This window comes from Ambystoma mexicanum, chromosome 5p (assembly GCF_040938575.1).
Source record: "Ambystoma mexicanum isolate Mex_15411 chromosome 5p, UKY_AmexF1_1, whole genome shotgun sequence".
Classification (NCBI taxonomy): domain Eukaryota; kingdom Metazoa; phylum Chordata; class Amphibia; order Caudata; family Ambystomatidae; genus Ambystoma; species Ambystoma mexicanum.
Genome location: NC_090930.1, coordinates 643,950,247 through 644,022,335, shown reverse-complemented (window position 1 = coordinate 644,022,335; position 72,089 = coordinate 643,950,247).

Genomic DNA, 72,089 nt, shown 5'->3' with positions numbered 1-72,089 from the left:
ATTAATCGTGGAGTGTGGACATGCTCACTGGGTTCCCAGGTCCGATTTTGGGGTCCATAACCTTTCCAGTCTATAAGGTAGTATAGCTTGGACTGGACCATTTTAGCATCTAGAATCCTTTTAACTTCATATTCTGGTTCTCCTTCAACTATTTCGGGATCCAGTGGAGTATCGATCTGCGTACCTGGTCTCGATGGTATTAGGAGGGAGACATGAAACACTGGGTGGATCCGCATGTAGGCCGGTAATTCTAATTTCATGGCCGCAGGATTGATCACAGCCTTGATAGTGTAGGGTCCCAGATATCTGGGACAGAACGCCTGTGGTCCTTTCAGGGGGATGTTTTTGGATGCTAACCAAATCTTCTCTCCGACTTGATAGTTGGGAACTTCCCGTCAGTGTCGATCCGCAAACTGCTTCTCTTTCTCTTTGGCTCTGGCAAGATGCTCTGCTGCTACAATAAGAACCTGGGTGATGGTTTTGTGTAAGGTCGTTACAGCGGGCATTTCTAATGATTTGAGTTGGTCGAAAACGGACATCCGTGGATGTCGACTGTACACTATGTAGAATGGGATTTGTCCCATACTGGTGTGAATGGAGTTGTTATATGCGTATTCTGCTAACCAATGTATGTCCTTCCAGGTAGCCTGGGTTTGTTGCAGCATACACCTTATGTATTGGTCAAGGGTCTGGTTAGTCTGTTTGGTCTGGCCATCGGTTTGGAGCGATGGCTTGTAGATAACCGGAGGTCGATTTTGGCAATTTAACAACACCTTTTCCAGAATGCAAAGACAAACTGAGTTCTTCGGTATGATATCAATATTGATGGGAAACCGTGTAGCCGGATAATCTGTTCCAAAAACACGGTAGCCAGAGTAGAAGGAGTTGGGAGACCTTTCAGGGGAATAAAGTGGGCCTTTTTGGAAAACAGATCTACAATGACTAAGACGGTATTGTATCCATTACAGGATGGAGGGTCTGTAATAAAATCCATTGATAGTGTATGGCAAGGTGATGGGGTACTTCTAAAGGTCGTAGCAGACCTGCAAGACTTTCTTTTTGGGACTTGTATTGTGCCCAGGTGCCACAGGTCGCGATGAACTGGATGATGTCCTTTCGCCAAGTTGGCCACCAGTAATTTTTCTTTATTTTAGCTAGGGTTTTGGCTACTCCCGGATGCCCTTCTACTAATGAATCATGATAGTTTGCGATGATTTGATTCTGTCATTTCTTATCCGGGATGTACAATCATTCAAGGTAGTATGGTAGGTTGACAACAATTGTATACCGTCTCCCTTCCCTAGCCATTCCTGTTGCGCTGGTGGACTCATCAAGTGTTGCAGGCCAGATTTTTAGTTGTCTAGAGTGGTGGTTGCAGCAATCATGCCTTGGATTCGTCCTTCAGGGATGCTGACCACGGGGTCTGGTGTAGTGAATGCCTCTTCTCCCTCACTCATGCGAGACAAGGCGTCCCCTTTTCCATTGCGTACTCCATGGCTATAGGTGATGACAAAGTTGTATTCCGCAAAAAAGAGAGCCCAGCAGAGTTGGCGTGTTAATTGCGCTTTAGCGCTCTTCAGATATTGTAGATTGTGATGATCCGTGACGACGGTGACTGTATGTCTAGCTCCAAGAAGATAATGTCTCCAGGATTTGAACGCTGCCTTAATTGCTAGCAGTTCTTTATCAGTGATTGCATAATTCAATTCAGGGTATGACAACTTGCGAGAACAGAATGCCACAGGATGCAACTGACCTTTTTTGGGGTCTCGTTGTGACAGGACTGCTCCCATTGCTATGTTGGAAGCATCAGTTTCGACCACATATGGTAATTCTGGTTGCGGATGCCGTAGAATTGGTGCTGTGGTAAATGCTTGCCTTAGCTCCTGGAATGTTTTCGCTGCCTCTGCGGGCCAATTAAATTGTTTATTTTTCCATAGTAAAGAGGTAATTAGGTGGACGATCTGGGAGAACCTGGGAATTAACCAGCAATAAAAGTTGGTGAATCCGAGTACACTCTCTTCTCCGTTTATGGATGTTGGTGAGGGCCAGTTATGGATAGTGTCTACCTAGCGCCTGTCCATGCTTACGCCCCGTGGTGTGAGAATAAAGCAGATGAATTCTACCTCTGTCACACGAAAGAAGCATTTCTCCAATTTTGCATATAGCCGGTGTTGCCGCAGTTTCTCCAAAACTACCAGGACATGATTGACATGGTCCTCTTTGGTGGTCAAATAGATAAGAATGTCATCAATATAGGCAAGAGCGTAGACGTCCAACAGTTCGCTCAGCACGTCATTCATGAAAAATTGGAACGCCGTCGGGGCATTACATAGTCCAAAGGGCATAACCTGATATTCATAAAGGCCATATTTTGTGCGAAAGGCTGTCTTCCACTCATCTCCCTTTTTGACTCTTACTAGATGGTAACCCCTCGTAAGTTTAATATTGTATATATTTGCGTGTTTTGACTTGATCCAAGAGCTCGGGAATAATCGGTAATGGGCACCTGTTTTTTCGAGATCTGTTTAAGTGCTCTGTAGTGAATGGAAGTTTTCAGGTCTCCCTCCTTTTTAGGCACAAAAAGAGGGGCGAGGATGCAGGGGACGTGGACAGACGAATGAAGCCATATGCCAGATACTGATTGAGGTATGTTTTTAGATGCTGGTTTTCCTGTTCTGTTAGGGCGTAAATCCGGCTGCAGTGAACTTGAGATCCAGGTACCAGATCAAATTGGCAGTCATATGGTCTGTGCGGAGATAGGGTGTTTGCTTGCTCTTTCTGAAAGATATCTTGGTAATCCAGGTATTCAGGTGGTAGTGAACTGTGGAGGCCCAGTATGGTTTCTTTCTTCCTCGAACCTGGGTTTTTAAGACCTTTTAATAAAAATCCCTTTCTATAACAGGTGTTGGCACTGTCTTGGGGAAAGGTCAGAACTCGTTTATGCCATTCAATCCTGGGATTGTGGGTCTCCAGCCAGGGCATTCCCAATATCATCTGGAACTGACGAGCGCTGATGAGATCGAAGGTGATGTCCTCTTGGTGACCATCCTGACACAGAGGCGTGACCTTCTTGGTGTAATGGGTCACTGGGCCAGATGGTAGATGAGATCCATCAACTGCTGTGATGTTTTCCGAAACCTGCTTCTGTCAGAGAGTAAGTCCTATCTGGGTAGCCAGATCTTGGTCCATGTAATTTCCCACAGCCCCACTGTCAATGTATGCCTCCAAGACATGCATTTTTGACAGTTGCTTGTAGTTTAGCAGGAGCACAGGGATGACTAGAAGTGAGGTCTGTATGTGTTTCTTTTCACCACTCGAGTTGGAGTTTCCCGAGTCCTGTTCTTCTTCTTCACCCTTGTCAGTTGCTCCAACGGCTTTCCTGGGCAGTCTCACCGGGCATTCTCAGAGATAGTGACCTGCCTTACCACATTACAAAAAAAACTGCTGCTGTCTCCTTTTCTCCTTTCTGCCTTGGTGAGTGGGCTCCACCAGCCTCCAATTTGCATTGGCTCTGACTGATCGTGTGATTTGGTTTGATTCTCACAGGGCTGAACATAGAATGACCACCCCTCGGCCTTGGACCGATCCATCTTCCGATCATGCAATCTGTGATCGAGCTGCACTGTCAGATCGATGTATTCAGCACATCTTTCCAAGGGATTTACTACTTGGGCTAATATGTCCTTAAGTTCCCCTCGCAAGCCTCTGGCAAGTTAGTTTGTGTATCAGACGTTTGAAGGAAGCAATATACATTAGTATGTCTTGATTACCCTGTCGTAGTGATAACATCTCATTGTCCAGAGCCCGCCCTTGAGTATGCCGTGCAAATAGTTTCTCCATTTCACAATGGAAACCTCCAAAATTTTGAAGCAAAGAACCATCCTGGTTTACCAAGGGTATTAACCAGTCCGCTGCACTACCTCCCGAATATGAGATTACAAATGCCACTCTTGCTTGATTGTTGGGGAATGCCCAGGTCTGCACAAGAAATATAGGTGACATTAATTCATAAAGATGGCATACATGCTCGGATCACCTGTGAAGGGTTCTGGCAGAGCCAGGGGAACCCCCCCTGGAAGTAACACCTGTACTGGTGTGGGCTTTGGAGGCACAGCAGGAGGGGCATGCCCCGGCAGTGGGACCTGGCCTGCCTGTGTCTGGAGCATTTGCCTTTCTAGTTCATCTGTCTCATCCCAGGTTCACAATTAGATCCCTCCTTAGGGCATTTGTTTCCTGTCTTTAGGCATGAACTTCAGCCCGTAACTCTCCCAGTAATCGGGCCAACTGGTCCGTTTAAGAAGTTTCCATAACGCCCAGGCAGAGATTCAAAGAGTCTTCGCATTCTGTTACGCTCACCTGGTCTCTGCGGAGGCATTGGGGCACGGTTGCAGCCCTCCCATGGGTGAGGTTGCTTGTGTCCGAATTCAACTTCTGTGCTTATGTGGTGACTGGTGGTAATAGGTGATGCTGCTCGGGACTGCTCCTTTTGGTTAGTTTTGGTGAGCACTCCATCCTGCTGCTTCTGGCAGGGGCTCTTGTATGATCTGGACCAAGTTCCTTCACTGGTCCCTTGCATGTGGATAACCTGTCCACCTGCAACTAAGCCACAATACTTCAGATAAGTGTTCCTGTTTGCCTTTGTCTTTTTTCGTCTGTTTTTGTTGAATTGTAAAGTCTGTTGTCTTGTATTACTGTCTGTTCCACTTTTGTTGTTTGCTCTTTTGCTTTTTTCACTTGCAGGTGATTTTGCCGGTCCTGCAGAAGCTGCAGAGCTCGAGGCGGAAGCTGGAAGGAACGAGGAACGAAGCTGCAATGGTACAATAGCTGGTGAGTGGTTAACTAGGGGGCGCAAGGATTCAAATGCGGCGCAGCCCTAGGACGGATGTTCTAACCTTGTCTTTCTTCTTCTTCACAGGGTCCGAGTTTGTGGATGCGGAGCGCGGTGCTGCGGCGTCGGGATCAAGATCACTGGATGTCAGGAGATGAGTCTGCAGATGAAGCGATGAAGCACCAGTTTCCTGGAGGTGAGTATACTGGGAAATGACTGGTTTCAAAGGTAAGTAAACTGGTCCAAGCAGCGGTCAGCGTCATGTTGCACGACAGTTCACAGTAACAAGAAGCACCGGCCTTAAGGATGGAGCAGCTTATATAGCTGAGATTCTGAAGCCACGCCCACCAGGTTCAGCCTGCCTGTCACACCCGATGATTCAGCACCTGAAGGCCAGGACTAGGTAGCCACGCCCGATGAGTGAGCACATGAGGATGTTCTCTGGAATAAAGGATTTCAGCACCTGGAAAGTTCTTGTAAAATAAAAGCACTCCTGCACTGAAGTAAAATAAAAGCACTCCTGCATTGAAATAAAGTGTTCTTGCTCACATCTTTATATGAGCCTGGCACCAAAGGTGCAGGACTGAGTCCAGCCAGGGCCCCCAAAGGGACATAAGTGAGTCAAGTGACCCATTGCCCCATCAATAGATGGTGTGGTTTTTGTGTTCTGGGGCCTGTGGCCATGAAAAGTACAGAATGGATGCAAGTCATTATGGCGAGACTTGCAAGACTGCTAACATGGGTCGAAGACAGAGGAGGACCCCTGCAGATAGTGCCATTGGAGAATTCCAAATTGTGCTTCAGAACAATGGGACAAGAAAAATGGGAGAAAATGGATGCATCGTTGACGCTCCAAGGATGACACATGGAACTTCTGTGATCATGGATCATTATTGGGCATGTAGATCCAAGTATATATCAGACTGCCCAAGAATTTGGGAGGTACATGCACATTAGTAAATATCCATGTACCAGCATTGGTGATTCCAAAAAGTGATCTGAATATTGAGTTTCCCGAAAGCAGATGCTCACCTGAGAAAGAAGAGATCTGTGGACATGATGAACTGAATGAAGAGAGAGAATTACTTTTCTGCTAAATTAGAAGAAGCCTTTAATGCAATCCCGTATGAACACAGGTTGTTCAGCCTAACCTCATCAGTCAGTATTCACGACAATTCTGATGCCAAGAGTTCAGGATGGAGCAAATACTAAATGGTTGCAGATAACCAGATAACCAAATGGGAGTTACTGCAGACCATCAACACAACCATAAAAGGATTCAATGCAATCAAGGAAGACTTAAGGGTGATTCGACTAATGACTCTCCAGAACAGATATGTCCTTGACATGATCACAACTATGGATGGAGGCATTTTTGCAAAATTTGGAGAATCATGTTGTACATTCATACTTTTGCACGATGATGAGAATGGAACTTTAACAGAAGCCATAGGAATGCTGACAAACCTACAGAATCAGACGATAGACGAAGTTGACAAAGTTGATGATAACAGTTTGTTTGGATCACTGTTCTCATGGGTTCCACAATGGATGGCAGATGCATTCAAATTCCTAGGAGCACTGCTGGTGATGATATTGCTTGGATTGTGTGTTATCAAGATAATAATATCTCAGTGCCAGAACACTGCAAAAAAGGCCATAGGAATGAAGATCATGATTGATGTCGAATCAGGATGGAAGCCCAAGGACCTGACTGATGAAGAAATAAGAGACTTTGTGAAAGCCAGCATTTATGCATCAGAAAGAACAAAGTTTTGGTATCCAAGGAAACACAGAAATTATGTGGGAAGATGGATCTATTGCAATCCAAGTGGAGAATGTCAATTAATGACATGGAAGAAAGATGAGCACATAAGAACAGCAGGAAACCTGAAGGGAGTCATAAAGATATGGACCCCAAAGAGATATTTCTTCAGACGTCTATGTTTGGATCCAGAGGAGGAAATAAAGGTGGATACACAGGAAGAAGTGAAAGTGGTTGATGAATCGCCCAGAGGGGGGAGTGTAGAGGAGGTGCCAAGCCTGATTTGCACTCCAACTGCCCATTTTGAAGTACCAGGAACGTTCACACCAAAATATGTGACGTATGATGAGAAAATAAACCAGCAGAGAGCCGCAATTGGGCTCTGTCTAGTACCTATCAGAATAACAGCACCTGTTGAAGTACCAACACCTAAGAAAACCTGGACAGTAAGGTACCCACTGAGAAAACCATATTGACAAGTGAGACAGAATGACGATTGTCAGAATACAATACCTGAAGAAGCTAAAAAGATACTGAAGGAAGATGAATGGTGACATCATAAGAACCCAGACTGTCTCACATGTAGAAGATATGATGACCTGACAATGATGACAAACAAGATGAAATAACATGGATAAGTGACATCCTGAGTTTAATGTGAAACAAAATTGATGTTAAGATGTCAGAAATTATGCCATATGCATGATGAAGATATCCAGTTAGTTTAAACGGGTACATATGCAAAGTAACCACAAGAAGCACAGAAATCGTGAGGCTTGCTTATGCTTAGTAGTAAGATAGATTGTGGCAAGCGCCACCTGTGCATATCTACCTCAAAAGAGCACTTTATATAAGTATACTTCCACTATGCACAAGAGCAGAATCAACCAAAGGTTACTAAATTAAAGACGGAGAGAAACTCAGACGAAGGTAATCATGCCAAGAAGCCAAGGTCGTCTCAGATAAAATAGACCAACAGTGGATACAATTAAGAGAAAGAAGAACAGAGTTTCCTGTTCAGAAAGGACACGATAAGCCACAGATGGCAGAAGGCTGGCAGAATTAAATCAAATATATGAAATTGAATGAAAAAAAGGACGATTTCAAATTGTCAGAATCACGTGACAGACCAGCAGGAAGGGATGAAACTTTTACACCTACACATGGACCTTTGCCATACACAGACACCTTAACTTTCGCAGACCAAGAAACAGACTTCAGGCCAACCACAAAGAAATAATTGACGCATGACTACTGAGGTGATGATTGATTGTGTAGGGGAGGATAGGTCAATAGGACCCCTCTCCCACTGCAACTCCCAACCCTGGTGAAGACTCATGACTCGTCGGCAGCTAACCTGCCCCCGGGCCCAGGCGGCAGGGCGGCTGCAGACCGACACGTGAGGCTGCACCACCACGTTATGTGGCAGAGCACAGACGCCATCTTGTACTAAGCCAACTCCATTTTGCTAGAAACGTTCAGATCTAACCCAGGCAGAGCCAACGTGCACACTGAAAGCTGCAGCTTGACCCCCACTCGACCGCGCTCACAAAGGCCCATGCTTCCCCCACGCCCCACCGCATGGCAGATCTGCTGAGGACTCGTTCTCACGAGCCTCCAAACACGAACAAACAACAAAATAAAACACTGTAGCTCTTAACCTTCCGCAGTACATCATTGCCCCAGCCAGTTAGGGCGAGAGGGTACGGGTCCCGTTTGAAAAAACTCTTAGTACCGCTCGCCGGAGCTGGGTGGGGCCATTGAGTGCGAGGCCACGCTGCTTGGACGGACCAAATCCGGAGTGTCTCGGATCAAGACGGGCACGTGAGTATTAAGTGCGAATGGTACTAAAAGGGGAAAAAATCTAGAGGACAAGGGGAAACAAGTAAGGGACATAGAAGGGACTTTTAAATACTTTCTCTTTCTTTGCATATGGCCATTAGGATACAAAAGTGAAAAAGGGAAAAGAGGACGGGAACCTAACTCTGCAAGGGAGTTGAAGGTGGCGCCACGTAGTGCTATCTCGAATAGTGCTGGGAATAAGTAAAAAATGTGAAAGAATAAATTCTGGGTGTCTGAGTGAAGAGACATGGAAAATACGTTAGGACTAGCTTTCTTTCTCTTATTATTCTCTAATTCCTCTCCTATGGGGTAAAATAAGGTCTCAAAAAATAGAAAAAAAAATATATATATATAAATATATATATAAACAAAAGAAGCTGTATGAGGGTTAGAGGGGGTCACAGTAGAAGGCGAAGGGCAAGGCAGGGAGGGTAAATGCTATATGTGTATGCTGAGGTATGATGAATGTCTGTTATGTGTTGTGCACATTGTGTATTTATGTTTTTTTGCAATTAATTGTCTCTATATAATAATACTGATTTAAGATTTTTTCTAGGAGGTACGGTCAATGTACGTGTGACCTAGTAAGATTTGCCAAAGCAGTGTCTTTTGTTGAGTAAAGGTGTACATTGATTATTAGAACCTGAAGGTGACTAAAGCCCCGTGCACACAGTTACCTACGCATAGTGACAGAAAAGACTGACACAAGAGAATAGAGTAACACAGGTCTAGGCCTGGGAGCGGAGACACCCTTAGCGCACATTTGTAAAAGTTTGCCAGGACATGCAGAAAGAATAACTAAGTACCATGACCAGTGGGTCACGGAACTAAAGGGGAAGGGTCTCCCCCAGGTTTGACCACAAGGAGGGTCCTTTGATAAAAGTGTTCTGGACATGGTAGCCACCTGCATATTCCTAAAATACAAAGGAAAACACTTTCATAACAGGAGAGAGATACTATATCTATGACGATTATTCGAGGAAATACCTCCACCAAAGAAAATAGACACCACACTTGATCAACCTGCCCTCACAGCTACCCCATCAGCCGAGCAGAGGGTGGCAAGGAGGACAGGGGAAAGAAGGAGTGATAGAGGTGACTCGATTGTACCCACTTCTGAATAAGCCCCCACCTGCTGAAGGATACAGTGATCCCACATACGTGCCCACTAGTACCCCCGCGCCCACAGCACAGCCAACTACACCACCACCATATGAGTGCCCCCGATCAAATGGACAGGTGAGTACCCCCTCAGTGAACATATGTAAGCTAACAGAAGACTTAGACGCCAGGCTCTCGATTGCCAGAGAAGAGTTGTCGAGGATACAAAGCATATGTGAACAAGGTGAGCCCAGTACGACAAGAACAGAGCGATTGTCCCGGTCCCACACCTTAGATAAGTCAAATGAGGAGGGGTGGAAGAAAGGGGAGATACTATTCAGGATACAAGAGGAGCCCACCCAGATAGTAGAACTGGGAACGAACAATACAGGAGGAAGTGTACAGGAAGGAGAAGTGGAAGGTGATGGGAGAGAAGAGCTGTGGTGTGTCATAGAAGAAGACGAGCAGGAAGCTGGGAGATTGGGAATGGCGGCAGGAGGTAGTTTAGTGGAATTCAGGGAAACACCACTGGAGAGGACAATGGAACAGGAGTGGACAGGGAGATTAAGAAACAGGACGGGAAGGATAGCTATGGTGGGGAAGAAAGGGACAAAGGTGGGTATTGGGAAAGGAAGTAAGGGATGATTACAACTCCCACTAATACATCGGGGGCGGGAAGACCAAATTATATACCCTGGGCACAGATGGATAAGGCAAACTTACTAAAATCGCTGCCCCCGCTATCAGGTGGTGCTAGCAAGTGGATATATGCCTTCAAGAAACACACCGCAGGGGTACCCCTGGCCATAGGAGATGTTAAAAGTTTACTCGTGTCCGCAGTAGGGGACCAATCGGACCGGGTGTGGGCAAAAGCAGGTTTACCGGGAATAACACTAGTGACAGACATGATGGAGCTGCCTTCAATACAGTGCGTGCGCGCGTTTGGGACGCATTAAGGGAAACATTCCCAGACACACCAGATTACAGTCAGTAATGCAATGCACTATGAACGATGGGGAAGAGGTTTTGGATTACATTTTTCAAGTACAGGAGATGTGGAGGGCTGAAATGGTTACACCATATGACCAGTCAACATCGTTATTTTACTTCATAATAAAGAGGGGGCTCCCAAAAGAAGTGCAAAAAGCGCTTGACAAAATAGCAGGGATTGAAGCGAAAGGATGGCCAGAGATACAGAGCATAATAGTGCACCATTACAAAAGAATCAAGGAAACGGAGAAGGAGGTGGCACAAAAAAGGCTGGCAGCCGAAGCCAAGTTAATACAAACAAAACTGATGAATGTCGCTGCAGCTGTAGCAGCACTCCCACACGATAGAGACACGGAGGAAGAGGAGGGACTGGTAGCGATACAGGGGAGGATGGCTGCAAATTCGGCAGACAACGGGCAAAGACAGTGGAATGGACAGGAGGTATACGGAGGGCAGCAGTGGCAAGTGTGGCACCCCAGCAACAGGAGAGGTGGATACAGAAGGGGACTAGGAGGTGGACAGGGATACGGAGGTAATGGCGGAAATGGGGGGCCTGGACCCAGAGGAGGACAAGGAAACTGTTGGAATTGTGGGAGGTGGGGACATTTCTCGTGCGAGTGCAGAAGCAGGCCTAACCCAAGTTACCAGGATGACCAATATTATGGGTACCCCCATCCGGGGAGTCCATATGGGTTGCCCCGGGACGGGGTAAGAGAACAGCAAGACCAAAGGGGCCAAGAGCAATACAGGGAACAACCACACAACGTTCAACAACATCCATAAAGCAGTGAGCACCTTCCCTACACTCAAAAAACCCCTTCACTACAACATCAAACGGTGCGCCTGCCCCATATGAAGGAGTAGTGGCAGTTTCAGGTAACATTTTCAGCCAGGGGGGTACAACCAGGCATCCAGCATAGGACAGCCCACAGAGAACACGTGTCCAATCCCATCGACAACCTTCAATGCAAGCGAGGAACCATTGATAGGGGCAGAGATAGGAAATAAACAATTCATCTTTATGGTAGATTCGGGAGCCGAAAAATCATGCATACGTGAACGCCGGTTTCCCCTATCTAATCGTAAATTGGAGACGCAGGGGTTCTCTGGGGCGGTGGTCGAAGTTCCTTACACAGAAGATTTGGACGTGACAGTGGGGGGAAAAACAGTAAGGGCACCCCTATTGTATTGTGAGCAATCCCTTGTCAACCTGCTGGGAAGAGATCTCCTCAGCAAGCTGAACATGACTATTTCATTTACCACGAGAGGAGGGATTGTTTGCTCAACCCCAAGGATGTGTTCTATGTGTGTGATGCTAGTGATATATTCAAGAGCGACATGCCCAGAGGTGCGTGGCATACCCGTGGACCCAGATATGTTCATCCATGGGATAAAAACATTGGCACGGGTGGTCCCAGAGTTGAAAAAACTAGAGTGGAGAGTACCAGCAGAATTTGTTTTCCACCCAATAGCCCACCCCGAGATAATGCCAGGGACAGTGATGTCACTGGACATGCATGCAGTACAAATCGCAGCCAAAAGAATAGCTGTAATTGCAATGGACATACATGGCTGTGAGTGGCGTACGGTGTTATGCATAAATGCCAACATTGCACTCCAAGATTTGTCAGACGAGGAACTTTTCACAGATTCAGAGAGTGATGGAGAAATCATCATGGAAATAGCCATCCCTTGTGAAATAATGATACAGCAGAGGCAGGTGCCAGTACAGTGGCAGTACTGGGGGCCCCACCTTCGTTCTTTAATGATGACATGCAGTCGGTGCCCTGGCAGTTGTGGACAACAGGTCCACATGACGTAGAACTGCTACGCGTAGTCACACCAGTGAATATCAACCTTAAGCCTGGAGCAATTCTGCCCAGTGTCAAACAATACCCCTTATCCAGGGAAGCAGAAGAGGGAATAAAAGAAACAATAAATGCCCTACTCGCACAGGGGATAATAGCACCCTCAAACTCCCTGTGAAACACATGTATTTGCGCAATCAAAAAAGCAAAAGGAGGGGCCTGGAGGATGATCCAGGACCTACGCCCACTAAATGACGTCATCCAGAAAGAGTTCCCTTTGGTCCCGAACCCAGCATCCATTCTATGCAGCATTCCAAAAGACGCATCTCGCTTCACCGTGATGGATTTGAAAAACTCATTCTTCTCAATACCCCTCGCAGAAGAATGCAGATACCTGACAGTATTCACCCTAGGGGGGAGGAGGTGTGAACACTGCAGATTGCCCCAGGGTTATTGCGAAAGTCCCAGCATATTCAACAGAATATTGCACGAAGATCTTGGGAACATGACAGGCGACAGTACGATAATACAGTACGTGGATGATTTGTTGATTTGCAGCAAAAACGAGGAAGAATGTAGAAAAGACTCCATTGCCCTTTTCACATTACTAGCCCAAAAGGGGTACAAAGTGGACAGTGAAACGTTGCAATATTGTCAACGTGAAGTGCTATACCTAGGGCAATTAATCTCAAAAGATGGCAAGAAAATAATCCCAGACAGAGTAGCCACCATCTCGGCTGTAGGGAGACAAAAAACAGTGAAAGACATGCAAAAATTCCTAGGGATGTGCAACTATTGTCGTGCATGGATATTAGACTATGCTGCATACACACGCTCATTGCTCCAGGCCCTCAAAGAAGCCCAGAAAGAAAAAAAGAGAGATACAGTGGGACTCAGAGTTGTGCGATGCATTCACATCACTCAAAGAACACATTTCAAGCGCACCAGTGCTCGCGAACCCAGATTATGAACGCGAGTTCTACCTGTTCTCACACTGCAAGGGAGCACTCATGACAGCAGTCCTAACACAGAAAAGATCACTAGGCCACAAGCCTCTGGCATAGTACAGCGGGACATTAGATGTGTTCGCCATTGAAAAAAGTGCCAGCATAGTAATGGGGTGCTCACTGACACTGTATGTAGAACATTCATTGTTCGCCATACTAGAGCGATCAAAAAGCACACTAACCACACAGAGAGCCACTGCATATGAGGTAATACTGTCAAGCGTAAATATACATGCAGTAATGTGTAAGGTAGTCAACCCCGCAAGATTCATCTCAGAACCATGCACTGTGGAGGATGTACAGGCACATGACTGTGCAACATATCAGGGCAAGGAGAATGGAACAACTGTAGCGAGAACACACTGGCTGAAGGAGAGGTATTCTTTAAAGACGGGTCAGCTTCCATAAATTCAGAAACTGGAGAAAAACGTGGGAGTGGCGGTAGTGCGAATGGAAGAAGGTGAGTACGAGGTCCTAATACAGCAGCGACTGCCGGTCCATTTCTCAGCACAGGCAGCAGAACTGGTAGCATTAATTGAAGCACTACGTGCAGCAAAGGGGTGCGCAGTGACAATTTACACAGATTCAGCATACATGCCCACAACAGTACATGGAGGACTTGCCAGGTGGGGAAGAAGAGGGTTCAACAGGGCAGATGGTTTACCCATACAACATGCAGAACTACTAAAGGAACTCATAGAAGCGTTGAAAGAACCCACCATGATAGCAATAGTAAAATGCCAGGCCCGCTCCAATAATACAGACTTTGTCTCTTTGGGAAACGCAGCAGCAGACGCAGCCGCCAAAGAAGCGTCATAGCTAACAAAAGAACAAAGAGGTGAGTACTTAGTGTGGAAAGAATCGGAGGACGATGTTCCAGACGGGTACAATGCAATGCCAGTGTCTCAAATATTGGCGCTACAGGAACGGGCAGCTGAGGACGAAAAAGAATTGGACAAAAAGAGGGTGCAGCCAGTCTGCCACTGATTTATTATGGCGACAATACAACACAGGTAAAGTAGTCATGCCAACTAAGTTATTAGAAATAACATTGCAGCGCACAATGCAAGACAACACATCGCTGCAGGGATACAGGAACACTGGATCATTCCAGGGTTAAAGGAACAACACTCTAAGATAGCAATGGAATGTACAACGTCCCACATATACAACTCTGGCATGACTCTAAGAACACTGAGGGGAACGATAGCCAAGCCGCTAGGGCCGTTCAGAGAGCTGCATATAGACTATGCAGACATGGGTGAAAGGTGCAACGGAGCAAGGTACATGATAGTGGTAGTTTGCCCCTTTTCACGGTGGGTAGAAGCAGGTCCCTGTGCCCACCCAGATGCGAAATGCACTGCGAAGTTTCTAGTGCAGGAAGTATTCCCCCGCTGGGGAATTTGCGACGTAATTCGCTCTGATAACGGCACACATTTTGTAAACAATCTCTTCAAGGAAGTAACATCAATGCTGGGAATCAAACACAAATTATGCTCGATTTATCACCTGCAAAGTAACGGTGTGGTAGAAAAGATAAACGGATTACTAAAAGGGAGACTCTCAAAACTGTGTTTCACCCTTAAGAAAAACTGGGTGCGCTGTCTCCCCTTGGCCTTGTTCAAGCTGAGGAATCAGCCCAGCAAAGACCACCATTTGTCACCCCATGAGATTGTGACAGGGAGACGAATGCACACAGCACATTCACATCTCCGTAGACATTCAGATGCACACAGAAGTGCTACTGTACTAGGAGAGGAATTCAACGACTACCTGACAAAACTCACTAAGGCAGCACGCATGAGAGCAAAACAACTCGCACCACCATTGATAAGTGACGGGGAAAATGAAACACATACTCCAGAAAATGAAAACTCAACGGGTCAGCTGGAACCAGGGGAGATGGTATATGTTAGGAGTTTCATTCGTAGGTGGAATGCTCCAAGATTTCATAGCCCATACGAGGTAGTGTTTTGCACGCCCACGGCGGTGAAAGTGAAGGGCTTGAGATATTGGATACATTTGACAGACGTCCGAAAAGCCTATGACAGTGTGGGACCAGTAGAAAGTGCAGAGGGCGCTGTCAGAGAAAGTGTGAAAAAATAAGACAGTATTTGTGTAAAAAAAAAAATTGTTACACACATGAGCATGCAAGGTTTACTGAATAACAACTGTTTTATAACAATGTTTATGGCAAGATGTGAAACAGTGCTAAATGAAAATGACATGTCTTTCTTTCTCGTTCTCTCTCTCCCCCTCTCTTTCTCTCTTTTCCTCTTTCTATTTCTCTCTCTCTCTCTCTCCCACTCTCGATCATCATTCCAAAGTTGGAAATGCAAAAATGATTGCATCTATATGCTTAATCTGCCTTTTTATGTTTTAACATATAGGAGAAACCATGGCAACGAACAGGCAGCCTGCAACAACTAGAAATAGGGACGATAGGAGTAGAAATGTTTTTGATTTACGTACATACTCATATGAATGCGGGTTGACTGTCTGTGCAATTATATTCTTCACACTCATGTGTGGCCTAATACTCTATTGGTTAACAGCATTTATCTGCATTGAGATAAATGAGGGGGGAGGTAATGGAACCAACATGGAAAATGCAAGCAAACCGTTTAAGGAGGGTAACTATTTAATATGGGATGGCTTTCAGCTGGTATGGGGGTATGGCCCACATCCAGACCAGGCAAAACGTCAGAACGTTACTAACAACGAGTCAACCACCCCTCCGAAGCCCCAACACAATGCTATAAATTTTAGTGTACATGAACTAAATGACCGGCATTCATCTGTTATATCATGGCTATATGACACCACTGCTACCCTGCCCACAATGACAACCGATACACCTAGAGAAAATCACTACACCACAGAGAGAATGAAAGAAAATATTGAAATGGCTGACAAATTTATGACTCTATACGAGGAGTGGGAGAAGGGAGGGAGCCAGGGAGAGGGAGTCCCTATTGCATACAGCCAGAAACGCGAAAACATGTCTTAGAAACAGGAGAAGGAGGGAGGCGGGTAGGAAGAGATATGACGAATACTATGGCCTGGGACTAGATACAATAGAAGATCCCAGGCACCCACACCAGTCGAATAAATGGTATGCAGACATGTGCGCCACAGCTAAACGAACAACAAATGAAAGCTGCTACGTGTGCTCCCTAATCCCCCATGCCTCAGGCACACCTACAGTTTTAATGCCACAAGAATTGCCTCTCGCAGATGCCCAGTGTCTCCTCCATCTCACCCTGTGCAGAATTAAGAACACCTTCCAGGCACACACAGTATCTTTTGAAATGATGCCGAACGAGAAAACGTGCTACTCGAGAGCCAAAGGAGTGGTGTGTTTAAAAGAACCGTTCTTCGTAATAAAAGGAACGCTATTTTCGGAAAACAAATGGAAAGATGATGTGGTAAGGTGCAAGGCTGAAGCACTGCGAGGGCTACCGACCGAAAAACTACAATGGATTGCAAAAATTTGTACCACAGTCTGGTCAGAACAGATAGCAAAATTGACCTGGGTGAGCGCTATAGAAAAAGCATTGAAACTACAGAAAGAAATCTCAAACGAACTTTGCTTCTTGGGAGAAGGGAAAATCGACATGGGAAGAAACACGAACTGCAGTAAAAGCCTAATGATCCCAGATATGAAGAAAGGAACAGCAGCCCTAATGGACACTTACTGGGTCTGTGGCAAACGGGCATACATGCACCTCCCACCATCATGGAGGGGCACGTGTTCCCTGGCGACACTGCACTCAGCTCTAATGGTAATACCGGAAAGCTACATCGGAGAAGGGGGCAGGACGATGACCCAAGCAGCAGCCAAGGCCCCACCCACTGAAGAGGCATCACTGAACACCCTGTCAGAAGGGAACGCCGAAGGAATCGTATCCAGAAAACGGAGGTCGTCAAACTGCAGAACTTTTGGCACAGATCCCAGACAGGTACAGGCTATTCAGCTCAGCGGAAACCTTCTTCGCCTCCCCCATCCCAAGCATTCAAGCCTGGGCAAATGCAAAGTGGCTACAGATTACGCGGTGGGAGCTGATCCAATTGGCCAAAGACACTGAAGAAGGGTTCAACGTGATCAAGGTGGAGCTAAGGGCTCTAAGATTAATGACAATGCAAAACAGGTATGTTTTAGACCTGTTGACGGCGATGGATGGAGGTGTTTGCCAAAAAATCAGAAGTGCCTGTTGCACTTTCGTACCTTCTGAAGATGCTGATAATGGGACACTATCACACGTCATCGCTGCAATGCACAACCTAGGGGAATGCATGAAGAAAGAAGGTGGTGCAGAATCAAGCACATGGTTCGACAACATTTTTTCATAGGTACCATCCTGGATGGGGCTCGCATTGAAACTACTAATGCCCCTCATCGTATTTTTGCTTGTGATTTTTTGTGTGTGCCAGTTGGGTCTTCGATGCTGCACAAATGCAGTCCCAAATGGAACGATGATGATGGTGACGGTGAGCAATGCCAGAGGAGGGGCAACAGGAAGTACACTTACAAACTGGTGAGAATTCAGAGCCCAAGTTTAGAATGGTACCTATATATTATGGTGGGGATATAGTGGATAGGTTATATCATACCACAATAAAGGAGTCCCTTGAACTAGAATGGTACACAGAGGTATGGGTGGACCGAGAGGGAGACACTGCACTCAGCTCTAATGGTAATACCGGAAAGCTACATCGGAGAAGGGGGCAGGACGATGACCCAAGCAGCAGCCAAGGCCCCACCCACTGAAGAGGCATCACTGAACACCCTGTCAGAAGGGAACGCCGAAGGAATCGTATCCAGAAAACGGAGGTCGTCAAACTGCAGAACTTTTGGCACAGATCCCAGACAGGTACAGGCTATTCAGCTCAGCGGAAACCTTCTTCGCCTCCCCCATCCCAAGCATTCAAGCCTGGGCAAATGCAAAGTGGCTACAGATTACGCGGTGGGAGCTGATCCAATTGGCCAAAGACACTGAAGAAGGGTTCAACGTGATCAAGGTGGAGCTAAGGGCTCTAAGATTAATGACAATGCAAAACAGGTATGTTTTAGACCTGTTGACGGCGATGGATGGAGGTGTTTGCCAAAAAATCAGAAGTGCCTGTTGCACTTTCGTACCTTCTGAAGATGCTGATAATGGGACACTATCACACGTCATCGCTGCAATGCACAACCTAGGGGAATGCATGAAGAAAGAAGGTGGTGCAGAATCAAGCACATGGTTCGACAACATTTTTTCATAGGTACCATCCTGGATGGGGCTCGCATTGAAACTACTAATGCCCCTCATCGTATTTTTGCTTGTGATTTTTTGTGTGTGCCAGTTGGGTCTTCGATGCTGCACAAATGCAGTCCCAAATGGAACGATGATGATGGTGACGGTGAGCAATGCCAGAGGAGGGGCAACAGGAAGTACACTTACAAACTGGTGAGAATTCAGAGCCCAAGTTTAGAATGGTACCTATATATTATGGTGGGGATATAGTGGATAGGTTATATCATACCACAATAAAGGAGTCCCTTGAACTAGAATGGTACACAGAGGTATGGGTGGACCGAGAGGGAGACGGGGGATGTATGTATATGACCTGCACACCAGATGAGTATGCTAGAAGGGGGGAAGCCTCCAGGGGGTTTGCAGAGCTTGGATGCCAATAAAGGGAACGCCAGCCTGGGAAGAGGCAGTGTTAGCTGAGAAGGAGCGCGAACGGCTGGGGGAGCTAAGGTATTCGTTACTTAAGTAACGAAAGGGGGGAAATGTAGGGGAGGATAGGTCAATAGGACCCCCCTCCCACTGCATCTCCCAAACCTGGTGAAGACTCATGACTCGTCGGCATCCCACCTGCCCCCGGGCCCAGGCGACACGTGAGGCTGCACCACCACGTTATGTGGCAGAGCACAGACGCCACCTTGTACTAAGCCAACTCTATTTTGCTAGAAACGTTCAGATCTAACCCAGGCAGAGCCAACGTGTACACTGAAAGCTGCAGCTTGACCCCCACTCGACCGCGCTCACAAAGGCCCACGATTCCCCCACCCCCCACCGCATGGCAGATCCTCTGAGGACTCATTCTCACGAGCCACCAGACACGAACAAACAACAAAATAAAAACCTTCTGCAGTACATCATTGCCCCAGCCATGAACGGTAACATTAGGAAGTAACTGAAACCAGCCCAAAACCCTGCATGCCCTGACCCTGTACCAAGCCCCCAGTGTTAGACGGTGTGGTGCCCTACACCCCTACCTACCCCGAAAACTCTTGTAATGTGTAGAAACCATTTATGTAATATATGTCATGTTGACTAACATCCGCTGCTAATGTGAAGAAGAATGGGTAAAGAGTAATATGCAACCAATATTGTTTATAATATCAAGATGTACGAAGGCTAGCTAGCTGATGACAATACGCAATAACATGTGTTGCCCTCTTTATACATACACCTGCCTAACACTACCTCATGTTCGTATGTCAACTATAGATGTGAATTGTTGTGCTAAAGGGTATGGCCCCCAGTTAGTATCCCTTATAATGCAAATGCATACGAGTCCTCTTAGAGACCCCACGTGTTGTTATTCGCCCCTCCCCCACAGGACAGTCTACCGCCTTGTCAGGATGCCGTGCACAGAGCTGCAAGGCCATCTCCCCCTCCTCCCGCCCAGGCCCTCCAGAGATAGCTGGTGTTCAAACAGCACAGCCTCGCCTCCCCTCCCGACTCTGCTGGACCCATTTCAAGCATCCGCCTCCCCATGTCAGAGGCCGCCACAGCCTGACTCCATGACTTACGAGCTACCTGGTCCTAAATCCCACCGTCTCTTAGGCACTAGTCACATGCCCCCCACCGGCCAGAGGTATCTCCGTCGACCCCAAGTTAATGGCCCTAAAAAGGGGGGCACCCACACGTGTACCAACAGATCGTAATACCATCCCTCACCTAATCTACCAAGACAGGGTGATCAAGTGACCCCTCCCATGCCGCTGACTATGCACATGGGACCAGATTATTTGAACCTAGGGTATCCTCCAAACTGATGTATTGGGACACTTCAGATCGCATATCAATGTTCCTGTGTGCATATTGATGTAAGGTCAGCGCTTACAAGAGTTGAAAACCAACGGAAAGCATAAAGTGTGATGAATGGGTGTGAATGTGTGGCCAAAAGGGCAAATGTTAGTTTAGTTACCAATCATCGTTACAAGGCATGTCCGGCCTGGCAGTCCACCCCGATGAGCCCAGCTGACCTTCCAACCCCACGTGGTGCAGCACCAACATCAGCCAATCCTGTAAGAGCAGCTACCTACTGTGTATACCCCCTAGACATCACCACCCAATCCCCACGATTATGTGTCGCCTATAGCTTGTGTCACCCATGATGTGTTCTGGAAATAAGTAGGCCTATCTTTGCTATTGTCAGACAGAGCACTCTCGGAGTTTGCAGATCCTTTGCATGCCCTATATTGATCTATATAAAGCTCTTTTGATCTCACCCGCACTTGGTCCTGGTCTCATTCCCCTTCTGGAGTGTGTCCTTTATTTCCTCTCACTAAGGGGGGTGCGTTTCTGGGGACGCTTACATTCAATTGTAACAATAATTGGAGGGAAGCTGGGGTGCAGACGAACTCCCTGCACCTGACCGGCTATTCTGCACGCTGCTAAGTGCAAGTGGAAAAGTATGAGTGGGGTTGATGCCAACCCAATCATAGTGGACTGTGCAATCTAGGGTCCTATAGTTAGTAGAACCAATGAGACGTTGTACTTTTAGTGACATTTACACTAGCCATTTTGAAGGAAGGGCTTAGTTGCCCCACCTGACTTTGTTTATCCAATCCCGTTTCCCCGTTACCATATACAGACATAGTACTTATTTTAAAGTTACCTTCCTAGAACCAATCAAGTTTTATGCTAAATTTTAAGAGTTACACGTCAGTGATGATGAGTTTTTGGTATAAATGTTATGTTTTTTCTGAAAATAATTGGAGTTGAAGCGAGAAGGACGATTGAGCGATTTCTGATATTCATTGAATTCCCTGTTTGTTGTACTTGTCATTAAACGGATTCCCTTTGCCAAACTATTGAGTTGTCATTATTGATTTGGTGCAAGAGTATGAATCTGCATCCCCATCCATCTCATGGGTGCTGCTGCTCATCGCAAAGTGCTGTTTGGAAACCCCCAGTCCTATGGGCAGGCTGGCATGCATCCTGCACAGACCTTTATCGGGGAGCAGGAAGGCAAGAAGAAGTAGTTGGTTCCATCTTCACCTCTCCACAAAGCTCTTGAGAAGATCGTGTCTTTCAAGAGACCTGATGTGACTCACAGAATCCCCTCACACCGGATATTTGGAGGAGTTCCACAATATGTGCCTAATCTACAGACCCAAAAGGTTGCATTTTGGCATAGACGATATACAATCTAGAACATTACTAGCCGCATGAAGCGCATAATGAGAATCTAGGCAGAGAACAATCGAGAACTACAGGAAACTTTGGAATGCTTTGTTACACAATGGCAATTGCAAAACAAAGCAAAAATGGGTTCCCAAGCCAATATACCAGGAAATGGAATTCAATTTTTTGAAAGATCTCACTTTGACTGTGCTAGCCATGCATACTTGTGGAGTAGATCCTGATTTTGTTCCTAGGAAATATACCTTGCCACAAAACATTGCAAATGAGCCCTGTCCACCTAAAGCGGCCTCGTCGAACAGTTGACTTCCCGGTATAAATGATTAACAGTGGGGTGTATGTTCCACAATGTTTGTAAATTGTACATGAAAAATGGAAAGCTAGTAAATTCGATTTTCAAAGCTATTAAAAGTATCAAGAACTATTTCTTTATGCGCATTTAATCTGGTTTATGAATCATTAATTTATATCCTGAACAGTAACATGCATGTCTGTGGTTGCCTGGTGTCCGTAAAGATCAACATAGGTGGCCATAGCATTCAAATTGTCTTTTCAAATGTATCCTCTTTGTCAACTTTATTTTGCAAGAAGTACCTGTTGTGCGATGCCATACAGTGTAACTCTGTGTTTTCCCCGTTCCTGCTTTGGGCCAGCTCTTGTGGGTCCTTCACTGATCAGGGTGCAGGAGGGTCAGATGGATATCAGCTTGAAAGCAAATGCGCGTCTGCAGTTGCCTTAGCATGCACATGTCCAAATAGACAGAATAAATACGCGTCCCACTAGGGAATGAGACTAGGATGTTAATTGCAAGGGAACCAAATTTTATATATGCAAATAAATGGAGCAAAGGACTCTGCTGCCTGAGAGTGCTCTGCCGAACATTACAAGAACAGTACATTATAAGTTTGCAAAACGTCACTACTGACGTTTCCCTATAGATGCATAGTGTTACATCAAGATTGGAGGAAGACTTGGATAATGTATATAGATAAAGGGACTGGCTTCAAAGGATTGTCTGGCGTCTTGGAGATCCGGCGGGCTGCACATGGGACAGCTGGGCTCCTTTCGACGGGGTGAAGGTCTGGCAAAGTTCCACAGAGATGAAGTACAGCGATCTGACTAAGCTAAATAACAAACTTAACTTACAAGAACTAATGACTGTTACCAAAACACTGCATGAAAGGGGGCTGTTGGTGTGAAATGTATATTTTTACCTATATTTTTATCGGGGCATGTTTTAGGGGTAGTTCCTTCGGATGTCTTATCAGAAGGGAAGATCTTTGATTTGCAGTCTTACTATTTCAAACACAGTGGGGTATATGGTAGGTGAATTAGAGGTGGTGCGGGGGTAGGGTCTGGTGACCAGATGCATTCAAAGGGAATAGGGGGCATGGGTTCAGAGTACCGCAGTCTGACAGAGAGGGTGTGGAGAGGGCATGAGTCGGTCAGCAGAGATGGATGGGGCACTGTATTGTTCGCCAAGAGTGCACGGACAGTTATTTATATCCAGTACATTTGCAGAGCAGAGCAAATACTTTGAACTCAGGCAGACAGAACAATAACTCACACTCACACACGCAGTTAGAAGATAAGGAGCACTTATACGGCTATTTATTCATAGTTAAACATACATAAAGCAATAAGCGATAACACAGAAGTAAATCACAGAAAAAACAGTAAGTTAGCAAGAATACATCACCATAGGTGTAACTGAATTCCTCATCTGGCCAGAAGCAGCTGGAAGACCCCAGTAACAGCCAGGCCGAGAGCACAACAGCCCACAGGTATGTCTAACAAGGCGTCCCCCCTCCGACTGAGGTCTTTGTGCTTTTCCCACCTGACCTTTCCAGAGCTCCGCATATATGCACTGCTCAAAAGGGGTGGCAATTTCTCGAACGTTCTGGCATTAGCGCTTGTGCATTGATGAGTGACAGTTGGCTGTCGGCCGGGTCAACCTGGCAGTAACCCCAAGGAGTAAAGCGCTTCCCTCTCCTAAAGCACCACAGAAAACAATTCCATCACTCATCTTGAGACCTTGGTGCAAGCATAGCAAGCCATAACAAACATGTTTATCAGGTACCAGCCGGCACCTGTGGATCCTAGCTTTCCCAGTACTGTGTCCTTGGCTGAGGCATGCATACCAGTCTAAGCAACGAATAACATTGAAAACATGTTTTTCAGCAAGTGCAGCTTCCACTGAGGCATGAAATAAATATCCATTATGGCTCTGAGTGCCCTCAGAATGCACTGCGCACCAGCGCTTTGTTTTAGCTCAAGCATCACAGGCACTAAGGTTGGAGCAGGCCTTGGTCTTACATTCTTGGATGAGCAAATTTTGTCAGTGCTTGATACTTGCAAAAATGAATAGCTGCTTCTCCGTGAAAACAGGAGACGCACAGAGCTGACAGAGGACAGAGGTGGTTGCGGCTTGTGGTGCACAGCGCTGGTAAAGGGAGAATTAACATTTCACCAGAGGGGCAGAGGGCCAAGAAAAATATGGTGTTTGGAAGGACACAAAATGGAGTTCAAACTATACACATTAGCAGAGCGTTAATACACTTATATGAAACATGGGTGATGCAAATATGTACAGGAGGGGTGGAGCTGTCTCCCTCCTTAGCTTATACATCATTTACCCGGTACGAGAATGGTGCAGGGGGGGCGGGATATACCGCCTCTCCTTCTACATTTGTTAGTGCACGGGTAGTTCAGTGGAGATGGAAGGGCACTTGGATTTATGACTTTATCAGTGTCTCATATTATCCGCAGAGCACATTCCTCTGTGAAAGCAAGGCACACGCAGACATGACAATGAGGAGCCTAACTGGAACTGTTGTCATAAAATAACTAAATCACTATCAATATAGAAGAGTAAAAAAGTATTCACGATAGCGCAGCATTGGAGGATGCCAGCAAACAGTTTGTTTTTTGAACATATTCCAAATGCCACGTTGGTCGACGAGGCTAATCGCTCCCATGGAGTGAAGGTCACTGTGTTTGATGTTGCTCGTGGGGAGTTCACACCGACATGCCTTGTACAGTTTGTTTTTGAGTTGTGGCTTTCCTTCACCAAAACGAAACTTAACATAGGCGCTCCAAAGAAGGTTTAATTGTTGTTTGTCCTTGGAAGAAAGGGAGGATTTGCTATGGATTAAAGGACAGGAGGTGTGTATTACCCGCAAAAATGATAAGGTTCGCCATTTTAAAACTGGTCAAAGGAACATGTAATTTAATTTTATGAAAACAGTTGATCTAAGTGGACACTCTGCGTTACGCCAAGAAAATGGAGATACCAGATTTAATGTAAGTTTTACTGAAGATGAGTTTATAGATGAACGAGTCAAGGTTTCATTTACTTACCGGTATTGCTTGCTTACATTTTAATGGGTTATTGGTTGGGGCATATTGTGACGACACACAAACACAACCTGCATGTATTTGTCTTTGTCCCGGACACATGGGCAGTCCAGCACCAAAACTCTATGGCAATTCCCATATGAACTAGAGTATATAGCGCAATCCCACACACATGTTTCAGCCTTGTCATTGAGGTGGAGCTGTGTGTCTCTCTGAGCACAGTGAGCATGGAGTCCACATCTGGGTTCCCCCAGTGTCCACCAAAACCCCAGGTTTGTTGCTAATATTCCATTTTAAAGCTGTCTCTGTTTCCTGAGAATTCTTCCGTCAGCATCCACATCCCATTGCAAGCTAAACATATTCCACAGCACTAACCTCTCAAGCACGTCGTAGACTCCAACTTTCCACAATGTTTTCTCTATGTTTCCATTGTTTCTGGTTTGTGTTCATTATTAGGTTTCACACGGTGCAGAATTAAAGGGTAAATGGATACATTTGAATAAAGAACGGCTGCTAAAATATATTTTTGTTATGTTTTCTACACAGCTACATTCTGCCTTTCTGCGAATGTCATTGTTTCCAGATACCGAGTGATGGTTTCTTCAACAGACAGTGGCAGATACACCTAAACAAATGGATCACAATTATGCTAATGTGGGACAATCGCCCAGGACCGATATGCCCTTTGGCGGTACCAGCAACAAGGAGCAACCTGTCATCTTTTACGGTGGTCTAGCAAGAAGAAGATGCCAAAGCCTCGGAATTCAAGGTGTGTCTTCTACCAAAAGGAACACCATGTGCCTCATGATAAAGATTTGATGCTCGAACAGAACGAAATAAAACATTTGGTTGATAATCGATTTTGGCGCATGTTCTTGGAGCATTTAATGTTAAATAAAAGCACATTATAAATTGCAGAGTATTGGTGTTTGCTTTAAAAATAGTATTTTCTATTCTGATTTTGGATGCGCTGTGCTGTGAGCGGATGTGTGTGTTGATATTACGAGTTCTGCGTCAACTGACATTTATACGTGGGTGATGACTGGGCGCATTTAGCTACTCTGCCCACTAAAGTCATGAAAATAGGTGGAGTTTATCGCTAGTAATACAGATGTCAGCTTCAGGGGTGGGGTATATGAATTAGTGCCGCGAGTGCAGTTCAACTTAGGGTGATCCAGCAACGGATAAGATTAGCACAAGATGGCCGTGTCCCTCTCATTGATTTTGCATATGTAAAAGTGAATAAAACTAAGGTAAGGAGCATAGGAATTTTTTTTACGATCGATCACTGTTTGCATAAAAGCACATGCCCAAAGCCTTGGTACAATAACTTTTTGGAGCGCACTATTCCTTTAAAGGATGTATTAGCAGTAATGGCTTCTTCAGCCTGTGTTGTGCCCTGTCCTCCTCTTGTGCTTGAACCATTCAAGCAGCAAACCATGCTGTTTAAATCCAATCTCTCTTAACAGGTGCACATTATTTCTCAGCACAAATTGCACTTCTGGGAGCACAGCCCATTGACAATACACTGCATTCACAAGCCTGGCAGGCGAGGGCAAACCAGCAGCTGCTGGGCTCTTTCACAGGTACCCAAAAGTCCTTGTTCACCACACGGGAAACACCGTAGAATGTTAAAAACACAGAATGTTAAAATGGCCCGCTCTGGACAATGAATCTGCTAAACTTCAGATATCGAAATTCTCCTGAACATCCACTGCACAAGCTGGTGAAATACATGTAGAGGGATAAAAGAGGAGTGAGAGGTATAAAAGAGGAGTGAGGTATAAAAGAGGAGTCTTAATGAGAAAATTGAGAAAACAATACTATATTTTGGACATCTAATATGAACAAAGGTCAAACTTTGAACAATTGTGGTAGAGAATATGGTTGTTTCACAAATAATGACATGAAGAAGACAATTACCATTTTGGAAGATACACCTGAAAAAATCTGATATTAAATGTTTGATTTGATAGCAAACATAATCTGTTACTGATTGCGTCGCTTGGCACATCCAACTAAATCACTTCAATATTGTTTCCATTATTGTACTTTTGGGCAGGTACAAAAGTTGTGGTTGTAAGGAAGGTGACACGGCACAAGACATTAAGAATCATCACCCAGAGAGAACAGTAAATGCGTGCATATATGCATGGTGATATGGTCTCCTGTATTTTGTAACTCACAGCAGCACATAATTATTCCTGATAAGAGATTAAAGAACAGTATCAGATACATGGTAGTAGTAAAGAAAGGTCTTTATTGTGCACGTTCAGTAGTGCAACATATCACATCAAAAGGGTTAACCCAAGAGGACGTTTGGAGCACAACTTCAAAAGCATGATTTCTTTATTAAATATTACCGCTAAAATATGTAACTCTGTAGTGGTTAACATACGTGAGGAAATGTGAGTAGTTTACAAGCTATTTTATTATCATAAGTCACTCAGTGAGAGTGTACAGGCCCCACCGACCTCGGGCAGCAACTGACGAATGCAGGTTTGAACCTCGCATTCCATGCGTCAGTCTCCACGTTCTATCCATCCCTCCATCACGCACACGGGCGCGTGATGGAGAGATGATGAGATACTACACATCTCCCCTCCTTAGTCTTCTGCTGTTCATGAAACAGAGTCTGGTATATCTCTTCTGTGTCTTCTGCGTTATTGGACGAAATCCTTCATGTGGTCTGGTTTGCGGATCACTCTTCCTCTTCTGGACACATGCGATGAATCTGGTTTAGGTTTTGGCAAGGAAATTCTCGACATTATATTTTTACTCAACATCGGTTTCGCACACTCACCATTTCTTCCTATGTTTCCATTTCCACTCCCACACGATTGCTCTTGGCGTTTTGTTTCACTGGTTCTCACATTCCTGCTTGACCTCATCACACAAACCCTTTCCATATTCCAAACTCTACCATCCTGTACTCTCACAGCATGTCTGAAGACTTCAATCACACCAACTGGTTTGGACCATTTGCAGGGCCCATCTCTTAGTACAGGGGGAAGTTTAATCCTTACTAAACCTCCCACCCTTGGAACTTCATTCACTTTCTCTTTGTTCATCTGGCTGTCATGAGCTGCTTTATTCTTTAGTTGGATGTCTCTGATACTCTCCACTACCTCTCCAAAATCCTTTCTCACAACAGTCTCTCTCTCCAACCACGATGGTGCAAGTTTGGTGTTTGCTCTAAGTCCTCTACTTAATTCAAAAGGTGATAACCCTGTTGTACAATGTGGGGTAAAACAGTGAGCAATTACTTTCTTTTTTACTGCTTCCTCCCAGCTAAACCCGTTTGCCCAGGCCCAGCGGATAGCATATTTGAGCACTTTGTTGAACCTCTCAACTACTCCATTAGTTTGAGGATGGTATATGGCACTGGTTTTGTGTGTAATGCAATTGCTCATACAGAACTTCTCCATTTCCTTTGACCTGAATTGTACACCATTATCTGTCAATATGCTTCTTGGGAAACCTTCCCTGGCCCATATCTCTGACAAGAATTCTACTACTATGTTGGCACTCATGTGAGGTTTAATTAAAACTTCTACCCATCTGGTAAGAAGGTCAAATTACCACTAAACAAAATTGCTGCTTACCATCACAATGAATAGGTCCTAATATATCCATACCTACTTCCTCCCATACCTTCCCCGGAATTTTCATGATTACCATCGGGTACTTCACACTCATGCACGCTCTATCACTCTGATTACAAAGGATACATTCTCTGATGGTTCTTTCGATTTGTAGGTCACATCCTGGCCACCAGAAATTGTCACGTATTTTCTGCTTTGTCTTAACTATTCCTTGATGGCCTTCGTGACCCAAATCGATGACCCTTTGTCGTAGACTCACAGGTGGAATTATTCGATCTCCTCTCATCATTCTGTCATTTGTTATGTTGAGTTCATCAGCAACCTTGCAGTATTCAATGAGACCAGATTCCTCAAATGTAACCCTTTTTAAACTTCCGTTGCCTTGTATAATTTGTTTCAATTGACATATATCATCATCTTGTCTCTCAGCTCCTTCCATTCAGCTTTAGATATGGACAACGTTTCTATATTCAAAACAACCTCTGGATTGTTTTCACTATCATCATCAGTCTCTGAATTTTTTGTAAGCCTCGATAGGGAATCAGCAGTGCGATTTTTCACTCCTGGTACATATCGCACTGTACAGTTGTATTCTTGCAGGAGTACAACCCATCTCTTGACCCTGTTGGATACATTGTCCAAACCTTTATTCATAATAACATGTATTAACGGCTTGTGGTCAGTGCGAATTTCTACCTCCACTCCCCAGATGAAATTTCTGAATTTTTCTGTCGCCGACTTGATAGCCTATATCTCTTTTTCTATCACAGCATAAGATATTTCTGCACCTTTAAGCAGTCTTGACGCGAATGCAATAAGGACTTCTTTTCCGTCAGCCTCTTGGGTGACAACAGCTCCCAGTCCTAGGTTGCTCGCATCTGTTGTTATTATGGTCTTCCTTCCACTCTTGAAGTTCTTCAACGAAGGTGCCTTATTCAGTTCATCTTTTATATTTTTGAATTCCTCTTCACACTCCTTGCTCCATTCGAATGATCTCTTTTTCAGGAGCTCACGGAGCAGAACTCTATGTATAGCAAAATCTTTTATAAATTTTGAGTAATACTCTGCCATGTGTCATGATCACTGCTTCCAAGGAGCTAGGACCAGCCCAACGTCCTTGGAAGCAGGCCCCTAACCTTCATCCTAGGCACCAGCCGGTCCCCACTGGGACCTTTTGAACCTTGTCCTGGTGCCGGTGGCACCTGGCTCATCAAAGTCACTGGTCCCGGCACTGGAAGCGCCGGGCTCATAATTTGTATGAAGATGCTTGGGTGGACTTACCTGCAGCAGACCATGCTGCTTACTTACCAGCCACATAGGAATCCTCTGTGAGCCGGGACTACTTTCTTACCTGGGTGGGGCAAGCTCCACTCCCTGGATACAACACTGGAACTCTTCTGGAACAGGAACTCTTTTCTTACCTAGGCGAGGCCGTGGAGGAAGACGCCTCATCACTCCAAGGCTATTTAAACCACACCCGATTGATGAAACGTGCTTCGCGTTATTCTGCATCTGCAGCAGAACGCTCACTGTGTCTGTTCCAGTTTTCTTCTTTCCGATCCTGAACCTGCAAGAACAAACACTTACCATTCCTGTATCCAGCATTCAGTAGCACCTGCAAAGACAAGAAACAACAGGTTAGCACGGCAACCTTCACGCGCAGCGCTTTCCTCACCTGATCCATCGGCAGCTACCATCTCTTCACGCTGCTCCTCCGCCTGTGAAGACAAAAGCATAGTTATTCCGGTGTGGAATTACTTACCGGCACTCCGCGAATTCCGGTTTTCTTCAACGCTGCAATCCTGCACCTGAGAGACAAAAGAAGAGACATTAGACAGGTATTTTACTTAAGCGCCATCGCTCCCGCCACAATAGGGCACCTGCAAATACTCTGGCGTTTCCAGCGTCTCTTCAACACCCGAACTCACAACTGCAAGGGAAAAGAGACAGTTAGAGAGCTTTTGAAAAGCAGGCAACCGGCATTTACTTACACATTTCCAAGCGCTTCATTCCAAGACTCTGGCTCGAACTTCGGCTTTCTTCACACCATCTTCTACCTCAAGAGCCCTGCAAGACAAATAGAAAAAGCATTATACAGAGCCCTGTTCCACATTAATGTGCCTACGCACCTAAAGACTGTAAGGACTTAAAAGGTGTCCGGAAACTCACCGTTCGTGCAGTTAACGACGGTAGCAATCCTCTGATGTCAAGAGGCCTACGTTTCACCCAGTGAAGGAACTGGCAACGGCACCCTGCACCAGACGCAGATGGAGAGTCCAGCATTCACCTATCTAAGGTGAGCACGTTGACCTTGGGGCTCCACGGAAAAGCGAGGAAGGGAAAGGGAGAGAGATACCCGACAACCCCAGATCATTAATCCCATATTCTTTCACCTGCAGATATCTCACTCTTCGAGTTAGACACACAGTGCGAAGAGGCTCAGCCCCGGAAGCCAATCGAGTCCTGCACTTCACTTTTCGAGTCACAGACACCATCCTGCCAAGACCGGCGCCTCCGTGGGAATCAGGTGAGCGTTACAGAATGCGAAGACCACCGCAAAACTCCTACCCAGGCGCAATGGAAACCTCGGATACTGATCAATTGGCCCAGTTGCTTGGGGAACTAAGAGCAGAAGTACATGCAGCTCATCAGGAAACAAACGCTATAAGAAGAGAGCTGATAATATCCAAGGAGCGAACAGAGGACCTCGCTAGGCAATTGCTACAAACGCAGGCAGGACAAACACCTTTGCCCGCTCCAGGAGGAAATTATCCTTCAGCATCCTCCTCAAATCCAGTGCAAATCAATCTACCCGGTAATGTGCCCTTGGCTCCGCCCGAACGCTTTTCTGGTGACCCAAAGAGATTTGCAGTGTTCATTAACCAGTGCCGCCTACACGTAGACCAGCTGCCTTCCCAACAGATCAGGCCAAGGTGGCTTTTGTGCTTTCTTATCTCAGTGGCAGTGCCGCAGATTGGTCGATCCCTTTAGTCACTCAGGATGATGCGGTTCTTCATGATTTCCAGGCCTTCCAGTCCAGCATGGAGAAACTGTTCGCAAGACATGCACAAGGGCAGGCCTTGGACAATGAACTCCTTTCGTTACGACAGGGTAATCAAGACCTCCTGACTTACATTGCCTCATTCAACAGACTTATAGTGGAAACTCAATGGCCTGAAGATAAAAGAATAACGCTTTTCTACAGAGGCCTGCGTGGAGAGCTCAAGGATGTGTTAGCTCAAGTTGTGAATCCTCCACAAGAATGTTCAGACTATATTGACTTAGTTGTTCAATTGGACCACAGATTACAGAACAGAAAGGCTGATGGTTCCAAATTTGATACCCGAGTGTTTTCTAAACCGCAGACCTCTACTAGGGGAGCTGACACTGTGGAACCCATGCAAATAGGGGGCATGAAAGGACCTTTAACCCAAAAAGAGCGAGAAAGGAGAAGACAGCTACAATTATGCCTCTATTGCGGAAACTCGGGGCACTTTCTTCGAGACTGTCCGGTGAAACCAGCTAAGAAGGCTGTAGGAGCCGCAGATACCTGTACCACAAATTCTGAGCAGGGAAACGACCTAGCCTGACAAGTGTAGAGGTCCTCTTGCCGAGCGTTAAAATCTGTCCCATGACCTCGCATTTCGTGGTGCCTATGGTCCTCATTAGCCCTGAACGTCCGGATCGTTTTCATACAATTGAAGCTTACATCGACAGCGGAGCAATCGGTAATTATGTGGACCGTGAAATGGTATCAAGGATGAATCTACCTCTTGTCCCTAAGGCAGTAAAAGACGTCATTACTACAGCGGATGGCACAGAGATCGCCTCCGGACCAGTAACTCACGCCACCCAAGAAGTGACGTTAGTGAGCCAAGAGGGACACTGGGAGAAAATCGTGTTCGATGTGATCAAGGCCCCTCAGTTCCAGATCATTCTGGGAATTCCTTGGTTAGAGAAGCACAATCCTCAGATCGATTGGCGAGCAAAGACGGTTCAGTTTCCAGAATGTATCTCCACTTGTTATCCTCGGCCTGATGTTTCACTGGCGGCAATCTCTTCTGAGGTTCCCAAACTACCTCCCGAATACCAGGAAATCCAAGACGTCTTTCGGAAGGAACAAGCTAACACCCTGCCTCCTCATAGGTCTTACGACTGTCAAATAGATCTGATACCCGGAACAACTCCTCCTTGCAGTAGGATGTATGCCCTCACCGAGCCAGAGAATCTTCACCTCAGACAATATCTGGACCAATACCTAGCTCACGGATTTATCCGTCCTTCAAAATCTCCAACTTCCTCCGCTTTGTTCTTCGTTCCGAAAAAGGAAGGAGACCTTAGGACTTGTATAGGTTACCGTGCCCTGAATCAAATCACTGTTAAAAACAGATACCCGTTACCTTTGATCCCTGAACTCCTGGACCAAGTCAAAGACGCATGTATATATACAAAGTTGGATCTCAGAGGAGCCTACCACTTGGTACGAATAAAAGAGGGCGATGAATGGAAGACGGACTTCCGCACCAAGTATGGGCTGTTTGAATATCAAGTTATGCCCTTTGGACTATGCAACGCTCCTGCCGCCTTCCAGTATTTTTATGAATGATGTCCTTAGAGAACTCATAGATGTGTGTGTTGTTGTCTACATTGATGACATCCTCGTCTATTCATCATCTGAAGAGGAACATCAGAAACACGTTAAAGAGGTCCTCGAGAGATTACGTCAACATAACCTTTTTGCTAAACTTGAAAAATGCGTTTTCAACGTAACTGAAGTTGAGTTCCTGGGATTCATATTGTCACCAAACGGAGTCCATATGGATTCAAAGAAAGTCGATGCAATCATCAAGTGGCCTTCACCAACCTCTGTAAAAGGAGTTCAAAGCATGTTAGGCTTCGCTAACTTTTACCGCAGGTTCATTCCTGAATTCTCTCGAATAGTCCAGCCCATCACCTCTCTATTAAAGAAAAACAAACGTTTGAGTGGTCTACCGAGGCGGAACAAGCTTTTCAGGACTTAAAAGCTAAATTCATCTCTGCACCTGTTCTAAAACACCCTCGCCCAGAACTCCCCTACATCGTAGAAACAGATGCTTCTAGTCTTGCTATGGGGGCAGTTTTATCACAAAGAGATCCGGTCACACACCGATTACATCCTGTAGCCTTTTGGTCCCGCAAATTCTAGGCTCCCGAGATCAACTATTCAATTACAGACAAGGAACATTTAGCTATCAGATCAGCCTTTAAAGCCTGGCGGCATTATCTTTTGGGAGCCAGACACACAGTCACCGTAATGACAGATCACCGCAACTTACATTATCTGAAGACGGCCAAAGCTCAGTCTTCCAGGCAGCTCCGCTGGGCTCTGTTTTTGGCTGAGTTTGACTTTATAATTACTTATCGACCAGGCAGTAAAAACGGAAAAGCAGATGCCCTCTCCCGGATGGGAATAGATGAACACTTGACCAATCCTGAACCAATACCCATAATCCCAGAACAAAGGATTTTGGGCTTGGTCAGCGCTCAATCCTTTGAAGACATCGAGACTACAGTAAAATCACTTCTAACTCCGGCAGAATTACAGGACTGGCAATTCAAGGGGAAGGATTTCTCAGTGGACCAAGACCTACCATATTTCCGAGGACGATTGTACTTGCCCTGTGAGAAAATACAAAAACAGGTAATCTCCTGTTATCACGACTCATTAATGGAGGGTCACCCTGGCATTACCAAAACCATGGAAAAGGTCAAAAGACATTTCTGGTGGCCATCATGGAAGAAGGATATTAGAGACTTTGTAATCTCCTGCGGTGTGTGTGCTCAGAATAAAAGTCAGAAGGAGAAACCAGCCGGCCTCTTACACCCACTGGACATCCCTCCCTGTCCATGGCATACCCTGTCGATGGATTTCATCACGGACTTACCTCCATGCTCAGGGTATAATACCATTTTAGTAGTCGTGGATCTATTCTCCAAGATGGCTCACTTCATTCCCCTGAAGGGCCTACCTTCAGCTTCAGTATTAGCCCGAGAATTCTTAGAAAACATTGTTCGGTTACACAGTTTTCCCTCGGTTTTGGTCTCCGATAGGGGAAGTCAATTCATCTCCCACTTTTGGCGAAGTTGCTGTCGCTTAGCCCAAATTGATGTGAGACTTTCAACCAGTCACCATCCCCAAACTGTCGGACAAACCGAGAGGACAAATCAAACTCTGGAGCAATATTTACGTTGCATGCTCCAACAAACTGAAAACCCTTGGAAGGATATCCTTTGGATCACTGAATACGCTTATAACAATTCGACCCATTCTGGAACCGGGAAGACTCCCTTCTTCCTATTAAACGGAAACCATCCTAGGACCTCTAACCTGGATCCTCCCCAAGAATTCAAAACACCTGCTGTGGATCACTTGCACTCGGTGATCACTCGTACTTTTAAAGAAGCCACTGCCCATCTGCAAAGTGCTAAAGCTCTATACAAGAAAGGAGCGGATCAACACCGTAAAGAGGCCCCTCACTACGCAGTGGGAGATCAGGTCTGGTTATCCACTAAGCACCTGCCACTAAAAGGACCCCGCACCTTCATCCGGAGATACTTAGGACCCTATCTCATCTCTGCCATAATTAATCCGGTGGCTGTCAAATTGGAATTGCCTTCGCATATGAAAATACATCCAGTATTCCATGTCTCCTTACTAAAACCAGTACAACCAGAAACCCGATTGACCGAACTCCCAGAACCTGTTCTAGTGGATGGAGAACTTGAGTTCGAAGTAAAGAACATCCTAGACTCCAAAATCTCCAAATCTAAATTATATTACCTGGTTGATTGGAAAGGATACGGCCCCCAGGAAAGGTCTTGGGAACCCTCAGAACATGTCCATGCACCTCATCTGGTCAAGAAATTCCATCTGAATCACCCCGACAAGCCAAAACCCCCGGAGAACACACGCTTAGGAGGGGCCTTGAGGGGGGGTGCTGTCATGATCACTGCTTCCAAGGAGCTAGGACCAGCCCAACGTCCTTGGAAGCAGGCCCCTAACCTTCATCCTAGGCACCAGCCGGTCCCCACTGGGACCTTTTGGACCTTGTCCTGGTGCCAGTGGCACCAGGCTCATCAAAGTCACTGGTCCCGGCACTGGAAGCGCCGGGCTCATAATTTGTATGAAGATGCTTGGGTGGACTTACCTGCAGCAGACCATGCTGCTTACTTACCAGCCACATAGGAATCCTCTGTGAGCCAGGACTACTTTCTTACCTGGGTGGGGCAAGCTCCAATCCCTGGATACAACACTGGAACTCTTCTGGAACAGGAACTCTTTTCTTACCTAGGCGAGGCCGTGGAGGAAGACGCCTCATCACTCCAAGGCTATTTAAACCACACCCGATTGATGAAACCTGCTACACGTTATTCTGCATCTACAGCAGAACGCTCACCGTGTCTGTTCCAGTTTTCTTCTTTCCGATCCTGAACCTGCAAGAACAAACACTTACCATAACTGTATCCAGAATTCAGTAGCACCTGCAAAGACAAGAAACAACAGGTTAGCACGGCAACCTTCACGCGCAGCGCTTTCCTCACCTGATCCATCGGCAGCTACCATCTCTTCACGCTGCTCCTCTGCCTGTGAAGACAAAAGCATAGTTATTCCGGTGTGGAATTACTTACCGGCACTCCGCGAATTCCGGTTTTCTTCAACGCTGCAATCCTGCACCTGAAAGACAAAAGAAGAGACATTAGACAGGTATTTTACTTACGCGCCATCGCGCCCACCACAATAGGGCGCCTGCAAATACTCCGGCGTTTCCAGCGTCTCTTCAACACCCGAACTCACAACTGCAAGGGAAAAGAGAAAGTTAGAGAGCTTTTGAAAAGCAGGCAACCGGCATTTACTTACGCATTTCCAAGCGCTTCATTCCAAGACTCTGGCTCGAACTTCGGCTTTCTTCACACCATCTTCTACCTCAAGAGCCCTGCAAGACAAATAGAAAAAGCATTATACAGAGCCCTGTTCCACATTAACGTGCCTACGCACCTAAAGACTGTAAGGACTTAAAAGGTGTCCGGAAACTCACCGTTCGTGCAGTTAACGACGGTAGCAATCCTCTGATGTCAAGAGGCCTACGTTTCACCCAGTGAAGGAACTGGCAACGGCACCCTGCACCAGACGCAGATGGAGAGTCCAGCATTCACCTATCTAAGGTGAGCACGTTGACCTTGGGGCTCCACGGAAAAGCGAGGAAGGGAAAGGGAGAGAGATACCCGACAACCCCAGATCATTAACCCCATATTCTTTCACCTGCAGATATCTCACTCTTCGAGTTAGACACACAGTGCGAAGAGGCTCATCCCCGGAAGCCAATCGAGTCCTGCACTTCACTTTTCGAGTCACAGACACCATCCTGCCAAGACCGGCGCCTCTGTGGGAATCAGGTGAGCGTTACACCATGCCAATGAACGTACGTACTCCTTCCTTTGTCTCTGGTCTTGGCATATTCATTATGGCATCCGCCAGTTGTTTCTTTGGTTTTATTCCGGCAGCAGAAATGGTATGTCCTAGATATTCAATTTCACTGCAATTGATGTTACATTTGTCTCTACTGAGAGTCATACCTGCTTCATATAACTTTTTGTAGACATGTTGTAATCTTTCATTATGTGTTTTCTGATCAATGGCATGCACTAATATATCATCTTGAAAGCAAATGATCCCTTCATCACCTTCAAACATCCTGTGCATGATTCTCTGAAATACAGAGGCAACTGACACCAGCCCAAATGGTAGCCTTCTGTATTGGTATAATCCATCTGGCGTGATAAACGCCGTCATTTTCCTGGACTCTTTGTGAAGCTTAACCTGATGGTACGCTGACGTTAGATCCAGGGTAGAAAAATACTTTGAGGGTCCAATGGTGGAAACAATCTCCTGTATATTGGGGAGTGGTTGTCTATCCAGGATCACATTCTTATTTAATTCTCTCATGTCCACACATATTCTTAGTTTCCCTGATCTTTTTCTCAGTACAACTAATGGTGAAACCCATTCACCGGCATCTATTCTTTCAATAATTTTCTGATCTTCTAACAATTTGATCTCCTTCCTCACTTCTTCCCTCATCGAGAGTGGAATATTTCGTAACTTCTGCGCTACAGGAACATGTCCTGGTTTCATTTTGATTTCATGAACAAACCCACGTAAACATCCAATTTCCTTCCTGAAAACTTCTTCTATTATGTCAACATCTCCGGTGACTTCTTTATTTCCTCGAACTCTCCCAGCAATGCCTTCAACAGAATATACAAACTCATCCGATGCAGCATCCAACTTTACTTTGAGTTTGCTTTGGTGAGTCCAGTTTAACAATGGCGTTCTACCTATCCTTGTTACATATATCTTTCCATTGGCTTTTCTCTCCTTAAATTTGAGTGCTCACCAAAACCACCCTATGACATCTATTTCAACTTCGCCATACGCTCTGGGTTTTATGTCTGGCTCATGTAGATATTCGTGTTTTTTTCTGTCCCAAAGAGTTTGTGGTATTAAAGTATATTTTCCTCCCGAATCAATCATCATGTGTATGTCAGTTCCATCTACACATACTACAGCTTTAGGATTTTCCATTTCTTGTTCATTTTCTTCATCAGTCACAACAAATACGCACTCTTCTCCATCTTCATCGGTATACTCATCATCACCTATACAGTTAGTGGAGGCATTTTGCATTCTGCAACATCGGGCATAATGCCCCTTGCCCTTGCATTTCCCACATATAATTTTTAGAGCAGGACATTCTGGATTGTCTGCCCAGTGATCCATGCAATCACATCTAAAACATCTTCCTGTACTTTTCTTCCTGGCATCATCTCCACGCCTTCCTGGGCTTTTTTTCCGCCCATCACTGTTATTAGCTCTGGAATTTGTTTTCTTCCTTTTATCATCATTCCAAGATAATCTCCCACTCCTTTCTGACTTGTATCTCCTATTGGGATTTCCTGATACTTGAGCTATGGATTCATTATCCTTGCTTGCAATATATGTTACATTCTTGTCTTTGGAGACTTCTTGTTTAATATCAGTAGCCTGCATTCTGTTCTCTAATTCTTTGATGCATTTCTCAGTGTGTTCTACTTCCTTGGCTACACGTAGGACAGTGTCGTGTTTAGGGTCATCTTCAGCCCATAGCCTTTCTCTTACTTTACTGCTCCTACATTCCAACATGAATTGATCTCTTAATCTGTCATCTAATTGAGTATTGAAATTGCATGTTTTTGCAAGTTTCCTCAAACTAGTGATGTATTGCTCTATGCTCTCTCCATCCCCTTGAGTTCTTTTCCCAAACTTATAACGTTCCAAAATAGTACTCAACTTCTTTTCATAATTTATTTATTAATAATGTGTTACAGTTTATATTTAAACTTTTCACATATTTATAAATTATATAAGATCAAATATAAATGCATTATAAAATATAAAACTAATGAAAGAAAACCGCATAAGAAGAAGAAGAAGAAAAAGATAAAAAAGAGAAACCTATTACTTGTTACATATTATTACTAACAACAAACGAATATTTGAGTTACCATTAAGCTCATCATAATTTAACCTTTATAGCTCTTGCTATTCTTCTAATCTTTAAACACTAATAGCGATTACCCATGCTGAGGTATATGGAACAAAGAATCATAAGTCTCTGCAGAACTCAATGCCATGGTGTTAAACAGGTTAATACAGAGATGTTCAGAGTTCTTTCAATTTCCAACCATACTCTAAAGGTGGCAATCTGCAGCTGCTTACTTTGAGTGTTTGTCAGGCGGTGCCAAAATTCAACTTCCCCTACAAACACCATATCATGGACAAAGTTGCCGTAATTTGCTAGGTAAGTGTCCATCATATTTACACAACTAGTTAGGACATGATTAGCTGTTTCTTTACATCTATTGTCCTTGCAGAGTCTACAGTATCTCTCTGTAGAAGATAAGCCGTTATACTTGCTTTTGTTGGTCAGCAGCGGCAGATTATCAACCCTCAATAAGAGTAGAAATCGTCTGAGTCTACTAGAAGGACTAAGGGTTAAATATGGCTGCATTTGCTTGAATGAGTAGAGCATGTAATGTATGAATTTATATTTTGGAAGCTTGTCGAGATGTGCATAGTTTTCTAGCCAATCCCAAAGATCAATTTTTTTGGATAGAGCTTTTTTTTGAGGATCATTGAACTTCTCTCCACTCATGGTCCAACATATTGTCCTCAGAAGGGTTTCAGTCTCTTTTTTCAAATGGCATTTGGTGGTTTCTTCTGTAATTTCCATGCCATATTCTTTTAATAGCCGAGATTCTGGTTGTTTAGATATCTTTAAATACAGTTCTGCTCTCCTTTTCAGGACAATGGACCTCAGGGAGGAGACCCCAACTTCCAATCTTAACAATGCCATTGGGATAGATTGAGGGAGGCCTAGAATTCTTTTCCAGAACTTCCCCTCTATCACTTGCAGCCAGCTTAGGTCCATTTGCAGTAGGGCTTCCAGCCCGTAAACGATCATAGGCGTTAGAACCTGTGTATAGATTTGACGAATTCCACATAGAGACATTCCACAGTTCTGTCGTGCAAATTGACTGATCAACGACGTTACTTGAGCTGCCCGATTTTTCCTCATTTGGATGCAGGTGTTATAGCCCAGTTTAGCATCCATTTCAACCCCAAGGTATTTGTATTGCTGGGTATATTTAATTTCTGTTCCATGCAGTATTAATCTGGGTCGTGCAATCTTCTTATTTGAAAAGACCATCACCTGAGTTTTCTCCTGATTGATATTTAGGTCGTTATTTGCAGCATATTCCCATAACTTCAAAGCGGACCTCCGTAGACCGCTGAAAGTATGATCCATAATTATCAAATCATCTGCATACGCTAACACTGCGCAATGGATAGTGCCGACTACGGGAGAGCAGTTATTTTCGCTTAAGATTGCACCTGGAAGGTCATATGTAAACAGATTGTACAGAAATGGGGCCTTCACGCATCCCTGCTTGACGCCACAGTTCTGTGGAATCCTAGCTGTCAAATCACCCTGAGCACTAAGTCTGCAGGCCACTGTGTTGTCCTCATGCAGTAATTTTAGGTAATACAGAAGGGTCTCAGGGCAGCCTAATAGCTCGAGTTTTGCCCACAGTTTTTCTCGGCGGACTGAGTCAAAGGCTGCTTTAAAGTCTACAAACAAGGCATTTAATGGAGGATTGCCTTTTCTCAAGGCTTTTCAGCGCAGAGTGTCTAAAATGATGATATTGTGGATTGTGGAATAGCCTCTTCGGAAGCCACTCTGAAAAGTATTAAGTATTTCAGTTTTGGTTGCCCATTCTTCCAATTTCTCCAGTAAGAGCGATGCAAAAAGCTTCCCTGTGCAGTCAAGCATTGAAAGTAGTCTAAAATTACAGGGATCCTTCCTGTCACCCCTCTTGAAGATAGGTATTAAATAGGCATGTTGCCATGATTTAGGAATTCTCCCATCCGCCAATACTTTGCCAAACAATATGCTTGCGAATTTAGCCCAGAATTCCGGCTGGCTCCTCAGCACAGCATTTGAGAGGCCGTTAGGCCCTGGAGCCCTGGACGACTTAAGCTTTTTAATTTTACAGATTAGATGTTCACTTGTTATGCTGAAAGGGACAGATCTTGGTGTCATTTTTTCTACCTGCTTGCCCACCTCATCGTTGGGGATATTACGGCGCATAAGGAAATCTGTCCATTTGTTTGCACTTATCGGGTTGATCAGATCCTTACTACCGCTACCCCTTGCTTGGCCAAGTAAAGACCATATGCTTCTCGTGTTTTTGGAGCATATGGTTTGAACCATAAATTGCCATTGCTTAAGTTTTTGCTCATGTTTTTTGACTTTAATCCACGTTCTATTTTTATTTTTTAGAGTTCTGCATAATTCATGGTAATCTCCAAAGGATTTACTGGTATATTTGGCTTGTCGGATTTCTGCTCTTAACCTGCGTTTAGCATCTCTTTTGCTTTTGTCGTATATTACTGATGTTTTAACATCTGTCGCTATTTGGTTTGTGGCAGATGTCGCGTGTGTAGAGGAAAATGTGGCGGCCCAATGTTCTATCTCATTTATGGACATGTTTTGGAGCTGGGACAGTATGTTATCATCCGCCATTTGCATCATGCTTCCAGCCGCGTTGATGTTTTTATCAGACCAGCATATTCGGGTACCCGAGTGGTTAGTTAACATATCGCCCATGGGTTTAGTATGTATGGTAGGCAGGCCAATGGTAAACTTTAACATCAAGGTAGAATGATCGCTCCAATCGTTTGAGATGATCTTCAAATCTCTTACTTTCGGGGCCATCTGGGGGCTCACAAATATATAGTCCAGGGTACTTTTTGCTTTCCCACTATGCCAGGTGTAGTTTCCTGGGTTATCACTAGGAGTTCTGCCATTAATCAACTCCATTTCCCATTCATTGAAAAAGGTCTGCCAAGAGGCGCCAATTGGATCTGTGATTTTGTGTTTCATATTGTTTATTGGATTCAAAAAGGGATAGGTTGTGGTACCTGCTGTGCCTGATATATGACAATTAAAGTCCCCAGCAATAATTATCAGATTGTTAGTCGGCACAGTCACCCACGCCGCTATTAATTCATGAATTGCTTCTTGGAGGGATTCAGCTTTATTTCCATAAGGTGGACTATAGAGGTTAATGATGAGCATATTTTCTTTACATCCATCACTTATACTCTCCATTTCCACTGCAATCACTTTGTCGCTGGCTACTGTCTCCAGCTGTCTGGATTTAACCGTATTTCTGATACCTATAATCAGTCCTCCATAAGGTCTCCCTCTCCTTCCTTTCATCGCAAATGATTGGTAAATTGAATAACCATTAAGTATTATAGGTGCCCTTATCCAGGTCTCTTGCAGGCAAATGCAAATACTTTCGGTTAGAAGCTGAAGAGAACCTGCCGGGGCGAATAAATGCTTGAATCCTCTACAATTCCAGGATACTAGTGAGGGGATTCAATTTGAGCTCACCACCTTTGGTAGTGCTGATGCTAGCCAGGTTAGCACATTCTGGACATCAGCTATCGCTACCTGATCCCTTTTCAGTTTGGGGAATCCGTCGGTAGTTTCTTTTGTCACTGGGAAGACATTGCGTGGCCACTTAGGATCCTCCTTATCTGGATCGGCATCCACTTCAATGTCGACATCTCGGAGGCTTTCTTTGTAATTGCGTATCAATTGTGCGGAGGAAATAAACTTACAATGAATAGCGGAGACATTAGCATTGATGACTTGCAGAGGCTCAACAAATTCAAAGTCATCTGATCTTAGTACCCGCAGTTGAGGAACTGCATGAAATCTAGTCATTAACTCAGATCTGGAAAGCCAGCTGTTCTCACTTTGCTGGTACAGATTTTTAATGAGTCATATCCTGTTCTCTTTGGGCAATACCTCCTTGTTCTTAGAGTTGTCCACAGGATCCATTCTGCTTTGATTTCTGTCGGCTAGAATGTTGCCTTCACCACCAGTTATGTGGGACTCCTCAGGCTGCTCTGTATCAGCTGTAACAGATATAGGTGAGGTTCCACCTTCTATTTCATAGTCCCCATCATCATCAGACAGTACCCAGCTTGTTAAGTAACCTGCTTGCTTCTTCTTACGTCTGCCCCGCCTAAGGTTGGTTTCTTTGATTTTTTATTGTTCTTCCCTAATGTATCAGTCTCTAATACAGGAGGTATCCCCTCACGATCCTTCTTTCGTGTTGCTGCTCTTTTGGCTAGTCTCCTCTGTTTACGGGATTGAAATATTTCAAATGTATTGACTGCATTAGGAGACTTTTCCAGATCTTCTATTGTCTCGGCTGCCGCTGGATTTGGAGCCGAACTCTCCCTCGATGGTCTGACAGTACTTGTATCAGCAGGGTTTTGTGTATGCAGACTTAGTGTGGTTTCCAATATGCGTCCACACATTTTTAGCAGGATCTTGAGTGAAAATTGTACAGAAGCGACCGACGATTGTAATTCAGCCAAGTCTGTGGGATTAGAAGATGTGTTGCTTCTTGCGTCCACCTCTCTAAGTTCCAGCTCGGATTCATTGTGGATTTTTAGATTTGGTGTTGTTGATAATCTCATAGAGTCAGCTCTCGAGGATTGAGTAGCTTCCTCTGTAGGATCTCTAGGAGCTGGTTGTAATGCTTTGATCACCGCTGGTGTCATCGATTTTTGCATTGAATGGCATAGCTCCAGTAGAGAGTTGTTGTCAATATCTCCATAATTCTCTTGATCCCGTAGCTCAATATTTATCGCCTCCCCCTCGTCCATGGTGGTAGAATTGTTTTCGGGGTGCAGATTCACTGTAAAGAAATCTGTTATTGCACCTTTAATAACTAGTGCAGGCTTGGTTTGCTTTCCGTGGTCCATTGCTCTCTCGTTATTCGTTGGAATACTCATTATTTTCCGCTGTCGCAGATTGTAGCGTGCTTGAAGCTTCTTGCGTGAGGGCATAGGATTAATCCACTCTAATTTGTTATCAATATGTAAGTCTGAGCAGTCTGGTATTATTCCTCTATGGGCTCAGTAGGCTCAGCTGTATAACAGTAGCTTCAAGGTTGCAGTAGATGCAATTGCCTTTCGGTGCTCACAGTCTCAAAAAGTTCAAACCCAAATCTCTGAGATGACCCTAGAGCTCTCAGCTAAAGGGATAGTGACTAGTGACTAGTGCTTGTTATGTAGCACTATGAATCTGACAGTTAGACAGGGCCCTCGACAGTGGTTTTACCACCCCACTTAGTCACAAGTCAGATGGAGTTCAAATAATCATGGGGAGCAGATTATGTATAGTGTATGAGACCAGATTTCGAAGGTGACCAACAGTCTCCTAGTATGGTTAATCTAAAAAAAAAAAAAAGTTTCCCTTTAAAAAAGAATGTTACCGAGTGCCTAGACCTCGCCTGGGCGCTTCAGTTGATGGGGAGCTTTCACCGCTCCGTGCCGCCCTCGGCTTTTCTCTGTGTTCGTGCGATTCCTTAAGCCGCACGCAGAGCCCTCATCAGCTGCTGCTCCACGCGCAGAGCCGTCGTAGTTCCGGGCCGTGCTATCGCGGTATAACGGGTCTCCGCCAAAGGCTCACCTACGGTTGCCAGCTCCTGGGCAACATACAAAGGGGCCACTGATGTAAATAATCAGGTTTGGAGCTGTTGGGGGGCCGCAGGGAGCTTCGGCAGCGCTTCGGCAGCGCTTCTCTTCAGTTTCCTTCCTCCAATTTCCTTCAACAGCACTGAGCGCCGGGCTCACGGGCCCGCGCATTCGCGCTCTCGTGACTCGCCGACTCAAGCCGCACCTCCTGCGTACGAACTCCGCGCAACAGAGGCCGCCTCCGAGTCAGTCTTTTCATAATGTTTATCCATTTTCTTCACTGATCTCTCATATTCATTCAGTTCATCTTCCTCATCAGGTAATAGATCTGGTAGGTCCTCAAACTTTTCTTGTCCTGCTGGACCCAAACAATGCATCAAAAGGGATTTCCTCTTCTCCATGCTGCAGTTCTGACCGCATTCAACGCCAGCGTAATGTTCAAATGATTTAATCCATCTTTTCCATGGAATAGCTGGTTCCCCAACATCAGGCAGGAAAAACATGGGTGGTGGGACATTATTGAAAGACATCACGATGGAGATGGAATAATTCTCACACAGCTGAGAATTGATATTCAACTGTATAATCTCACTCCTCCTTTTGTCTCTTTAAGCTTTAAATATACTGGAAAAATGGGTCCAAATTGAACATGAATATTGCACAATATTTTTTACTTCTTGCAATGCACATAAGTACATAAAACTGTTGTTTTAATTCATGCTTGCATGCTATCACTTCCTGTGCACATGTTTCATATGCTGGGGTTCATGGCAAAAGGTTTGTGAAAGTGGTTGCAGTCTTTTTTTTTACCTTTTATTTTAATTTGCTTACAGCGGATAGTGTGTCCTGATATAATTTAATGCGTATAGCCACAATACGTTCCGTTGTGGTAACTGTAAATTGACACTCCAGCTACTTGTGTAATTTCACTTGCACAGGTATGCAGAGAATTACAGTAGGAATTTTTTTAAACAGTCACATGAGCTTATACACTGAGAACTACGGTAGGAAATTGTGGAGACAGATCAGGAGGCATGCCAGGATAAAATATGCAGTAAGAAATACACGCAGGGCGCTCACGTGATACGTTGCTCGCTCAGCATTGATGAAAATCAAATAATCTCCAGCAGAGCGGAGCGGCCACAGCTTTGGAACAGCTGTACGGCCTGCTCACGCTATATATTTTCGTTTATCAGCGAGCAGAGTGGCCACAGCTTTTGGAACAGCTGCACGGCCTGCTGCGCACTCGTGATGGATGCGGTCACGGAGATCAGTGAGCAGAACGCTTGGGAGAGATAGGGGGGGCGGTGGGGCCTGGAGATCCTCGTCGCCACTTGTAGTGGTTAACATACGTGAGGAAACGTGATTAGTTTACAAGCTATTTTATTATCATAAGTCACTCAGTGAGAGTGTACAGGCCCCACCGACCTTGGGCAGCAACTGACGAATGCAGGTTTGAACCTCGCATTCCATGCGCCAGTCTCCACGTTCTATCCATCCCTCCATCACGCGAGATGATGAGATACTACACATTCCCTTTAAGCTTCAGCAATTTTCTCAATATGTGGCAATAACTCTAACAGCCTCTCAAAAGGTTGAGGAACATGTCAGTCAAATCATGCTGATATCAAAGATGCAACCTAAAACATGCTTCCTTTCTGCTGGCCAAAAGACAAAATGTCTTTTTGTTCTAGTCTGTAAAACAAAATGAACATCTATAGGAGGCATGGAAACTGAAAAATCATCCAGAGGACTCTATTCAGATATTATGTATCAAAAATGTTTACTTCACTTGATACAAAACTTACAAAGATGAACTAATCATGTATAAATCAACACTCTAAATCACATTTAGGTTACAGGAAGAACAAGATTTTAAAACATTGCAGATGACCAAACTCATTTCTGCAGTGAGCAATTCAATCATTCATCAACATACATTCTCATACGCACATAAAAATACAAAAAACCATACACAAATGTTTATTGTATATGTAACAAGGGCATTCAAATGATAACATGAAGGAATTTTGAAACACATTTCATAATATTACAACAATTTAAGAACATATTGGAGTGGAGCTGGATAATAAGTTTTAAAATTCATTTGTTCTCATCTCCAACAATCTTTGGTTTCCGACTGGTTTTGACGTGTAGGAATTATTTAATCCACATCTTCATCAGGGAATCCTAAATAGTATGCTATAATGAAGTGTACACACATTGACATTACTAAAAAAAACAAATGGACAATTCAACTACATTGGCTGTATTTGCTCTATCCCACATCCTGTTGCAGAGCAATCTCTTACCTCTCTTAGATAAAGTAATGTCCTTCTGCTGCTCCAACTAAACTGCAGCTACTCTTTAGCAATGGGGAAACTGAGTAGTAGCCTGAATTGGATTGAGAAGTTTACAATACCCAATGATGTGTTTACAATAACATACATGAACATTGACCTATCTATATCGTTCTCGTGCTGTAAGTGTTAAGAAATTCGTGGTCTGGTAAAACAAGTCCAATGCTGTCTGTTGGCACCACTAGCACCTATGGAAAGGGAAAGGAAAGCTGGGGGGATGCCCCAAGTAGGGGGAGCATGATGGTTGGCCCTGAAGGGCCAGAGGTCTCTCACATAGCCAGTGCAAGTGACTGGCACAACACAGATGACATAGCCACTTTACCATGATCCTTCTGTAATTTGGAGTGGCGGGCACAGAACGAGATGTGGCAGTTCATGTTGCAACTGGAAACCTCATTGGCAGAGCTAAAACAGTCACTCCAAGCCTTGAGAGAGGAGTCCCGACTAGACAGAGTGTACCTTCTCAAGGTGCTGCGGTTGTTAACCTGACTCATACCTATGACACAAGGCTTGTCATGCCAGATAATTGTTTACAACAACCTCCACCCAAACTTACCCAAGGACAGGTGCCATGATGAGGTGAAGATCACCACAGCACCTCAACAGGCGTATTAGGTATAGAAGCAATCACCTGTTGGTGACATCACCCCCTGAACGCAAGATCAGAGGATAGCAAAAGGAGCCCCCAAAAGGTGCCAAAAAGAGCACCAGGTTATTACAAAGGTCACAAGATATTCACAATCTTCTGCACCCAAAAGAGGTATCGGGGAGAGGATATTTAATCCCAAAGAATCCACCTTGTGAGAGGATAGGCCATTGGATCATCAGGCCACTACTTTAAGGTACAGATGTACAGTCAGACACCAAGAAGCCCAAAGCTGATGAGCTCAGAGGAAAGCAATCCAGTCTAGGATTGGAGCAAATTCAATCTCATTGCTACCTTTAAGGGCCTCACACACGCAGATATGTCGACACCCAGTGTTTCAGTCATTTCTCTGAGATCCAGCCATCCTTTAGATATCTCTTTCTTTCTCAAGCATCTAGGCCTACATCAGGACAAAACACTTCCTTGCACAGTGAGATCAAATCTCTTCACTACCCCTTGTGTACAGTGTTCATTCTAAAACAAGAAACGCAAACAAGCTATGAGATGGCCATCTTGATCTTGATTACTAATATCAAAAAGTCTTGTTCCTAAAGTCGCTACTAACCTCGATATCATTATCATAGGGAGACATACAAGTCTTCTTGATCCACACCTTTTAATACTGTGATATCTGAACAAATAGGACATTGGTGTCATTTTTACGATCCCATATCATAATTTCTTTCATTCTCCAAAATGAATGTCAATCATTACAGAACATTGGAAACTGGCACTTTGCTTGGCACTACTGCATTATGCTCCATGAGAGGGGTTACAACTCTGAACTTAACACTGGCCCCTGCTGGATTGGGCACACTTGCCTCTCTCCCCCTCCATTGCACTTCCTGTCTCTGGTCACTTGCACAACCTTGAATGACTAGGCCTGGCAAGTATGTCTGCATAGCCCTCCCTCTGTCTTCTCTCCCTTGCAAGGCCTAGTACTGTAGTTTATTGTACTATACATTCTCCCCTTCTCTCCTCACTCTTTGTCACCCACTTACACTAGTATATATGCCTCTGGCCTAGCAGGCTAGTTATTGTTGTTTGATCATTCGGAATGTTCAAGGCCTAAGAATGACAACTGTAATCCCTTGTTCCATTCCCGGCTTGAAGCACTTTGAAGCACTTCACTTGTGCATAAGCACTTTACAAATAAACAATTACAATTAAAATTACACATTATTAATCTTACTTCTGAATTTCAGAATGTTACCATATTTATTTAAGTATGCTCTTTCTATTCCTTACACACTAGCATCATGTGATGTTTTTTTTCCTCACTAGCATTATCATTGCTGCTTTTCCATAATTTCTCTCTTTATTACTGTACTCTGGAACCAATTATGTGTGATGTTTAACTATACCTATATGGAGTAATACCCTGCTGGCACGCAACACTGCACACTCATTCAAGAAGCTCAACTCAACTCTATTTTGTATCTCTATTTGTGAAAATTCTCACATACGCCTTTCTGCCTGATACCAATTGTTGCTTGGTACCACATTTAAGATTTCCACAAGAATACGACTTACTTATTAAAAAGCCAGCTTTTCTTTCTTCATTTCCACTAAAACCGCTCCCACGTGCACTCTCGCGTCTATAAAGGAAACAGCTTTCCTTTCTTCATTTCCACTAAAACCGCTCCCACACGCACTCTCGTGTCTATAAAGGAAACATGTTTCGGAGCTCATGGAGTCACATGATTCACTGCTCCTGAATATGTACATTTTTTAACAAAGAATGTTGGAATGCTGCTGCCAAGTTTTAATATTTTATATACAGAGTAAGATTAGTGATGAGAAGTGTATCATGTGACCATTTAAGGCAGTGCAAAGGGTTTCCCTCTCTGACATATTTTATAAACACAGAGGTTTTTGACAATGGTTATTCGACACCAAGCCGGACAGAATTATACACTGAAATCACAAAGGAAATGGCAGATTTTACTTCAATGAGATTTGCAAAATGGAAATTGAGGGCAGTTTCCAATGTTCTGTAATAATTGACATTCATTTTGGAGAATAAGATACAATATGAGATAGTAAAAATGACACCAATGTCTGATTTTTCAGATATCACAGTATGAAATAGTGTGGATCAAGAAGACTTGTATGCTCCCCTGTGATAATGATATTGAGGTTAGTAACGACTTTATATATGAGTTGTTTTGATATTAGTGATGAAGATCAAGATCTCCACCTCGCAGCTTGTTTGTGTTTCTTGTTTTAGAATGAACACTACATTTGAGGGGTAGTGAAAGTGAAGAAATTGAAATTTGCTTTGCTTTGTCCTGAAGAAGTCCTAGCTGCTTGAGGAAGAAAGAGATTGCTGAAGGATGGACGGATCTCAGAGAAAAGACTGAAACACTGTGTGTCGAAATATCTGAAAGAAATACGTCCGTTTGAAAGAGGGATATGCACCAGTAATAATAATCCCTAGGGAAATTGTGGATACACCATTCTAACATGTAAAATAGGGAGGAGTTGATAGCTTATCTAAGAGGTTGGAAAAAAGACCCATGCTGGTTTTCAACATTAACAACATGTTTGTATCTAACTCAATAATGATGGAAGTGTGACCATGTCCCTTGTTGTGGATAGTATAAAAACAAATGATACATGAAAATCTTCTGAAATTTACTTTAATGCACACATAGAAATTAAATACTAATCCTATAGAATACTTTGTTTGCACTTTCTAAGTAGTTTTTCATGTTTGCAAGTAATATTTTGTACTAGATATATTGGTCTGTTATGTTTTATGATGTTTTTTGTAACTGATTTGTAATATGAATACATTGTGGTATTAATTAATCATAAGAGGATGAGATCAATTTAGTTTACCTACATTTGGGAGTAATTTAGTTTACCTACATTTTATTGTCAGGTTGCAAAATAACTGTACAGGTGGGAAGGGCAGTCTGTCACTATTTTTGTGTTGCATGCAGGGCCTTTACTCCTCCACTATTGGTTATACGATTGTGGACTGCTATCTGGATAATCTGGTGGTGGACATTCGGCTGGAGGAGCATGTAGAGAGTGACCACACACCTATGATACTATTTTTACGACATCTCGGTCATAAAGTACAACCCGACCTTGAGAAGGATTCACACCATGCTGTCTACGGCTGAACTGCTAGTCAACAGGGTCCGGGACAAAATAAGTGAAGAAGAGTAATAATCACACAAAAGGAAGGTGCCATACAAACATACCTATGAGCCCCTGGTTTTATGCCTAATGTAGGGAATGGAAGAAAGCCTTAGATGAGGCAATCAGGGAAGGGGCTTCCTTAACCGTCAACAAATCCAACTGATAAAGGTTTATAAATAATAATTGAAAGGAAGAAAAAGAAACTAATAGAGAAACAATTGAATGTTTTAACTCAATCAGTAATTTCCAATGACCACATGTTATTCTGGAAATTGGTTGCTAAGGGATGGAAAAAGAGGGTGGACACCCAAGGATGAACAATCCAAAAAAAGGTAGATGGCACATTTCCAGAAGATCTTTCATGATGAGCATACGGTTGTGGACCACTTCACCCTCAACAGCAATATCACGTTTTTGGAGCTAGAGATCTCAATGGCCATCAAACAGTTGAAGAAGGGGATCACTGCTGGACTGGATGGGTGGACGTCTGCTCTGCTCTGATTTTGTGTAAACTATTTGAGGCAAATAATAATGCCTCCAAGGTTCTGACACTCTGGATGTGTGGCATATTAGTGACAATATTTGAAAAGGATGACCCGGATGATGCTCTTCCTTATAGGCCAAAGTCATTATTGGACATTACATTAAAAAGTCCCTTTTAGTTAGGCTGGAACAATGGGTGGCCAGGAAAAATATTCTGTACCCACCCATCACAGGCCAGTTTTAGATACATATTTTCAACTATAGATCATTGTTTCACTCTGAGTACAATCATAGATAAATATTGCCGGCTGAGGGAAGGCTCTGTCTATGCATCATGTCTTGATTGGAAAAAATAAGTCGACTCAATGGACAGATGCAACTGTGGAGCAAGTTGGATGCAATTGGGATGCTGCTAGGGCTGCTAGAAAGTTGTCAAAAATTGTTATGTGGATACCATGACAGTGTTGAGGTATGATGGTTAAGGAGTAAACACACCTTATTTTGTGCCCCTTTGCTGTTGATTTTTTTGATGTCAGCTTCTGAGCCAGACAAGACAAACACAAAGTTTTGCCGCCGGCATACTGGGGAATCAAGAGTTCAACACTTAACCAGGCTGACATAGTCATTATGGCTGTAAGCCTGTCTAAATCAAGGGGTCTTTTATGCCAACAATTTTCTAGAACAGCACAAATTAAAACTAAACAAAATCAAAACTAAAATCATGCTGTTTGGCAAAAGGGGATACCCTACAAGTGGACAATAAAAGGTGAACCAATTGATGCCATGAACTCCTATGTCTAGCTAGGCCCGAGGTTTACAGGGAATGACCTATCAATATGTATCGTTTAGGTTCAATAAATGTATTTATTTATTGGACATTTGTATGGCATCTAAAGTGTTTCCAGGAGCCACATGGCAAACAGGAGGTTGGGGGGTACATATGAAAGTAAAACAACAGTAACGGTCATACTAGGCCTTGTGAAATTCCTACCATGCAAGTACAGGGACAAAGAATTGCAGGGAGGGGGGTGGAAGAGGGGAGAAGTGCTGGTAAGAGGGAAGGGAGGAGGTAGGGGTGAATTGAAGGAGTGGGAGGCTCAGGGAGCTGAGCAAGTGCAGAGGTGAACCATAGGGCAAATGCCAGAGGATAGGTTGGGAATACAAGTGCAGTGGACTAATTTGCCAAATGATATTGGATCAGTCCATTTGGCTTTCCACTGCCCCCACTGACTGATGAGGTGCGGACAGTAGAAATGATTTCATGATCAGATTAATGAAATACTTATACTGGATAGTATTCCAAACATAAGTATGGCATTTTCGATCACACCCTTCACCACAGAGATGGTATTGTCCCTCTGACATGGGTATGCTTGGGCCCAACCAGAGAATACAACTAAAACAACCAAAACATATTGGAAAATGGTTGCATTGGTGCAGTTGGATAACATCCACCTGCAAGTTAATGAACAGTTCACAGGGGGGTGGTTATGCCCCTTGTGCCCACTGTCATTACAACATTATTCTGTTAAAATAAGTAACATATTGCTTACAATAGTCTAGAGTTCTGTAGAACATTTTGGGGCATACCAATCTTGATTCAATGTTGAAATCATCCCCCTTTTGCCCATATGTGCCAACCCATGTTAAACCTGGGCAGATGAGGTCAAAGTATCTTTGATGCGACCTAGGATCCAAGTTCATGTCTCTGCCAGAAGTACTCATATAAACAATATTGTTTACATATCCAAAGGTCTTTTTCTATAGAGGAAACAGCTTCTTATATATGTGCCAGCTCCTCAGGTGTTTGAAAGGTGTCAGGTCAAGTACCCTGTTTACTTGTAATACAAATTCAGCCTCAGAGTTTGAAACAACCATTAATTTAACAGTTGAAGCTACACAAGCCTCCATGCAGCATTCCCTACTATGGTAAAGGTTGGTGTGTAGTGCATTTGATGATGTCTATCAATTTGAGTAGCATAATAGCATCCAACAAAACTTCTATATATTTGTATTTCTATTGTATTTTATTGAATTTATATAGCGTTTTAATATAAATGTAAAATATATGCATGATTCTTTATGGGGGAACAACAGAAAGTCAGGAGGACTTTGTGCTTCCTCAACTGCCCAAAATCATGAGCATCTCCCAAAATATATAGGAAATCTGCATGTATGTTTACTGATTGATTTTCTTCCAGTTGGCACATATGTGTCAGTGCAACTAACTCTACCACTTGTGCTATTGTGACAATTGCTCATTTCCCAGCCGGAATTACATCCCCAACTGCATAGTTCTGTAACCGACTGGCTCTATCTGTCTCTATAACAAGAACCATCTACAAAATATATCAGATCAGCACTGTATATATTGGTATCTGGCAGACCTTTTTGGGGTAGACAAAAAGAAATGTGTGGTTATACAGTTATATGGTTCAGTGTCATGCAGTTCACCATCAATCGGGTTAGGAAATAGAGATGCTGGATTCAATACAGGGCATTGAGTTATTGTACTATTTGAAGAATTCAACAGTAACATTTGAAATGTATTAGCACAGGAAAGAGAGATGTGTTGCATTTTGGTCTTTAATAAATGGGTAACCTTTGAAGGACTGTTTGCAACTTCTAAAGGGGAACCCAAAACAATATGTTCACACTGCTTCATCTATATGGCAGAAGCTGCCACAGAACAGAGACATAAGGGCATCACTACAGCTATTGCATCTAATTCCTTGCTATAATAAACACTGGGTCTCTGTTAGTGGATGTGTGCTTATGTAAACACAGCTAATGCAAACCAATTACTTTCATGACAGGGCGCATTCCCTCTTGTAAACAGAAATATCTAAAGCTGGTGCTTTTGTTAACCTTTGTTTTCCTGTATCAAATGCTTCCTCTGCCTTTGGTGTCCACTGGAGAGACTTTGCACAACCAAATATACATTGCCTACAGTAACCTACCATACCTAAACAGAATCACGTTTGTGGGATAGTTTGGTTTAGGGAATTTTGCATACTACTTCCTTCCTAGAAATAGCTACCTCTATGCCCCAACAGAATGGGATGTACAAAATAATGAACTCTCCCCCTACACAATTGCAAGTTCTGTTTAGATGCCTTATGCCCTTGGTTGGCTAGACCAGGTAACGACCCTTGAGTATTCTGCTTGCATGGTTTATAAGATGAGAAGGCTAACAGCAGGTCGTCTGCATATGGGACTAGCACTGACATTTCAGGGAATTTGATATCTAAATTCCTCTTAAACTTCTGCGAGACAAGTCTAGAGGATTCAGTATACCTCTGGAGATGTCTAGTCTATGTGTACTGAATTCTGCAATAGGGAAATTCAAATAAGAATTGACTTTCCAGGTGTATAATTATAGAAATGAATGTAGGACATAGATCAACAACAATGCATTGTGTAACAGTAGGTGGTATGGTATGTAGGACATTATTGTAGCTGGATTGAATACCCTTAGAAAAGCATGTATTACTACTGAATTCACTGTGCTTAGATATAGTTAAAATCTATATGTATGCTGTCTATGCTTCATGTGTGGTAAAGTCTTAGTATTGCTGGGGCAGAATGATGCTTTATAATCCCTTGTTTTTAAACTGAGTCTATCAATGGATACATACCTTCTGCCTCTAGTTTTAAATAGTACTTGGGAATGTGTGGTAAGCTCTTCTCCTGATCTATCCTAATGCTAATCAGTTCAACATGTCTTTAAAAAACCCACTTCATTCATCATCATCATAACTTGATTATCCCATCAGGCCATCAAGCCATCAAAGTGCATCCTATCACAGTACTACAAAACTAAAACACATCAAAACATCACAGAGTGGGGAAAGTAGAACCAGACTCAAGGACCCTGCCCCATTCAGGGATTCCCCACTCCAAAAACCCAGCTGCATTGGCCACCACTATCCCCTGTCCCAGGGGTGTAAGGTTTGCACCAGTAAGGGGGTGTGTTCCTTGATAATGTCCTCGGTAGGCCATCAAAACCAGGTTAGGGATATGCACTGATCGAAATCCTGCTCCCGGGCCTCCTGCCAAGCTATCCACATCTTTCCAGGACCCCTTTGGCCATTCTCCAGTCCCAAAAAGTCAGTTCAACAGTGTCCTGGGGATTCATTCCCTTATTTGAAACTCTATGTCATCCCACCATGGCTTCCCTGGAGATGAAGGGGCATCGCCCAGTGGTCCACAGCCAGTGGAGGCTTCTGTTTAGAAGGCCATCCCTTGGTTTTAATTTGTCCGTTGTTACTTTGGATACTGTAAGGAATGCATGGCATCAAAGTAAGGCAGACACAAGTGATCACAGTTGAAGGTTGTTTGTTAAACTGTAAAATGGGTGAGATTAACGCCTAATCTAAACCTATATCTAAGATGTGAGCAAGCTACGACCATCAAATAATAATAATAATACAGTCCTAGTGGAGTGTAGGCAAATAAAAAGGGTCTATACTAAAAATCATATTGTCAATCCTTACCGCTGTGCTACAAAAGAGTGTGGGATAATGTTCACAAGAAAAGAAGAAAGTGTTCACAAAATGATAAGTCAGGATGTTATGGCCGGGGTCTCCCTTCCCCACGTTTTTAGCATGGGACAAGGCAGGACTCTCAAACACAGCACACTCCTGGGCTTCTCCGGCACAAGCTTACAGTTCCTTTTTCTCTATATCAGAGCCTTCCATACCCAAGTCTCTTCTCATGCAAAGTCTCTTGCTTTAGAAGGCCTAATATGCCAAAATAACAAAACAAAGTTCCTTCCGTCAACCTTTACGTCAGGTGATTACTCTTAACTCTTGGATCCCCCTCAGCCGGGCTCCAATCCTTCTCTCAGTCATCAGCCTCCCTCAGTCGGGCTCAGACCAACCAGAGCACTTGTCATTTCACACAGAGACTTACGAAGGGCGATCTCGTCTCGGTGGGTCATTCTGTTAACCTGCGGCAAGCACAGGTTTCACACAATTGCAGTTCATACGGCGTTCCCCTCAGCCGGGCGCAAACGCGATGACCACCTCCTTAACTGTAGTGCCCGGCTTCATCAACCCAACGCAAAATGGGACAGATGGTGGTTGCACTAAGGCAACATTGGGGGGTTCATAAAGGCTGGGTGGTATCCTCTGCGATTGAAGGGCCTTGTCAAATGCCAGGAAACGGCAAATGTTATTCCCTCCTGAGATAGACGTGGTCCTGATAGTAGCTGGGGCTTTTTGGTTCCTAGCTGTGCAGCCCATTCCATTGCATGCATCAAACAGCCCATCCAAATTGCAATTCCTTGTAAAAGTCGACTGGTGGTCGTAGTATGAGGTCACCTCCAAGGGCCGTTTGGAAAGCATCATTACTACCCCCCAAAATCGATGAATCTCTTCAATCAACAGATGAGCCTCCCTTGCAGGATCAGATAACTTGTTGGGGGGTGGCTCCATTGACCCAAATGCTGCCCCTAGAGCAGAAACAGGGCCACTGGGGATGCCTTTAGATGTTCCTCCCTGTTGCAATTGCCTTCTTAAGGCCAGGATTTTATACTGGGGCTTGTGCACAGGGTGCGTGGGTTGATTTTTTGCATCCTGGGAAGTGAGCCAGGTGCAGAATAGGAGCAGAGGGAAGGTAGAGGTGGGTGATGGAGACTCCGTGGGTGAGTATTGCCTTGCCAGAATATAGTCCAGACAGTCCATATGGCCAAACATTGTCCCTCCACTTCCTCCCATAACAGGTTCCCAGCTCAGAGCCTGACTTTGTTTTCTTCTGTGGCAGTAGTTATGTCCAAGGGGGCGTGGCCTGAAAAGCAGGAAGCAGCAGGAAGGTCCCCTGGGCCGCCAAAAACCACGCCTTTGCCCCCCCCACTTCATTGTCATGCAGTAACCAAAGGCATTCAGGGACAGCATTAATCAGTTGCTGTAAGTTGAAAGTTTGGGGACCACCCTTGAATTATAGGTGAAAAAGACTTTTCCTATAGTACATGCAGAGAACCTAATATCGCTTCGGTGCTCTACCTTGGGAAACCCAGAAATACTCCACCTGGGGTGCTGTAAATGGTTAGGTGAGTTGTTCTGGTTCTGGAACATATAATAACCAAATGCTTTCACCATTTCAGAGGACAGGGGAATATTTGAAAATATTCGGATCAAATGGCTGATCTACTAGCTCCATAATCGAACATGCAAGGGAAATCTTGCCCATCAACTTTGCTGAGCATAAAGCCCTTCCACATCTATAGATATCATAGGGTACATAGTTAGGTTATCACTCAGGCTGTCTCAGTAATGTTCTTTTTCATTTCATGGCTGGGCCAATTTATTTGGAGTGGATGTTTGGAGCCTTAAGGTTTGGGAATGTATCCTGTCCTGGGAAGGAGGCAGTTTGTTTCTTTGTGAACAATATGGGCGTGTTTTCTTCCTGCGCTCCACCTGCTCACAGTAAACCCAGGCCATGGGATCTTCATATGCTCCAGGCCGCTCTAGCTGGTATTCAGTTGGCACTCCTATTCCCATGTCCAGTCCTCTACAACCAAACCCTTCCTGAAACTATAACCTCTTTAATGGGTGTCCTTGCCCTGGCAGGTTATGTAACTGTAAAGTCTAAAGTTTATTTTCAATAGTCCCCTTCTTTTGTTGTTGGCACATGACAAAATGGTTCACTCCCAGAACTAGCTTGGACAATGAATGGTTTATTCTGCCACCCTATACAAATGGTTTACAATTTTGTTTGCAATTTGGAATGGACACAGGAGACAAAAGCATTATCAATTGCCTCTTCAGTAGTCTTATTAGGGTTGGTGATCCCTGAATGTCCAGTAAACACTATTTTTAGGTGATCTAAAACATCTTTTGGGGATTAACCCTTATTCTTCAGACAATTGTTCACCCCAATCTGTCATATTCGGGTGCACCTCTGGGATAGTGGTTAAAATCCTGTTTTGAGTTTGGTCAACTACATCTTCTATTCCAGGATCTGCAGCAGGCCAGTTGGTATACTGTGTATACCATTGTCAAACCTTCAGAGACATAACCACTCTCATGAGCTGGTTCATAACAGCTTAAGCAGGGTTATTACTTTGCATGACAGTCAGCGAATCCACAGTACAGCGCTGTGGCTCTTCCCTTATATTTGGAAAATCTTTTGCAAAGTTTCTTAAATCCCCAGAAATCCATCAAACAAAGAAATGAATTAACTGATTGTTGTCTCCATCAACACCTCTTGACCCTGGAATCTGCCTAAGCAGCTATCAAACCCAAGCTTACCCTCTGTACAGCGGTGTCCGACAACAGGATCTTCTCTTGGAACTATGGAAGATAATGCCAGGGAAAGAAAACACCTCTAGAAACGAGAGTAGACCAGTGGTATTTTTTTATTTTTTTTTATTTTTATTTGTTGTTGTTTCAGTTGATTACAACATTTTCAACAGCGAGTTACATACAAGAATGTAGACATTTCTTCATGTTACAGACAACATTAAAATAAGAAAAAATACACAAAGGAAAATGGAATAGAACATATGATATCTTAATATGCATTTGTAACAATCAAGAAACACAGTCGCATAGTTATATATCGACAGCATTACACCTAAAATAGCATACCTGTTATTTTGCAATAGTCAAGTAACACAATCACATAGTTACATATCGACAACATTGCACCTAAAATAGCATACCTATTATTTTGCAAAAGAGGTGTTTAATGAATCCTCAATTTTAAACAAAAATTTAGTTAGGGCTAAAACCAAAGCAAAACTAGTACCCCCCCATGTATCACTCCCAAAACAAATGTCTTGACATCAGATTTCGCTCAGTGTAGGAGACACCTAATGATAATGCTCTGGTCTGTTAAAAATGAGCACAGTATAAGACATGTGTTTAAGTGTTTCTGGCTCATTCTGTTGCAGGCAAAACCGCCAATACTCGTGATCATAAATACAGCTAAATTTAGACCAACGTGTTGTACGTTCCTTGGTAGGAAATTGGTACAGCTTGAAACGTAAATAGATTTGTCCAGTGACCTCTCTTCAATTCTCCTGGAAAATAAGGCATATTCAGTATAGGTCTTGTATATACTGAATGAATCGATTGTTTTTACCCAATCAATGTGTAAATCTTCAATGGAAGCAGAAATGTTTGCTAAAATGTGGTTAATATGTGTCTGAAAATTTCTAATGGACGGAATATTCCCATTAGCTAATAGTGTGTTAAAGTCTTCAAATAAGATATTACATGGAGGTGGTAACATTTTATGGTAAGTTGAAAGCATACGCCACTGTAACCTGGCTGAGAGGGATATAATTAGGTAACGCAGTGGCTAGGCAAGGGATGGACATCTAACAGACAGGTATCTAAGCTATATAATAAAGTTGTCTCAACTTTCAAGATATAAAAGTTGATTAAAGGGAATAATGAACATTTTCAGAATTTTTTACATGTAATCTTCATTTGGGAATCAGTGGTCTGGCCTTGGTGTTAAGTTGGTTAGTCCAAAATGATATTGAGGACTCATCAGTTAATGTATACCCCAAGTAGCGTAAAGAACAGGAACGTTGGAGAAATGTATCTGAAAGTGACCAATGAAAAGATCTCAACTTTTTTTTATCTGTAAATATGATTATTTGCGACTTGGCTGAATTAGCCTGAAGATTAAGGTTAGCTGCATAGTTTGAAAACAGATCTAATTGATGCTGGAGACCATAGGGGGTCCTATCAAAATGTATCACATCATCAGCATAGGCCATCCAATCTAATTGGAGAGAGCCCAGTCTGGCCGGATAAGAGACTTGCGAGTTTCACAATATATCCAGGTTGCACAGATAGAGGTTGAAAAGGGTGGAGGCGAGATTGCAACTCTTCTTGAAACCAATAGCCATTGGAATTGAGGGTGTCAGTGTTCCTTCTTGATTGGTGCAGATCTGGAAAGTGGTGTCATTGTGTAACATGGCAATTAGATTAACTAAATTAGATGGAAAACCTAATCTAATAATTTTAGCCACAACAAATCCCTTATAACACAGTCAAAGGCTGACGATAAGTCCAACGTGGCAATGCATATGGGGCAGAGTTAGACAATTTGGAGTTAGCCAACAAATGAGCTATGATTGCAGAATTCAGGGACGTACCCATGCCCCCACATAATCCCACCTGGAATTTAGAACAGATGTCAATATCCGCAATAAAGTTTTCCAGTTGTTTAAGAATTAAAATTTGCAAAAACCTTAGCGGCCTCATCCGTAAGGGCAATAGGTCGATAATTGCCAGGGTTTTGGGAATTGCCTTTTTTATATATTGGAATTAGGATAGCATTACGCCATGAGATAGGAATTTTATTTGCACGTATTATGTATAGAAATTTGCTATTATGTATAGAAATTTGCTGTGTAAAATAGTAACCCAAAAATGCAGGTCTGACTTCAAATACAGGGTGGAATGCAGTCTGGACCGGCTGCTTTTGAATATTTCAGTCAGTCAATGGCTGCAATGATATCATTAATGGAAAATGAAAAGCTAGTGAGTTTGAAATTGGTTGAAACAAATTTATTTAGTTGGAAATGTAACGGTAATTGAAACTTTTCAGATATAAACACTTGTCATCTGTCTGCTGAAATAGACAAACCTAAATCATTGCCTGTGGTCTTGGACACTTCCCTAAGAAGTGTCCAGATATTTATAGTATCTGTACTACATAACAGAGCAATAATTAGTTGGTTTTCCTTGGGTGCTGTTGATATTTAAGAAAGTTGATTTTATTTCTATAAGTTTGTCTAATTTGATGTTGAAGGACTTAAATCTTGTGATATGACACATGTAATCTACTTACTGCTTTTAATTTAGCATTCTTACTACGCTTTAATTGTTCTATTTCCGAATTGCAAGTATTGATACCTATACCTTTAAAGGTAGTTGCACATGAAGCTATTTCATTTAAGTGAAATTGTATTACCTTAGTATTCAAGTGCATGATGTTCTTTAAATTTATAGTAGGTGAATGAAGTTAAAAATATTTATAAGCATCCAAATCTACCCTGTACGTTAGCTCCCTACATAACTTTGGATTCCAATTCACTGACAACATTTGTTTATAAGCAAAAGTTTGTATTTTTTTACGCTGAAAGCTTTAAATAAAAAAATAAAATAAAATAATAATAATTGCACAGACAAATGAGGCCTATGCAATTGTAAAAATCTGAGAGAGGAATCGGTTACGAGAGATTGTATTCTGAGTTGGACTTTCATTGAAATAGGACAATGGACGCCAAGATGGATATTAGATATGACAGCAAGTCAACTAACAAACATAAATTGGCCGATACGAAGAAGTAGTCGATGTAAGACGAAGAGGAGCCTCTCTGCCAGTTTCCTGTGTGAGACCCCTTTTCAGAATCAATCAAATATGAATTCCATTGATTTAAATATTCAACCCAGTGCAAGCTTCTCTGCGCCAAATAGACATGATACTTTGAACCAGAGTGTTACCCTAGGGTTTTTTTTAAATAGAGGAACAGGTGGAATTGAAAACTCCTCCAAGAGTGATGTAGTAATGCAGATTATGTTGGAAATCTTCTTCTAAATTCAGACCCAAACTACTAAAGAAGGAATCTAGAGTGTGCTGTGCCGGATTAAAATAAATACAAATAATTAAAAAAGCAGGTTCAGAGTGTCCTTTGAGGAATATTCTATGGCCAAGATTTCCTTGGAACTTGCTTCCAGTAGTGAGCGTGCAATGTATTGGTTATTCACAAGAATTGCCAAACCACCAGCTGGTCTACCAGCCATACCCATGATAGCTGGCAATTTATATGTAGTGTACCCATCTACAGAGAAAGATGTTGAATTCATAGTTTCTTGACAAACCAAGAGGGTCAGTTTCTGCGTGGGTAAGGAAGAATGAATCCAACAAAATAAGTAAGTAGAGCCACAACAGTTCCATGACACTATATTAAGTGCTGTACAGCTATAACTGATTGGTCGATTTTGCTATTTCAGAAATACTCAACAGAAGGGGAGCAAGCCACGGAAGATTTTTAAGTGAGCCAGCTAGAGTGGACAATTGAGCTAAGACATCCATATTAGGGAGAATCTTCGCACTATCGATGTTTGGGTCTGCATTAATTAATTGCGCCTCTACAAACTCCTTAGTCAATTCTAGGGACTAAAATAGATGCAGATGGAGTCCCCCGAAGGCAAATTCTGATCTGTGGTCCCACAAAAGTTTGGTTATAGTGCAGGACTGAAGTCCACAGATCATACGATAATTATTATGGCTTGAGAGAGTTAGCCAGTCTATGTCCTGAGAGTCAAGCGTCCTAAGAGTAGAACTTAATTTAAAGGTACATAACATAAAGGAGCGATTTAATCTCTGCTTTCCATTAATGTCTGGATTACTGGACCATCCAATAATGTTCGGCGTTGTCTCGGTTAGTGCAGCTTCAATAGTTTCAGTGTTGGATACTGAAGCTATAGCAGTTTCCAAAACAGAAGCAGGGGTATTAAGATGAGTATTTATGGAACTGTCACTAGCCTGACAATGATTAGCAACATTGGATGAGAGCATATTGATTTCTGTATTTGATGCAGCATTCTGTTTAGTGTCGAGTGTGGGTGCAATTGTGATTGTGATTTATGATCGCCTTCAATGCAAACTTCATTGTGTACCAAACTCCTGTCAGGAATTGATTTACAAGAGTCAGATTTATGGACTCTGATCTGTTTGTGTTTGATAACTGGAAAAATTGAAGCAGATTGCCCTTCTTGTCAGATGAACAAGAAGCAGATGACATAATAGTGTGTTCACTGGTTAGAGGTGTAGTCCCGGCAATCTTAGATACACTGCTCGATGGTTGAGAGCTGGTCGGTTTACCTTCTCAGGCACTTTTTTGGGAGAGTGGTCTTCAAGAATAAAAAGCGACTTGGATCTTCAGGACAATTTATTTAAGTCAATGGTATCATCGTCATTGGATAAATTACAAAGATGTTTAATGTTGGAATTGTGACCATCTATTTTAAGATTGTTTTCATTTTGTTGTTTTTTGGTAACAGATTGTTTTTGTTTAATGTTGGAGTTGCTTTTCAACTCTCTGGCATGAGCTTGCTTCATTTTGCGAGAAAGAGGTTGGGAGGAATTTTGTTGAGCCTCCTTATTGATGGATATATTCGCAATTGACAGTACTTCTTCATCTATATGTTGCATTAATTCGATAGCAGCTATAAGTGGTGAAGGACTGTCAGGACCATCAACTGAGATATGGGATGTATGATTAGATTCTACATGTGTGAGGACAGGAGGCTGCAGCCCATCAATAAATGGGCCTTTGTAAGTAAATAACAAAAAACATTGTCTGACTTTGCAGAATTAGTTTTTACTCCCTCTGTTTGGATAGCAATACAGTTATCGCTGATGGAATCCAATTTTACTGAGATGTCACGTTCCGCATCCGCACTAGTTTTACTTGTTGGAATCATTGGTGTATTAGAACTGGTTGTCGGTGTGCTTTTTGTCAGAGGTTCTTGTTGCATTTTAACATTAAGTGTGTCAATCATTTTATCTAGTCTGGCAAGCTTCTGTGCTTGTGTGTGTTGATTGGCGATCATAAACCCCTCAACTCTGTGCAGCTTACACATAATATCTGACATAGCATTCTTTATGTGATGTATTTCAAGGTGTGTAAGTTTGTGTCCTTTGTAGGTTGAGTATCCTGGTTATTACTGGAAAGGTGGAATCAGGCGAATCTAAATATTTGTGAATTTTCGGCGTGTCCTGAAAGGCAGAATGGTTTCCACGATCAGGGCCACTATGTGCATGGTCAGCAACAGATGGCGGTAAAGATGCCTCATGATTATGATGGTGTATAGAGGAATAATTACTCTTGCCAAGCTTCTTAGGAGATATTGGTAAACTAGTAAATGGACGGTTGCATTGTCCATCATTGGCATAAGGATGCCAGTTTTGCTGAACATTGTTAAACAGAGTTTGAGAATTATGCAAGCAAATTACCTCAACCTCCAGTGGAAATAGAGAGGCTGGAGAGGATGGTCCAATTGAAACTCTAATTTGCTTGGCCCTTTCGTCTCCTAACGTTGGGGCCAGGATTGATACATCCGAAATCTGATTGTGAAACTGTTCAGGATACTCAGAACGAACACAAGATTTAAAATTAGGGATTGAAATGAGAAACAAGGTTCGTGACACTTCCTGAAAATTTGCAACTAGCCCAAATGAAGAACTAAACTCTAAATCAAAAGCAAGTTAAAACACAGTCAGGTAAAGTATACACACCTCCCTTCATAACTATTAGACAAGTCAGAGTTAAAACACCACAATTTGTTAAACAGATGTGAGCCCGTAACCTGATGGCACTCCAATAGTTCAGTTAAAGGGCGAGAAAAAGGCAGAGCATAGAAATAAAACAGGTCCCAACACTTTTAGGAGTTCTCAACAAGGGAATAAAGGCAGTATATACTGTAGAGGCAAATTTCATAGGCCAGGCTTACTATAAATGGAGCAAAACGAAATGTGCCCAGGATCACACGGTGTAAAATGCACTAAAAGTCTTTGCAGAATGTTCAAAAGAGGTTGGGGTGATTCAAGATGGTAAAGTTAGAAGGTCTGGGACGAACCCAGTTGGAAAGCCAAGGATTTAAGGGTCAACTTTAGCAATCCGAAGAAAGGGAGGCCGGGCAGGACACAGTACCTTAAAGAGAGAGAAAGCTCCAGCGGTGGTAGTTGTTCCTGGCAGTGGTTGCAGTTCATTGTTTTGACCAGGGGAAGAGAGGATCTCGTCGAGGAGGAAACATGGATTTGTTGCACTGCACAAGATGAAACCAGCCGCGGAGTTCGTCGATAAAAGGTGCGTTCCTTTTATTCACGGTCAAAGTGGTGAAGCTTGGCTATCCGGCCGCCGGGGTGCGTGGCACAGGCGATTCGACCAAGAGATGTCTTTGGAAGGCGAAAGGGGTGAACTGGTTGGTCCCACCAGCTCAGAGGAAGAAGGCTCGTCCAGCAGAAGATCTTCTCTTGTCGTCGGGAAAGTGGTGAGATAGTTGCAGCAGGGCTTCACCGGTGGTGTCGTCATTGCAGATGGCTTAGCTTCTTCCCTCTTTGGATTCTTAGGTCCTGTGGCGACTTCTTAAGTTCCAGTCCCGAAAGCCCTGCTTTTATGCAGAAAAACCCCGATTCAACAGCCTCGCTGTCACTCACACATGCTAAGTGGTGAGTCGGGCGGCTCACCACTGGCCCAATCAGAACAGAGTGCAACTTGAGTTGCTAAGGCAATGCAGTCCAGGGTGCCAATTCCCCTCCCCACCCACCCTGTGGAACCCAGACAGAGTGGCACCATTTGGAGGGCTTCTGTGGAGAAGCCCGCCAAAAAGTGGAACAAAGGGCTCGACCTTGGTCAGAGTTACAGAGACGGACACAAACGCCATTTTAGAAAAGAGTTCTGGCAAAAAGACCCAACCGTGAATTTAATATTAAATAAATAAACCAGCTGTATCTTTAACATTGCACCAAAAAGTGGCGCGTTTAAAATCAATGGGAAAATCCCATAGAGAATATTCCGGTAGAATATTTCGTGTGGTAACCACTGCCACCAGCCAGAAACTCGACAAGGGGGGACTGGACAGTGCCCCCTTGAAAACAGACCCAGGGGCAATATAATTAACTCCTTCCAGTACTTCCACAATATGATGGTTTGTACTGGTTCTGTTCACCATTTAAGACTGGTAAAGTCAATGGTGACTTTACATGCCTTGGGAGACAGTAGTCAGTCCCAGGGTATGGAGTCTATGTTTGGGGGCCACTATGACACCCCTGTGTTACTGCATTGAGGGTGCTGTGTAACATATACACAAAAAACAGTTGATACCCTATGGAGTAAAAGACCACATATCCCAAAATCACATAAATAGTCAGAGACATGCCTCAAATCCTGTCTAAGAGTGGGAGAAAAAGAGTCTCACTCTTAGCAGGAGAAAAAAACAAACCCCAAAAATCCAGCAAAGCTGCTGGAGGACTCACTAGGTTTGGGAAATTAGCCTTATAAGAGAATTCTCCCTATCACTCGCCCCCCAGACTATGGGACAGGAGGATTGAATCCACTCCTGGATGAATGTCATACCTCTAGTCGGTATAAACATCCTAGAGAGATGTTTACAGCATTTTGGTGGGGACACCCTGACCTGTGCTGAATGGTGAAATCAAACCCCTGAAGGCAGATTGACCATCTCAATAGTTTTGGGTGTTCCCCTTTCATTTGCATTAACCATCTCAAGGGTTGGCGGTGAGATTGAATAACAAAAGTAGAACCATACAAGTATGGCCTAAACTTCTTCAGAGCCCACACAATGGCAAAACGCTCTCTTTCAATAGTTGCCCACCTTGTCTCAGGATCCTTCAGTTTTCTACTAATGAAGCAAATGGGATGTTCCCTACCTTTCCCATCCAGTTGACTAAGGACTACACCTATACCTGCATTAGAAGCATCTGTCTGTACAATGAAAGTTTGGTGGTAGTCAGGAGCTCTTAGCACTGGAGCTTGACAAAGGGCTTTCTTCAGGTTTTCAAAGGCCTGATAGCACTCCTCATTCCATTCGACCTTTTTAGGGAACATAGGAGAGGAGATCACATTCAGTGGAGAAGCTATGGTCCCATAGTTCTCTATGAAATTCCTGTAGTACCCAGTGAGGTCTAGGAAGGCTCTCACATGGGTCTGAGTAGTAGGTGTTGTCCAATTTTGTCCAATTTTCCACAGCTTCAATCTTGCTGGGAAAGGCCTTATTTCTCCACCTCCTACCTCATGTCCAAGGTAGACCACTTTACTCTGTCCAATCTGGCATTTACTTGCCTTTATGGTCAGATTGGCCGGCTCTAGAGACTGCAAAACATGTCCTAGGTGGTCAACATGCTCTTCCCAGGTTTGGCTGAATACTGCAATGTCATCCAAGTATGCCAGGCAGAAGTCCTGCATCCCATTCAGAACCAGATTTACCATCCTTTGGAATGTAGCAGGTGCATTTTGTAGTCCAAAAGACATAGCCTTAAATTGGTATAATCCAAGTGGGTTAGAAAATGCAGTTTTCTCCTTGGCATGGTCTGTCAGGGCTCTTTGCCAATAGCCTGATGTCAGATCAAATGTGCTGAGGTGCTTGCCTGAACCAAGTCTATCCACCAACTCATCTGTCCTTGGCAAAGGATGGGCATCAGTCTTGGTGACTGTATTAATAGCTCTATAGTCCACACAGAATCTCAATTATTTGGATCCTGCCTTTAGTACTAACACAACTGGACTAGACCATGGACTAGTAGAGGGCTCTATTACCCCGAGGTGAAGCATCTTGCTGACCTCTCCTTTGATGTGGGTTCTTACATTCTCTGACATTCTGTAACCTCTGCTTTTTGCTGGCAGACAGTGACCAGTGAGTATATCATGCTGGCCCCAAGGGATCAAGCCTGGTGAAAGTGAGAACAGGGAGGCAAACTGATTTAACATAGATTTGTAGTCCTCTTGTTGCTCAGGTGTCATTTGAAGAGAGATTAACTCCTTCAATCTTTTCATCCAAAGGAAAGCCTTTGAGGAGATTAGGGAGAGGTTCACTCTCTTCTTCCTCTTCTGCCGAAGCTAGAAGCAAGGCTCCTACCTCAGGTCTGGAGACATACTCTTTTAGTCTGTTGGTGTGGGAGACTCTGGGAGCCTCCTTGGGATTGCCCAAGTCCACCAGATAGTTCACCTCTTCAGGTTTTCCCACACCCTTGAATGGTCCCATCCATTTGTCTTGCAAAGCCTTCTGCCTTGTTGGAATCATAACTAGAACTAGCTGGTCTTGAGTGAACTCAACCATGTTAGCCTTTTGATCATGCCAATGCTTGACCAAAGCTTGACCAGCCTTCAAGTTATCACTAGCTTGGGCCATCATCGGTGACATTCTCCTCCGGAATCTTATCACATAGTTAGTAACTGTGACTGGCTTGGGGGTAGGAGCACTCTCCAACCCCTCCTTAATCAGGGCCAATGGACCTCTGACTGGATGGCCATAAAGAAGTTCAAAGGGACTATAACCTACTCCCTCCTCAGGGACTTCTCTATAAGCAAAGAGAAGGCATGGTAATAGAAGATCCCACTTTCTTTTAAGGGGTTCCTCTAAAGCACCTATCATGCTCTTCATTGTTCTATTAAACCTTTCAACCAATCCATTTGTCTGTGGGTGGTAGGCGGTAGAGAACTTAGGTAACTCCACAGTTTTTCCATATGGATTTCATGTAATGGGACATAAAATTTGACCACCTGTCAGAGATTACCTCCTTAGGAAACCCAACCCTGATAAAAATACCAAGGAGGGCCTTAGTCAAAGCCTGAGCTGTAACAGTCCTCATAGGAATTGCCTCAGGGTACCTAGTAGCATGTCTACTACAACAAGGGTAAACCTGTTGCCTGAGGAGGTTGGGAGATCAAGGGGAAAAACAATGTCAATCCCTACCCTCTCAAATGGGACTCCCACTACTGGGAGGGGCACTAAAGGTGCCACATTCTTGGAACCACTCTTACCAGAAGTTTGGCAGGTGTGACAGCTCTTGCAGAACTTATCTACCTCAGCCCCCATCTTTGGCCAATAAAAGTAGAGAGAGAGCCTTTCCTTGGTCTTCTTGAAACTCAAGTGACCAGCCAAAGGAATCTCATGGGCTAACTGCAAGAACTGGAGTCTGTTTTCTTGAGGGACTACAAGTCGTTTGTAGTCTCCAGGTGCAGACTCAGTCGGTTCACTGTAGAAGAAGCCATCTTCCCAGTGCAACCTATACTTCCCAGGCTCTTGCCCATCAGCCTGAGAAGCTGCCTGGTGGCAGAGACCTTCCAGAGTTGGACATTCTCTTTGTCCCTTACGGAAAGCTGACCTGCTGGATCCACCTTCTGCCAGTAAAGACTGCAGCTCAGGATGGTCAGCAGGGTCCAGATCTCCAATAAGTTCTTGGCCTCCTACTAGCTCTTCTTCAGAGTCTAGTTCAACCACACAGGTTTATACCTCCCTCTCAGCTGGAGGTGGAGTTACTGGTGTAACTTTGGACAACCTAGGGGAAGTCCTTGTTGGAAACACTGGAGTGCTTGCTGCTGGTTTCCTTCTAGAAGTCTTGGGTTTGCCCTTTGCTTCTGGTTGTTCAGCTATAACAGTAAGTAGCTCCAGTGGAGTAGGAGTGATTTCTTCTTCCATCATCTCCTTAGGAGAACCTCTCAGGGTTTTCTCCCTTGCAGGTCTGGTTAGTTCCTATAACCTTTTACTAGGAGGTCTGGGGGTATGTGACACAACTCCAAGAGTTTTCAGGTCATTTCCCAACAGAACCCTTCCTGGTACCTCACACTGTACACTGACAGGTATCTTCACAGTCATATCATTGCACTGGATGAGAACTGGTAATTGAGGACATATCTGTACAGGCCCTCCAGCTAACTTGGTGAGGCATTTGGGGGCCCTAGCAACCTCCTCTACCTTGAAAAATAGATTAATCCACCACAGTTATGCTGGCCCCAGTGTCCCTAAAGGCAGGAGTCTCCTGACCATTCACCTGGACACTGTCTTTATAATATTATTTAGTATTATCTGGGATAGAATTATATACATCTAAATTCTGTTGTTCCCTCAACCCCAGGGACACTAAAGAAACACTGGCTGAGACTCCAATGGGATCATCAGCCAGTAGTAGAAAGTTTCCACTTGTCATTGGTACTTCCTCCACTGGAGCGAATGCTAGGGAGACAGCGTGGACCCCTGAAGGTTTACCCTTACATCTGGGATCCCCTTTCACATGGTCAGTAGCCTTACAAACATAGCATGTTCCAAATGCATTCTGGAATGGTTGCTTGTTCTGACCTCCTTCTGGTCTGGGACCAGAAGGTACACTATCTTGATTTGGTTTCCCCTGTGGCTTACCCTTATGGTGCTGTTTGGGGGCCTCTTTGGAATTAGAATTATTTGAATTCTCTTTGGAGTCCCTTTTAGGCTGTTTTTCTGAGTTACCCCAGAATCCTTGTGAGTAGCCCGGTTGGCAACCCACAAGTCAGCAGCCTTAGCTAGCTTCTTGGAATCTATTTCCTTTGAATCAGCCAAGTGCTGTCTGAGCTCAGGAGAGCAGGCATCATAAATGGACTCCAACATAACAAGATTTCTCATTCCCTCATAACTGTTCACTCTGTAACCCTTAATCCATCCCTCTAAGTTTTTCAAATTTTCACTCACCCAGGTAGCCCAAGGGGTACCATCATGCTTTTTGAGGGTCCTAAACCTCTTAAGGTACTGGGAAGGGGTCTTCCCAAATCTAGCTATTAAAGCTAGCTTCACACATTCATAGTCCATCCTATCCACCTCCCCAACTCCATTACCACATCAGATGCAACAGGGGGGAGCCTAGAGAACAACCAAGGAAGCAACTGATTCCCTGTGATGTCCTGGAGCCCATGATTAAATTCAAAGATAGCCAACCAATCCAACACATCCAACTTAGGTTCATACATACCCACAATCTCTTTAGGCATCCAGGGTCTTTTGGGACTGGAACTCCTAGAGGATCCGGGGAGAGAAGTATTTTCAACAGACAATTTCTTCATCTCTAGCTCATGCTTGAGCTCCATTTCTCTGAGCCTTAGTTCTTGGTGCTTTTGTTCAGATTGGGCACTAATTCTTTTGAACTCTAATTCCAGTCTCATTTTTTCTAGTTCAATGAATGCAGGATTTAGTGTGGGACCTGACAAAGGTCCAGTAGCCACAGCTTAAGGTGGCAGAGCAGGCAGAGGGCCAGTGGGGACAGTTACATCAGCCTCACCTTCCTCATCTGTCTCTACAAAAATGCTATCAAGACTTTGATTCATATCACCTTCATTACTGTTGGTTACATTTGCTGGGGAGGTAGGTTCCTATGAACCATTAAACAGACTTTGATTTTCTAACAATCTTTCTATAAGTTCCATTTTCTTGCCTTTTATAGGAAGATCCTTATGTCTACAAAGAACTCTTAAACAATCAGCAGTTTTTGCAGAAAGGGACTCCTGGCTGTAACTTTCCATAGTTAATTTGTTAAAAAAATAGTTTTACAGTGCTAAGCTTTGTGGTTAGTTGCACTAAAGTATCATAAGTACTATAAACTGTATACTCAATGCAAATCCCACCGCTGTACACCAGTGTTAGGCAGAATCCTGTGCTGTTCCCTTAGGGAACACTGCAAAAAGATTAAGACTACAGGAGTAAGCAGTAAACCCAATTGGTAGCAGTCTGCACCACCCAGATTTACCTGGTACCTGTGGCCGAGCAGTCAGACTTCTCTCAAGAAGAGTAGGGCAGTATATAGAGTATACACAATAGGGCTAAAAACACAATAGCGAAAACAAACACTGACCAGAGCTTTGTTACGCTCACCTGGCTCCCACAGAGGCGTTGATCTGAACTGGACAGCTACGGTCTCCACCAATGTGACGCGTAGGGCCGAGATGACGGACTGGACTGGCCCACCTAGCTTCGTTTGCTTGGTCCGTAGGAATATTCTTCTGCAAATGGAGAAAGGGAATTAACCACCCGTGGAGTTGAGCATAAATCCCCCCACCCC